Source organism: Rhinoraja longicauda, chromosome 10, assembly GCF_053455715.1.
Source record: "Rhinoraja longicauda isolate Sanriku21f chromosome 10, sRhiLon1.1, whole genome shotgun sequence".
NCBI lineage: Eukaryota > Metazoa > Chordata > Chondrichthyes > Rajiformes > Arhynchobatidae > Rhinoraja > Rhinoraja longicauda.
Window position 1 is genome coordinate 30858420 of NC_135962.1, and position 72089 is coordinate 30930508.

Consider the following 72089-nt stretch of genomic DNA (forward strand, 5'->3'; position numbering starts at 1 on the left):
AGCATTGGTGACCAAATTCACAAATGCGACAGGATATGCTAACTTCTTTCATGCATAATATGGAGAACACAATTTTTCTTGCTTCTGTGGTTTTGCTCTTAGGATAGTTTTGGCAGATTAATATGTAAAAATATAATGCTTTTAAATACATATAAGTTTAGAGGGTAATTGAAATTTCAGACAAAATAACTACATATTTATTTTGCCATTTTAAGTGCTAAATTAAAATAAATAGAATTCTACTGGCACTGTGACATTTATTTTATCAGCTTCACTCAAGGCATTAATTCAAAAGTATATTAGAAGAAAATATCAGACCTAAAATCCATAAAGATAATGGTAAGAATCTCATGTGCAGAATGGCTTCCAACTTCATCACCTGAATGATTACCTGTGACTTCAATGAAATTAAAATCTGATTTGTTAAAGATACGATGCAATAGAACTTTATTTATCCGAGGAGGGAAGCTGATCTGCCAACAATCAAAAAACATAACATACATGAAACATGAAATTAAAGTGACATGGAAAGGCTTGGGGGATGTGCAAAGATTGAGGAGGTGGGGGGGGGGGGGGTCAGTCTCAGACTCAGTCTACCCCATGACAGAAGGGGGAGGAGTTGTAAAATTTGATACCCACAGGGAAGAAGGATCTCCTGTGGCATTCTGTCCTGCATTTTGGTGGAACCAGACTTTTACCAGGTGCTCCTCTGGTTGACCAGTGTGTCATGGAGGGGGTGAGCTGTATTGTCCAGGATGCTCCGCAGTTTGAGGAGCATCCTCTCCTCCAAGACCACCTCCCATGAATCCAACTCCGCCCCCAGGTCAGAGCCAGCCTTCCTGATGGGTTTGTTGATCCTATTGGCGTCCGCAGCCTTTGCCCGGCTGCCCCTGCACACGGCAGCGAAGAAGATGGCACTGTCTACCACCGATTGGGAGAACACCTTACTGCAGACGTTGAAGGAGTAGAGCCTTCTCAAAAAGTACAGCTGGCTCTGTCGCTTCTTGTACAGGGCCTCAGTGTTCTTGACCAGTCCAGTTTACTGTCCAGGTACACTCAAAGGTATTTGTACTCCCTGGTAAACTGCACATCCACACCATTCATGGAGGCAGGGGCCAGGGGTGTTCCTCTCCTCCTAAAGTCCATCAACTCCCTAGACTTGTCGGTGTTGAGCTGCAGGTGATTCAGTCTTTCTCCAGAGTAAAATCAGAGGAGAAATACCAGAGCTATTGGAAAGCTGACAGAGCTGTGACTGTTGGTTCCAAAGTGCTCACCCACCGACACTTCAGTTACTTACCCTGCCCGATTCCCAACAGGTAGGTCAAACTTTGCTCTCCCCCTTGTAGGGTCCTCTACATTTTGCCTGAGGAAACATTTCTGAACATTCTTGACAAATTCCATTCCATCTAAGCCCATGGCACTGTGGCTGTCCCAGTCTATAATAGGTATGTTCAAATCCCATACTTTTATTACTCTTACAGCTGTCTGCAATTTCCTGGCATATTTGTTCCTCTAATTCCTGTAGACTATTTGACATACAATTCCAAGAAGGTGATTATAGAAACATAGAAAATAGGTGCAGGAGTAGGCCATTCGAGCCTGCACCGCCATTCAATGTGATCATGGCTGATCATCCAACTCAGTATCCTGTACCTGCCTTCTCTCCATACCCCCTTGATCCCTTTAGCCACAAGGCCACATCTAACTCCCTCTTAAATATAGCCAATGAACTGGCCTCAACTACCCTCTGTGGCAGAGAATTCCACAGATTCATCACTCTCTTTGTGAAAAAAACTTTCTCATCTCGGTCCTAAAAGACTTCCCCCTTATCCTTAAACTGTGACCCCTTGTTCTGGACTTCCCCAACATCGGGAACAAAAGGGAATTATCCCTTGTTATTTCTCAGCTTCATCTTTACAGCCTCACTGGATGATTCCTACCAGTCCTATTCCTCCCTGATCCAGGTTTCCATGATGGTTATAACATCCCAGTCGCATGTACGTATCCACACCCTGCAGCCACAGATCTAGCTGTCTTATCCCCTAACTAATGAATGTCCTATCATAATTACTCTGTCTGAGTTCACCATTCCCTGCTCTAACTCAGAGCCAGACCTGGTGCCACAGACCTGACTGCCTCTAGTGCTTTCCACTGAATGGTCCCCCCAAGAGTATCCAAAAGAGTATGTGTAGGAAGGAACTGCAGATGCTGGTTTAAACCGAAGATAGACACAAAAAGCTGGAGTAACTCAGTGAGACAGGCAGCATCTCTGGAGAGTAGGGATGAGTGACATTTCAGGTCGGGACCGTTCTTCAGACTGGTTAGGGATAAGGGAAATTAGAGATATAGACGATGTGGAGAGATAAAGAACAATGAATAAAAGATATGCAAAAAGTAACGATGATAAAGGAAACAAGTCATTGTTAGCTGTTTGTCGGGTGAAAATGAGTAGCTTGTGCGACTTGGGTAGGGGAGGGATAGAGAGAGAGGGAATGCCGGGGCTACCTGAAGTGAGAGAAATCAATATTCATACCACTGGCCTGTAAGCAGCCCATGTGAAATATGAGATGCTGTCCCTCCAATTTGCATTTAGCCTCACTCTGACAATGGAGGAGAACTAGGACAGAAAGGTCTGTGTAGGAATGGGAAGGAGAATTAAAGTGTCTGGCAACCGGGAGATCAGGTAGGTTCAGGCGGGTTGAGCTCTATGATGCTCTAATTCTCTTGGACAATCCAGAGATCATCCAGCTCCAGTTCCCTCATCCGGTCAGTCAGGAGCTGCAGCTGGATGCACTCCCCACAGATGTAGTCCTTCGGGACACTGAAAGTTTTCATTGTCTCCAACAGTGAACAGGAGGAGCATACCAATGGCTTATGGCCATTCCTGTGCGCAAAGACTAAAGGGGAATTGATGACAAATAGACCTCCTACGACCTCCACTTTCGGCAAAGCCTTCCAAGCCTCAACACATACCTTCATACACAACATCTCATCTTAACACACCCGGTCCCAAATAACCACTGTGTGAGTGCCTCCCTTCCTTTTATACCCACTAACAGCGGCTTTTAAAATCTCCTGCCCTGCTCCTCCTTTCAGCTGCTCACTTCCTGCTGAATCTGGGGTGTATTTCAAAATTGTTACAACAGGTAAGTGATATCATGTAAGGTCCTGTCCAAGGTCTACCTTTACAAACTATATATAACAATGAGGAATATAACATCCTAGTCAACATGATGTTTAAATTTCTGGGTGAAACCATAAAAGAAGATATAGTTAATTATTTTATAAAACAATGCAAGTTTAAAATAGACTCAAAAAGACAAATGGATTTCAGTAAGTAAGAGGGCTGTATGAGAGTGCGGGTTCACACCTTGTGCGGGTTTGCCCTTGGGAGTGCCTGGGTGTTCAGAGGTCATCTGTGGGAGATTCCCCGGTGCAAAAAGTTAGAGTGGTGGCTGTGGGAGGCAAGGGGTGGCGCACTCATGGGTCGATTTGTCCATGGAGTAGGCCACTGGTGGCTCTGCAGTAGTCTGAGGATTGAATGGATAAGACGCTGCTGGAGGCCCCACAGGGGTCAGATGAGATCATGGATTGGACTCCAACTCTGACCCAGTGCCACCGCCAGGACAACGGGCCTTTAAGGCCAAGTTAAGACTACATTTTTAAGAACTTTGAAACGAAGGATACAAGATGGTGCTGAAAATGTGGCATCTTTTGAGTACTGCCAAATGTAATCTACCATTCTAACACTTGTTTACGTACAAACGTGATTATGTATAAGTTGGAATAAGAGGAAATTGCTTTCAGAAGAAATCTGGAATGACAGGTTGTAAATGCAGAATTAAAAGGGCGAAACAACACCACCCACAAGATGAGTAGGAAGTGGGAAAGAACAGAAATAAAAATTCTTAAAGTTGATTTCCTGGTGGAAGGTACCTCAGACCCCTTGGCCATTAACCAAGGTATGCTGATCTACATTAACTCCTCCACCACTTACAGGATTTGGGTGCACAAATTATGTTATGCAAATGACTTCAAAATGCATTGCATGGTGTGTCTCATCACTTGAACATACTTTTCTGGCATCTGTTGGTCCTCATATACAGAGAAGACATGGATACATTTTGGAAATTGTGCACTATCTGTTGTATTTGTGTATTACTTGATTGTACTCATGTCCAGTATGATTTGACTGGATAGCACTGAATATTTGTGCACATGACAATAAATCAAAATATGTCCTTGAAAATCTAACACTTACACTGTGCTTTCAGTTTCATTGGTTTCTGACAATAACCTTCTGCCTAAACTCAAAGGGAGACTTCTTACTGAAAAGAATAGTATAAAAAGATGCTGCCTGACCCGCTGAGTAACTCCAGCACTTTGTGTCTTTTTTATAAACCAGCATCTGCAGTTCTTTGTGTCTACAGAGATTATGGGTTCAAGTCCAAAGATCAGAGAAGAGGCCAAACAAGAAAGATCAAGGAGAATCTATGCAGGATAAAGCTAGCAGGAGGAGAAAGCAATGGAGGATACTACTATCTGTTGAAGAACAGTTTTGATGAGATTTTTAAAAAGGACCAATGACTGGAGGTTAATAGAATTTTATTAGGTGGTTAAGGGGAATGTTTCTTACTTTCCCCAGTTGAGAAACAGAGCTGGAAACGCAATTAACTGACCCATCCTGCAGTCGTGGCCTCTCTTTAGATGCAAGGATTCACAAGGCCTGGGGAAGCAAAGGAAAGTTTGAGTCGGATATGAAACAAGGAACTTCAGATGTTGTTTTACAAAAACGGACACAAAGTGCTGGAGTAACATACTGGGTCAGGCAGCATCTCTGGAGAACATGGATAGGTGATGCTTCGGGGTGGGACCCTTTTTCAGGCAGGAGAAGGGTTCCTACCCAAAATGTCACCTATCCATGTTCTCCAAACTCACTGAGTCACTGAGTTACTCCAGCACTTTGTGTCTTTGAAAGTTTGAGTTGAACAGACTCATTGAAATAATAAAGAAAGGGGCCCACTTCCGGGGATTAGGCTGGCAATTATCCATTGCACTTCAAGCAGGGTTAGAGTTAGGTAGGAAATATTTAGTGGGTAATTATTTTTGAACTCCTTTTGTTTCTTTTCATTTCATTTCCATTATAAATGTAGTTTTAGAATTTACAGGGGAAGTATCAGGAGATAAATATTGTGTATGTGTGTGTGTGTGTGTATATATATATATATATACAAATATATAATTATAATATAATATAATATAAATTTAATTTAATTTGTAAAATCATAATCATGTTTCATCGTTTGGATAGCGAAATAAGTTTACAATTGTCATTGTTAATGTTTATTTATAGAGATAATACAGAGATAATATTGTCTCACAAAAACATGTATAGATGTATATATATGTATTATCTCAAAAAAACATTTATGAACCACACCTGTTATAAAAGATCATATGGTAACTTCTGGTATTTCAATGCGAAAACCATACGTCTAATATAGCTGATTTTGGAATTCCACCAATCAAGGTGAATTTTAATTCTCAGGACTAGAAACTTCAAAGCAGAGAAGTTATGCATTCGCATGTCTCAGTCCAGCATGTGAGCACCACTTTCCAGGACACTTTCCAACCATTCTGAAAGAAGTTGCCAATTAGTGCTGAATTAGTTTTGTAGTTTAAGGCCATGCCTATTAGTTAATATGTTGACATCGTCTAAATGCATTTTTTGTGTTCAGAATGCATGCATGAAGACATAAGCTTTGTGTTACACTTTCTTTTTATTAAGTTTGCAGTTGCTCCCAGGCTTTCTAGATAGTCTGAAATCTTCAAGTAAAAATGTAAAAGAACTGATTTGGAAATAGAAAAATTAATTCTAGATGCATATAATTTTATTTTGTGAATAGGTACTGTGAATTAAAACATTTTGCTTAAGACCCCATTTTTGGACATTATAATTTCCAGTTTTTAAGAACAAGTTCATAATAAGTTCCTAAGTGATAGGAGTAGAATTAGGCCATTCGGCCCATCAAGCCTATTCCGCCAATCATGGCTGATCTATCTCTCCCTCCTAATCCCATACTCCTGCCTTCTCCCCATAACCGCTGACAAGTTGGAGACTTTATTTGATTAATTTAATTTATAAAATCATATAAATTATTTCAGTTGGGGGCCAATTACTGATTCTAGCAACCCATTTGTCACAATCATCAAATGTCATTTTCTCTTTTTGAATAATTACTAAGGCATGCTAATATATTGCCATGTATTCACCAACTCACCTGTGGGTTCTTATGAAAAACCTTCCAAAAATCCAAACATATGATACCCACTATAGGACAGAAAGCGTTGGAGTAATTCAGTGAGTCAAGCAGTATCTCTGTAGAACATGGATATCTGTCGTTTTGAGTCAGGACTCTTCAGATTTCAGTGTGAATAATGGTCCTGTTTTGTTAGTGTGTTTCCTTTCTGTAACCTGCTCCATTACAGCTACACAACTAATTAACAGAGGCTTTACACTCGAGTCTTGGGTTCAGCCATTTTAATTCAGGATCTCCTTGGCTACTGCCTCATGGGTATCACTGGTACTGCACCACAGGGTGCGCTATTCCCATAACATCCCCCTTTATTTACAAAACAGATATGTACAGGAACTTTACATGTATAGCCATAAATTAAATTCTTCCATGGCATCTTATTTCACTGAGTCCAACATGTCTCCAACAGTCCATTTTCCAACATGCCTTTGACAATCCATTTCTGTGGTAGCTTCCAACCTTTCCTCCCTTGGATCTGCGACAGTTCAGTGCTCGGAATTATCTAAACTTTGAACAACCCATGTCTGGTTCCTCATTCCCTTTCCCTTTTTTATTTATTAATTTGTTTGTTTATTTATTTCGTTTTAAAATGGCCATTACCACTACTTCTACATAAAACAATGCATATCAAACTATAACCGAAAATATACCATTAACTTTTTTAACATAACCTAATAGCCTTTATATCTATACTCAACTACCTGTACAGGCAAAACTAGGAACTGCAGATGCTGGTTTACAAGAGGACAGAAAGTGCTGGAGTAATTCAGCAGGTCAGTCAACAGAAATGGTGCCTACCCATGTTCTCCAGAAATGTTGACTGACCTGCTGAATTACTCCAGCACTTTCTGTCCTCTTGTAAACCAGCATCTGCAGTTCCTAGTTTTGACATAACATCCATTACCCCTCATCTACTCTATTAGATACATCTTCAAGGAAGTTCAAGATTTATCAAACATGATTTTCTTTTCATATATCCATCTTGACTTTAATGGATGTATTTTTGTCTTCTAAAGAATTATCAGTTTATGATTGTGACGTGCAAAATATTTTGCTTTGTTCAAAAAATAAACAGAATGCAGAATTACAGCTGCAGAGAAAGTGCATGTAAAAGAATGCAAGTGCAGCAACGAGGTAGATTGGGAGATCGGGAATTCATGCTTAACATGTGATAGATAACACTGTGGAAGAATCTGTCCTTGAATCTGGTGGTAAGTGTTGCCAAGCTTTTATATCTCCTGCCAACGGGAGGGGATAAAAGAGAATGACTGGGGTATGAGTGTCCTTTTGTTATGTTAGCCGCTTTTCCAAAGCTGCATGAAGCGCAGATGCAGATGATGGGTGAGACGCTGATTTGCGTGATGGACTGGGCTTCATTCAAAACACTCTGCGAGAGGGAAAGTGCAAAGATGTGCGCGGCAAGTTTTAATACTGAGAATACGGTGAACATGTTAACAACTGAGTAACTAAAGTGCCTGTTACTCATTGGAAGGAGCATATCCGAGATGAGAAGGGACGTTTGCAGCCCACCTGACGCAGAAGGGAAGAAGCCGCTTCGATATGGGGCCGTGCAGATGCAGCGGAGGAACTCGCCCGGTGTCATGGTAACGGCGGCAGCGCGGCATTGTGGGGCAGGCCGCCCAGTGTCATGGCGACCGTGGCCGGGCAGGCTGTGCTTCTTCAGCTGGATGGGGTGGTGGGCGAGAGTGTGCGCTCCGTGCTCAGTTCGCTCGGCCGATTCCACCAGCAGGTCTGTCGATTGCATCTTGGGGTTTTTTCCCCCTCTGACTCGGATTTGAAAAGACAGCTGCAGTTTCGGTCATGTGGGCCTAGGACTGGACCCTGGGGCTGAAGTTGCATCCAGACATCGGGTTGTGAACGTCGCGGTTTGAAAATGGCCCAGACAAACGTTTCTCTGAATTAGTTAGCCGAGAGTGCACTAGCGGGTGCGAGGTTTGCATGATTTATGTTTACATACAGTCACCGGAGTTAGCAAATAAATCTGCGAACTATAGAGAAATCAACAAAACACAAAGTGCTGGATGAACTCAGTGAGCAGTATCTGTGAAGGCAAAGATAAAGTTAACGTTTTGGGTTGAGAATCTGGAACAGGACTCTGATGCTGCATCTTGACTTGAATCAGTGACTATCCTTTTGCGTCGACAGATGCTGCTTGATCTACTGAGTTCCTCCAGAAGTTTTGTTGATTTTTTCCCCCCGCAACTCAAGATCTGAAAGCTATTCAAGATGGACATTTGGCTGGATTAGTACGAATTGACAAGTGGGAATTTAAGATGAAAATAAATGGGCCAGGTAGTATCTGTGAAACCATGCTCCCATTTTAATATCTTTTTTAATGTTCTTCTTTTATTTAAACCATTAAGCATGGTTTCCAAATAAAATGAATTGTAGATTATTAATCAAAGCACTCTGGGACTGGTTGCACCTCAGGAGAGAGAAAGAAGAGTTACCTTTCACTGTACTTTTCACCAAAATAAGTGAACAACATGACATTTTGACATCAATACTTTTCGCTAAGTAAATTTTCATGCACCACTTCAGTTTAGTTTAGAGATACAGCACGGACACGGGCCCTTCAGCTCACTGAAATTAACACAATCCTACACACACTCGGAACAATTTCCAATTTTACGAAGCCAATTAGCCTACAAACCTGTGCGTCTTTGGAGTGTGGGAGGAAACCGGAGCTCCCAGAGAAAACCCACAGTGGTCACGGAGAACGTACAAAACTCGGTACAGACAGCATCCGTAGTCAGGATCGAACCTGGGTCTCACTACAGTTTTTAGAAAATCTTGTCAAGTTGAGTTGGTGATCCAAAGTTATCCATTTTTTAAAAGTTATTTACAATTTGTTTAAAATGGTCCTAATAATATCTCAGGTTTCATGAGAGAACGGATTGCCAAATAATTGCATTTTATGGATGCAAAGTTAAACTGAGGGGGTGTGTATTTGTTCTGTTGGATGTGAAAAACGTTATGGAAACTCTTTGAAAGACAGAGAATTCCACTGACTTGGCGAATGTTGTTTAGTTAACACTGTTAAAGTACTAGAAATATTGATCAGCAACAGATGTTGAGTGTGATCAGCAACAGATGTGCATCTCAGCAAACTTTAGATTAATCAGTAATCTTTTAGATTTTCTATTTTAATTGTATATGAATCAATTGCTTCATTTGCAATATTGACGACAAAGAAACTACTTGCTGGCAATCTGAATTAAAAACAGAAAATGCTGGAACTGGTCAGCAGGTCAAGTGCCATTTGTGGAAAGAGAAACAGTTAATTCCAGGTCTGGATCCTTCATCAAAACTGAGAACGAGAGAAAAAGAATCAAAAGAGGAAGAGTGCTGTACCTGAAACTAACTTGTATAGTGCCTCTAAGTGTCTAAGTATTTCAAGCCATTGAACCAGAATCAAAGGAGGAAATGGATGACAAAAAATATGTCTCAGAGTGGTTTTACAGAGAAGAGAGCGTTTAATTGAGGAAATTACAGGTTAGGATTTACAAAAACTAGTGGGGAGTGAACAAGACATCAATAGGCAAGTGTTGAGTAGATGTCTTAGGACTGGGGCTGTTTACAGAAAGTAGATTCATATTCGTTTATTGTCATTTATGTTGGGGTGCAATGAAGTTCTTTGTTCATCTGAAGTTCATGGTGTAAACACGATATGCGTTGTGGGTCAGAGTGGAGGAACAATTCTAACCAACTGAAGTCTGTCGGTCAGGAAGTCCTGAAGCCAATTGCAGATGGAGGCCCAGGGTCAAGATACAGAAGTTTAGGGATGACCTTTTTCGGTATTATGTTGTAGAAGGCTGAGTTATAGTCAATGAATAACATTCTGACATTGGTGTTTTTATTGTATCAAAAGTTAAACTTTTCCTGCACACAAATTGCAAGCTGTCTAGATCATCCTGAAGATTGGAGCAGGTGTAGGCCATTGCCAATATTTTAAAGCATTTCATTTTGGTTGATGTTAGAGCTACTGGACAATAGTAATTGAGGCAGCTCACTTTATTTTTCTTGTGGACGAGAGATTTCCTGGAAGCAGATTGGGACAATGTGTTACTGAAGTGAGAAGTTGAAGGTCAGCGGAGACAATAGCCAGTTGATTGGCAGAGTTATTTGGAGATTTGAACGTTGATATGTACATTTTTTTTCTCAAGAGGCTGCTGAGACTGGAAGCCAGTGTAGGTTAGCAAGCATTAAGTGATGACTAAACAGTAATAGTGAGGCCCACCGGAAATTGGAGGAACAGCACCTCATATTTCACCTGGGCAGCTTGCAGCCCAGTGGTATGAACATCGACTTCTCCCACTTTAGATAGTTCCTCTGTCCCTCTCTTCCCCTCCCCTTCCCAGATCTCCCTCTATCTTCCTGTCTCCACCTATATCCTTCCTTTGTCCCGCCCTCCTGACATCAGTCTGAAGAAGGATCTCGACCCGAAACGTCGCCCATTCCTTCTCTCCTGAGATGCTGCCTGACCGGCTGAGTTACTCCAGCATTTTGTGAATAAATACCTTCGATTTGTACCAGCATCTGCAGTTATTGTCTTATACAAACAGTAATTGGTGCTATTTAGGGTGCAAGCAGGAAAGATCAGAATGAGCTTATGTCTATGGAAAGTAGAGGATGGGAGATAGTTACAAGAAAACACTAGAGGAGTTAATCAGGACTTTGCTGGTTGTGATATGCAGTGGCTGTAAGTGCTCCATTTAATGAAACTTTTATTGTATTCCATTATTACCTTGAGGATCACTTCGCGCAAGTGTTTGTAATTAAAGTATGATTTGTACAATTAGCCACATTTCCAAAAAATTAACTTTATTTTCATCAAGAACAGAGACGAAAATTACTTAGAAATTTCTGAAAGCAATTTCGTTATAGTGTGCAAGTAGGTGGTAGTAATTGACTAATTGACTTCTCTCTGGAATTGCAGTATCATAAGCGCAAATAAGCATAGATGACAATATTTTTTGTCGATTGAAATATAGAATGACTGATTTCAAAGATAAGAATTATTGTAAAATTACCTGTTTTCTTGAGATAGCTGAATTTGTGGAATTCCTCACAATTTTGAGGAATCCAGAATTTGAATCCAAATCATGAAGCTTGTTGTAATATATTGTATCTTTTCTTTTAAAGCTTAATGTTGGAGATGATGTTCTAAACGTTACTGTTGATTTATGCAAGCTTCAATGTCTGCCATATGACCTGGACCATTTTAGCAACTTGCTCCAACAGCATGTACTTGAATTACAGGTGAGTTTTTTTTATGATCAAAGTGAGGAAATTGCATGATTATCCCGTTGTGATAAACCTTAGGAAATTTATTACTACAATGACTGAATGAATGAATAAGTTTATTGGTCAAGTATGTGCATATACAAGGAGTGTGCCTTGGTGCTCCGCTCACAAATGACAACACAAACATACAGTTAACAACTAAGAATAAAGCATAACCACATCAAAACAATAAGGATACAACATTATGGTCTAAACATGTGGGTGAAAATAAACCAGAGCAAAAAAGAGACTACAGACTTTGGTTATTGAGTAGAATTACTACTCGTGGAAACAAAACTGTTTTTTTGTCTGGCTGTGGCTGCTTTGACAGTCCGGAGTCGCCTTCCAGTGGGAAGTGCTTCAAAGAGTTTGTGACCAGGGTGAGAGGGGTCAGAGATGATCTTGTCCGCTTGCTTCCTGGCCCTTGCAGTGTACAGTTCGTCAATGGGGGAAGGTTGCAGCCAATGAACCTGAATATTAATGTTTGCATCCATTGTGCAGTACATGGAATGTGGTTCTTGGTGAATGTGGAGTGGTGTATTTAAGCTTTGAGAAGTAGCAAAATTCTAGAGTTAATGTGTGCAGAAGCTTTCCTGGTAAATGCTGGAAACCAGTTTGTGACAACAGCAGAAACTCTATATGAATGTTTTGTTTAGTTTAGAGATACAGTGCGGAAACAGGCTCTTCGGCCCACCGAGTCCGCACCGACCAGCGATCCCTGCACATTAACACTATCCTACACACACTATGAACAATTTACACTTGTATCAAACCAATTAATCTACAAACCTGTACGTCTTTGGAAAGTGGAAGGAAATCGAAGATCTCGGAGAAAACCCGGTCACAGGGAAAATGTACAAAATCCGTTCAGACAGCACCCATAGTCAGGATCGAACCCTGGGCCACTGCCGCTGCAAGGCAGCAACCCTGCCGCTGCAAGGCAGCAACCCTACCGCTGCAAGGCAGCAACCCTGCCGCTGCAAGGCTGCAACCCTGCCGCTGCAAGGTAGCAACCCTACCGCTGCACCACCGTGCGTGCCACCCTTAAATGATCAGCATGGTGTTTTCACCATGCTGAGGGAAGATATTCATCGAAAGACAGAGATTTGGAACAAAAGTTTCGAGAGGATTCTACCTTTTAACTGACCAGGAAGTGACCTGGAATAAGTGCCTGTAACAAATGGATTTTGGATGTGGCTAAAGATTTGCTCCTCCTATTTAACAGTGATGGATGACGGTTTCCAATTTTATGTTGAGTTACACAGGTTGGCAGCTGTCCCTGAAGAATACTTTTCAACTCATCATTATAATCTCTGGCAAAGTGATTAAGTTATTGGATGAGCAGTTCAGAGATGCAGTATGAAGATCCTAAATTCAGATTTCGCCATGACAGCTGGGGTATTGAAATTCAGATTGTTTGATTTAAAGTAACCTGCAATTTTTAAAAAAGTAGTATCAGTAAAGATGATCATGAAAATCCATTTGAATAGGAAATAAATCTGCCCCTCTTATCTGGTATGGACTATATGTGGTTGCATGCACTCTGAAATGGCCACCAATGTTCCAACTGCATTGTACTTTCACCACAAGGACTACATTTATTCTAAGAGGTTAATTGCCACCACTTTCTAAAGGCCCTTTGGCAATAAATGTTGATACCCATATCCCTTGACTAAATAAAAAATATTCAATCTCATAGGTTATTGTTGGCAGTTATTTCCTCACCTATCCTGGAACCAAATAGCTCTAAGGGTACAGAACAAGATTAGTTGTTCAGCATCAATTCTGGCTAATGTATAGAGTTTGGAAGAGAAGATTGCTTCGTTAAGAATTTTGCAGACTCCCCATAATCCTGCAAGCCAGTTTCTTATTGGTGGGAGTACTGACTATAGCACCAATTTCTATCTCTATAAAATCTTTTATATTAATTGTCATGTGAACTAAAGTCAGTGACACTCCAGGTCAACATCCCAACCAATAATGCCATAATCGTACTTGCCAGATGCTACATTAGTGATATACCAGCCATAGTACGGGGGGAGTGGGTGGGGGGGAGGAGGGGTAGTGGGGAGTAGGGGTAGTGGGGAGTAGGGGTAGTGGGGAGTGGGGTGGGGGGGGTAGGGGAGGGGTAGTGGGAGTAGTGGAGGAGGGGGGTGGGGTGGTACTGGAGGGGGTGGGGGGGAGGGGTAGTGGAGGAGGGGGGAGGGGTAGTGGAGGAGGGGTTGGGGGGGTAGGGAGAGGGGGGTGGTGGGTGGGGTTGGGGGGGTAGGGAGAGGGAGGTTGTGGGGGGGAGGGGGGTGGGGGAGCGGTAGTGGGGGGAGGGGTAGTGGAGCGGAGGGGGGAGGGGTGGGGGAGTGTTAGGGCAGGGTTAGTGGAGGGGGGGAGGGGTAGTGGAGGGGGGTGGGGAGTGATGGGGGGGAGGGGTAATGGAGGGGAGTGGGGGGAGGGGGTGGCGAGATGGGGGAGGGGGTGGCGAGATGGGGGAGGGGGGTGGCGAGAGGGGTGGTGGGGCGGAGGGGTGGTGGGGCGGAGGGGTATTGGGGCGGAGGGGTATTGGGAGGGAGGGGTAGTGGGGGTGGGGAGAGGGGGGAGGGGTAGTTGGGGGAGGGGGGTGGCGAGATGGGGGGTGGGGGGGAGTAGGGTTGGGGGGGACATGGACCATTGTGATTTGCTGTTGAAGACCACTGGAGCAAATATGTCTTCAATTAAATTAGGTATGTGCAGTTTTTTAAATGAAACTCTTTCTTCATAACTTAGTCATACATTTTATGACCATTGTTCTTTTATTCAATACCAAGAGAATTGGGATGGATAAGGAAAAAATAAAATAGAAAAAACAAAACAAAACAATTTTTTCTTTGTGTTGTAAAAAGTATTTGTTCAATAACCTTTCTATATTAGTAGAATATACTCATGCTCCCCGTTGGATTGCAACCTTGTCGTGGTCGGGGAGCTTGTGTGTCACAGTGACCCCTAGGCTAGAGCTATGCCAGCGGGAGATTAGTCTCCTGTTAGGGTTTCCCATGCTGGACAGGTCGAAGGGTAAATACGAGACGAAGAGCGACCCACTGGTCCTCCAGGTTGGGGGTTGAGCACAGGGCTAACAACCCCGCCTCGTAAAACAAATATGTTACGGAAACAACAACTGAAGGAATCAACGCTACTGAATTGACCTGGGGTAGTGTCCAGAAACTAGCCCAGAACAGACAGGAGTGGAGGACCTTCGTTGTTGCCCGACATGCCAGGAGGCATAATGGGCAGTAAGCTAAGCTATACTCATGATAGGCCTGACATTTTACATGTAGTCCAAGAACTACAGACTGTTGGAAATAATAGTCGTTTTTCACACCTGAATGTAGCGCAACGCGTACGCGCATTTGGCATGCCTACTTTTTTTGCTGAAAAGTTGCATTACGCGCCATATTATGAATTTTGATGTAAAATTCTGAATTTTGGACATCAAAATTCTGAATTTGTAAAATCAAATGTTGGGAGGTCTGCATTATAGATGGCACTGTAAGAATGTGTTAAATTGATATTGAGCCAGAGGAACTTGATTTCTGTTTAGTAGCCTAGTATCAAGACTTGCAAATGGTGATTGAATCTCCACATGTTGAGGCATTTATCTGAGCAAAAATACTGAAGTGGTAACTGAATATTGAAGTTGTAACTACTTTACATTAATCATGCCATACCCTCAATTTGTTCTTCAAATTGTTTAGGAACACATTATTGATAGTGTGTTTCAGATAAACTGAAGTTATTGGTAAGAAATGACACATCTGGGACAAGAAATTCAGGAGAAAAGTTCCTCTCCACGAAACCCGATAATGACTTGAACTCAACAGCAACTGGCGATAAGCACATTTTGAATGAATCAAGTAATCCAAGAGCAAAAATGTTCCAAATTGAAGCACAATGCAAGTCTGAAGGACAGGATGAACTAAATACACAAACAAGAACAGAATTGGTTCAGATCAAGGCAAGCAAAGATGAAGTAAGATTTAATATAACATTTCCACTTTTCCAGTGATAAAATGATGTAGAAATTGTTGTATTCTAATCTGAGTATGTGAAGCTTTCTTCAATGTCATCTTATTTGTCATTCAGATTGAAAGAAGAATTTTGGCGTTCATCGAGAGAAAACAGGCAGAGATCAATGAAAATAATATCCGTGAATTCTGTAATGTTATTAATTGTAATCTAGGTTAGTTTTCAATTAACAATGAACCATATTTGTGTTGTTTTTGAATTGAAAATAGAAATAGAAATGACAATTTAAATTAAGTGCTAATTTATTTTATAAATGTGAGGATAAATCTATTTTCGTATTTGATTTTATTTCCATATGGTAAAATTGCAGATTAGTAATAGAATACTTTGGTTTTGTTCCATCAACCTTTTTAACTGTTTCATAATTACTAATGCAAATATTTTTTTACCGTTTCGACTTTCTGATTAACCTTACTTGTCTAATTTTATTCTAAACTAGAAAACAGCTGTGCAAGAACAGATGCCGTTTTTACACCACATCCGGGTTTTAAAAGTCATATAAAAGGTTTGTTTATCTCGGTTCCTTTTTTTCTATTCTGAAACTAAGAATTCATCCAGAAGATTAATTAAGTACACACTTGTATGACACATCTGTATATTAAATGATCTTGGGTACGTTGAACTCTGGGAAAACCTATGTAGCTATGGCTGAAATTTCACTCCTCGAGGTGTTTAATTGAAATTATTAAAGTATTTTGAGTTCCATTTTTTCTTGAATGTAGTTGGCTAAAATAAACAAAAAATTGATACTTCTAAGTTTATTTCATGGAATTAATTAGAATGTGAAAGTAGACAAAAAATGCTGGAATAACTCAACGGGTCAGGCAGCATCTCTGGAGAGAAGGAATGGGTGACGGTTCGGGTTGAGACCCTTTTTCTGACTGATGTCAGGGGAGGGGGCGGGCCCAAATAAGAGACCCATATACGTGTTTACGCCCCAACCCATTCCGAATCTCTCCATCTATTTTACCACAATCTTCAGTTAGCTTCTCCTTTGTAGTTTCACCCAAGTATGTGATGTCATTCAGTTCAACTATTCCTGCCAGTTAGTCTAGGAAAAGAAATTTCACCTGAATTCCCAATATTTTTAAAGACTTTAAATTTATGGTGCCTAGATTTGGACACAACACCTGAAAAAGTTAACCCCTCATGGCCAATAAGATTTTGTTCTTCGGAAATCAGGATGCTCTAAAATGCATGTACTATTCCAAGTATATTATCACCAGCTCTCGATGCAAAATTGACTTAGAGTTTCACGTTTAAAAATAGAAAATCTTAAATGCTCACCACAACAGGTAGCATCTCTGGAGAGGGTGATGTTTTTAACATTTCAGGATAATAATTTCTCATCATTTTTGATTAAATAAATTGCCAGGTTATTGTAAAAATCTGTCCAACATGTTTGCAGATCAAGGGCTGTAAGGATGGAGGTGGGTAGCTTTTTGACCAATACAAAGTACCCAATTACCCATGATGTAAATCATAGTAGCACGGTGGTGCAGCAGTAGAGTTGCTGCCTTACAGCACTTGCAGTGCCGTAGACCTGGATTAGATCCTGACTATGGTGCTGTCTTTACGGAGTTTGTACTTTCTCCCAGTTACCTACAGATCTTTGGTTTCCTCCCACACTCCAAAGACGCACAGGTATGCAGGTAAATTAGCTTGGTAAATGTAAAAAATGTCCCTAGTGTATGCAGGATAGTGTTAATGTGCAGGGATCGCTGGTCTGCGCGGATCTGGTGGGCCGAACGGATTGTTTCTGCGTTGTATCTCTAAACTAAAACTAAACGAAATCATCTGTAATTCTGTTCATCAGCAGCCTTTCCTCAAGCCGATAATACCTGAATGTTAACTGAATATTTAAAGGAATGGTTTGTAATTGCACCCAAATTATTTCGCTTTTTACAGTTCCCCCTGTCAATGTGCAAATTAGGGTATAATTGCAATGTGCAAATAAGCATATTTTCTACTTTGTATTATGCTTTATATTATGATAAATTTTTCATCTTTAAATTCATTTACATTGGGCTTGTTACAGAATCTCACTTGCAGTTGTCACTCTCTGCAATATTGAGGAATAATATTAATACCAGTATGTTAAAAATAATCCATAAAGCATATTGCAAGGTATACAGAGAGAACATTTAATTGCCTTATTGTTTAAAGTTCCGCACTGTTCTCCGATCAGCAAAGTATTTACATTAATTTAATTACATTACATTAATTTTGATGTCTTCCATCAAAATTTCTATTTAATCTTTGCATGGATTCAGAATAAATCTTGCTCAGCCCCAGTTGGTCTGTATAAATAGTTATTTGTCAAAATATATATTTTCCTAGAAAGTCATTCTATTATTTACCCCAATTTGCCAATTGCCATTATTTTCAAATAAATCATTTGTTCAGCCATTTAAGAGAATATTGAATTAAATTTGCCTTGTGTTAGAGTTATTTATAAAAGCAGTCTGATGAAAGTGTTGGTTTCTTTCCTTGCATGTTATTGCTGAACAAGGTGGGTATTTACAACAATTTATCAACTTTCCTGTTTTCTTTTTATTTTTTTGCATTGGCTTTCGACTTTCATTTCAGGATTATACAATTATTGTAAACTAAGAATAAGGTTTGGGTTTTAAATTTTTAAAAATATATATTCCTTTTGTTCCAGCCTTCAAACTTAAAATTAACCTAAAAGATGCAGCGAGGCAATTGGGCAAAGACAATGTATTATTTTAAAAAGTATCTTGCAGGTCTTTAACTTGAGCCAAGGCTATGTTTTTTTGACAATTAAGGAAAAGAACAAAAGTTCATGAAAATGAATGAATGAATAAGTTTATTGGCCAAGTATGCATATACAAGGAATGTGCCTTTGTGCTCCGCTCACAAATGACAACACAAACATACAGTTAACAATTAAGAATAAATTATAAACACATCAAAACAATAAGGATACACCATTACGGTCTAAACATGTGGGTGAAAATAAACCAGTGCATAAAAAAGACTACAGACTTTGGTTATTGAGTAGAACTATCACTCGTGGAAAAAGCTGTTTTTATGTCTGGCTGTGGATGCTTTGATAGTCTGGAGTCGCCTTCCAGAGGGAAGTGCTTCAAAGAGTTTGTGGCCAAGGTGAGAGGGGTCAGAAATGATCTTGCCCGCTCGCTTCCTGGCCCTTGCAGTGTACAGTTCGTCAATGGGGGGAAGGTTGCAGCTGTGCCAACGATCCATTTCAGCCTCCGGATGTCGTGCTTGGTGGCTGAGCCAAACCGGACCATGATGGAGAAGTTGAGGACAGACTCAATGATAGCAGTATAGAATTGGACCATCATTGCCTGTGCCAGATTGTGTTTCCTCTGTTGCCGCAGGAAGTACATCCTCTGTTGGGCCATTTTGACTGCGGAGTCGATGGTGGCCCCCCATTTAAGGTCCCTGGAGATGATGGTTCCAAAGAACTTAAATGACTCCACAGATGTGACTATGGTGTTGTTGATGGTGAGTGGGGGGAGGGGAGGGGATCTCTTCGAAAGTCTACAATTAGTTCCACTGTCTTGAGAGCATTGAGCTCCAGGTTGTAGCAATGGCACCAGGATGCCAGCTGTGTCACTTCCCATCTGTGGGCAGATTCCTCCCCATCCTGGATCAGTCCAATCAGGGTAGTGTCATCCGCAAACTTGAGGAGCTTGACAGAGGAGTCTGGAGGTGCAGTCGTTGGTGTAGAGAGAGTAAAGGAGAGGGGAGAGTACGCAGCCTTGCGGTGCTCCTACGCTGCGGGTCCGAGATGTGCTTTCCCAGCCTCGCATGCTGCTTCCTGTCCGTCAGGAAGTTGATGATCCACTGACAGAGGGGTTCAGGCACAGTCAGCTGGGAGAGTTTATAGTGTAGTAGCTCTGGTATAATTGTGTTAAAAGCAGAGTTAAAGTCCACAAACTGAATCCTGGCATAGGTCCCCTTGTGGTCTAGGTGCTGTAGGATGAAGTGCAGGCCTAGGTTGACTGCTTCATCCACCGATCTATTGGCCCTGTATGCAAACTGCAGGGGGACCAGCAGGGGGTTTGTGATGTTTTTCAGCTGGGCCAGCACGTCTTTCAAAGATATTCATGACTACAGAGGTAAGTGCGACAGGCCTGTAGCCATTAAGACCAGTGATCCTTGTCTTTTTGGGTACAGGGACAATAGTGGAGACCTTGAAGCAGGCAGGGACAGTGCAGGTTTGCAGGGACTGGTTGAAAATGTCTGTGTAGATCGGTGCCAGTTGTTCAGCACAGAGCTTGAGGGTAGAGGGGGAAACATCCGGTCCTGGAGATTTCCGGCTTTTCTGTTTTCTGAATAGCCTCTCCACCTCCGCAATTTCTATTGTTAAACTGGAGTCATTCTGTGAGGATGTGCAAATTAGTGATTGCAGGGGGAGGGGGGGGGGGGGGGGAAGGGACAGTCTTTGCAAACTCCAGCCAGTCTCTGAGTTGGTGTGAATTGCTGCTTGGGGGGGGAGTGGATGGGGACGGGGAGGAGTGGGTGGGTGGGAAAAAAAATGTCTTTAAGGGATGATTTCAAATAGGTTTTGAAATGCATTGCACAGATTAGGTATTTGGTTGTACTTGATGAAATTCATTCCTTTCACAGACCAAAAACAAAACCTAAACATTTTGTATTTTTCAAAACATTTTTAATGCAGTGTCGAGAGTTGTGAATATATATGGGCCTCAAACAAGAACTGAAAGTGATGGGGAATCTGCCCCAAAACCGAATACTATGACACAAAGCTGCAGTAACCCAGCTATTGAAGAGAGGCTTCAAAATATGGAAGCTCATTTGAAGCTTTCAGCAGGTGCGTAGTTTACTTTATAATTTTTCATGGGATATCTATATATATTACAAAAACTCTCATCTTGTTTGTTTGGGTCCGTTGATCTGGAAATACAGCCGAAACGGTACACGATAGCGTGACAATTTTAGGCCCAACTTATTCACCATTGTCCTGGAGTGGGGTGGAGGAAGTTTCGTTCAAATTGGTGTTATATTTTTAAAGTTAATGACATTTTAAAGTTTTAAATCATTTCTCCACTTTTGCCCTGGCCGTCAGCCGCATTCAACGTCACAATGGGACCCGCCCGAGTGACGGGAGTGGCGGCCAATGACGGGAGGCTGCCTAGTCGTTGAGCTGCCGCTGCTGCTGAGCCATCGCGCAGCAACTTTAATAAATGCGCTTCTCCACCCCCCTGCTGGGAGGACCGGCGCCCGTCCCGGTGTGCCACACCCCTGACCTTCCTCCCGTGGTGCAGCACGGCGGCAGAGGGTCAAACAAGATAGACGTCGACGCTGAGCTGCATTTTCAACATCACAATGGGGGACGGTCCGCACATGCGCAGTTGGGGCCCGTTGATCTAATACAGATGCTCCCTGACTTATGACTTGTGACTTACGATATTTCAACTTTGCGATGGTGCAAACAGCAGGGGGGGGGGGGAGAAGGGGGGGATAAGGGGAGTTGAGCGGGGATGGTGGGGGAGAGGGGGGGATAAAAGGGGTTGAGGGGAGGTGGGGGGGGTTGAGGTGGGATGGAGTTGGTGAGGGGGGGATTGAGGGGGGGATGGAGTGGGGGGGGTGGTTGCACGGAGGGTTGCCGGGCCCGCAGGAGAGATTTGGACCCAACGGGTCCACGCCCGTCTAGTATCACTTAAAGTTCACAATAGTATGATTGTAAGTCAATTTAATGATATTCATAGGATTAAATAAACTGAAGAAAAAACGCATGGTTTCTTTACCATGTATCTAAACTTTAGAATTGATTCTTTTAATTTTAGCTTTTTATTGTATCATAATTAACAGAAAAGTTTAGCACAGAAGGAGACTGTCTACTTGAATCAGTCTTCAGGCTTGATGCAAGATTCAAACTGCCTGCCTTCTTCCCATTGTTCTGCAAATTCTTTCTCTTTTGTGTCAGTGAATTGCAGGTTTTTCCCTGGCATGTTCATGTATCTACCTTCTGAGTAATTTCTTATTCTGATGCAAAGCAAGTTTACTTCTCTCGACAAAAATTACAAATTTTCTAGTATGTGCATCAACAGGATAAGACATGATCATGTTTTCCTGCAGTCGTAGCTGTGTCGTAACATGTTATTTTAAATACTGCACAGGGCCCGGCCCGGTGGTAGGTTACAGGGCTTCTTTATTTGCAGTTTACCAGTATTACAGTTTCAGAACAAAAGTTTTTAAAAACTACGGTGCAAAACTGCAAAGCAAAGCTACAGCACAAAACTACTGAACTTACAGAACAAAGAAACGAAAAACAGGCTTTCTTTTGTTCACACATCATTGGTCTTCTTTAATGGTCTCCATATGTTAAAGGCATCCTTCAGTACTTATCATGGGTAAGCCTTAATAAATCTACGTTTCACTAGATATAGGAAACGCTTTTGTGGTGCAAGCTCGCTTTTGTGACTGGAGCCTCGAAGGGGTCTAATGTTAGCCGGAGCTTTTCCATTTGTATGCAACAACACTTTAATAAGAAACAGAGATTAAACATAAAAGGTTTGGACACATTGGCAAATAATAATTGTCCTTTTAGCTGATAGGAGTCTTAATCTAGGGATGCATGTTTCACGTGAGAGGTGTGCATCCAGGCCTTTTTCCCTTGCACCTTAACTGCTGCTTGAATGGTCAGTAGCATCTGGTATGGTCCTTCCCACTTAGCGCCGAATGGTTCTTTTATGTATTTTTTCACGTAGACCCAACCTCTGGGGACTATGTCAGTGTCCTCCTTCTCGTAGGTCACCCCTATCTGCCAATATCTACCAGTTGGGAAGCAGAACTAACAGCTTTTGTTAAATCTTGACAATATTTTAATAAAGCATCGTTTATCAGATAACGATTAGCCTTTCTCAAATTAGTAGTCCCAGGTAAGGACTTGGGTCGATCGATAGCTATCTCAAATGGGCTGAGACTCATGATTGTGGGTAATATGAAGGCAGTGCAAGTCTCAAGTATTGTTCACTAGACGACATACTTCCAGGCAAACTGGAAGTTTGATAAGATAGATAGGATAGACAGTCAGAGGGGAGGAGGGGGGGGTGGGGTGAGGAGCGGGTGCTGCACCAGGAGAGGTTGGGGCCCAAAGGGTCCACCTGGTCTAGTGTTACTTAAAATCTCGCCCCTACCAACTTTTCTGGAATTGTACTGTTATTTGCTGCAGGGCAATATGACCCCACACGGGTGGATTTATAGGGCAAAGAATGGCATTAGTACCTACGGTGCAACTGGGGTTTTCATGTCTCTGTCTCCAGATACCATCCTTGCATAACTTACCATCCCTGCTTCACTCCTTGTCCATTTTTCTTCTTTTTGATAAATGCTTTGCGATCAGGTATCAGGTGTCATAGAGAAAAGGCAGGAGAATGGGGTTAGGAGGGAGAGATAGATCAGCCATGATTGAATGGCGGAGTAGACTTAATGGGCCAAATGGCCTCATTCTGCTCCTATCACTTATGAACTTATGAACATCTACCATAGGTCTTGTTCCATGTTGCACGTCTTCAGGGTGTACACTTACAGTCCATTACTGATGCTTGTATCTTTTGATGCTGCTTCCTTAATTGCCTGGTCAGCTTATGCATTCTCCTGGCCTCTCACGTATTTTCTCTCGTATGGACTTTGCACTTTAAAATAGCCACTTCTCATAGTATCCAGTAAGTCTTGGACTTCTTTTCCATTTTGGATAGGTGTACCAGGCCAGTGAGAAATCCTCTTCTTTCAGAAGATCACTTAGCGGTTGAGTCACTTGTGTATAAGAGTCAATCCACTGTCAGTTGAAATTGCATAAGCTGAAGAAGGCTCTAAGCTCTTTAATAGTAGTGGATTGTTTAGCGGTTCAGATAGCTGTAGCCTTGAATTGGATCAGCTCCCTCTTACATTGGGCAATATGCACTTTGTCAATGCTGGCCTTGTGCCCCTTCTGATGGAGGTGGACGAGCAGGTAATGATCTTGTTTGTGTTGTTCTGTGTCTGAAGCCAATAGGATAAATGATACGATAGAACTTTATTTATCCCAGGAGGGAAATTGATCTGCCAACAGTCATAAAAACACAAAATACATGAAACATGGAAAGGATTGGGGATGTGCAAGGAGGGGAGGGGGGGGGGTCATCGTTCATATACTGAATAAACATAGAATGCATATGAGGTAATTCATGCAAATGGTTTTGCTAGGCCATGTAAAAAATTATAGGACTATTATGAAAACCCTGTGGGAGTTGTGTCCAGGTATGTTGGTGAATAGTGAAAGCAAATCATGGTCGGATCTCAAATGCAAATGGCACTGACCAGAACCCGTTAGCCATATCATTAAAGGAGAATCATTGGTGTGCTGGAGTAAAGGCAGTAAATATCATAGCACGTCCGATTGATGCTATTCCGGTAAATGTCATTGGTTCCATTTGCAGGAGCCCACAATCATTCTTATCTTATCTCCATATTGGGTGGTCCTGTAATTCTTCTTCAGCCTTCAAATAGACCCGGTCACATGACTATTTCAAAAATGTTGCAAGGAATTCAGCAGATTGAGGACGCCCATTTTTAGAAGGGCTTGTCCCAAGGGACCTATCAAGACCGGTTTTACTAATTCATATGGTCTGAGACAATTGTCACCTGTCCATCCAGAGGAAGAGAATCTCCAAACTTTAGAGCACGCCATTTCATCTCCTGTATCCAGGTGAAGGTCTATGAGATGACCGCCCACCCTCACTGTTACGTATACTCTGTCCCTGAGTTGTTTAACAAATGTCAAGAGCGGAACTGGGAGTGCGAGGGTGGGCTCCATTCGCTTTTGCAGCAGCTCATAGTTCTTTCCTTTTGCTAAGGGTCGAGTTGCATAAACTGTATCCATTCTTCTTATTCAGTGGCATGAGAAACTTTCTAGAGAGGGTGGTCTGCCAGAGAAACCCTTGGTCTATTGTTCGACCAGCACACCTTAACTCAATGCCCCTCGTTTCTGTAATAATGGCACCCGGAGGTCACCTGTCTGGTGCTTCCATTGTCCCAGGTTGTCTTGGCCATCATCCCGCATGCAGAGCCAGAGGTTTCGCCCCATATTCCTGTTCAGCTGCAGTCAGCAGGCCACTACCATGGAAAATGGTATATCATTACACTCCCAGTGGGGCCATGTTACCTTTAGCATTTCGGACAGTTCTGGCTTTAGCCCTGCCACAAATGTCGATTTCAGGGAACTGAAAGGGGTGGCGTCCATCTCTTCCAATTCGATGTCCGCCCCCAAGTGTTCCTGCAAAACAACCCTGAATCGTTCATTGTACTCAGAAATGTCTACTGTCGTTTTCAGTTGGCAGGCCGTTAAACTTCCCCAGGCGATTTGAGCAGGTCTCTAGGCCCCAAGCCACATCTTTATCTTCTTCCATCCTTTGTCCAGGATCTGCTCCTGTGTTCCCAGCTCCTGTTGTACCAACGTTTTGAGCCTCCGAGAGTCTCTGCCGGGCGCCATAGCCCTGAAGATCTGTACTCCATCCTCGGGATGTAGATGGTATATCCCTTGCAATCAGTCCAGTTGTTCCCATGTCTTCATTCCTCCTTCTTTGGGTATTTTCTTAATCAATCATCTTTGGGTCTGCAGCTACGTGTTCCCACCGTAGATCATACTGCGAGGTAGCAGTAGTCTTGGGAAATGTGTGGTCATATTCATTGAATCAAACAGCACGGAAACAGGCCCTACAGCTCAACTTGTTCATGCTGACCAAAATGCCCCATCTAAGCTAGTTCCATTTGCCCAAGTTTGGCCCATATCTCTCCAAATCTTTCCTCTCCAGGTACCTGTCCAAGTGTCTTTTAAATCTTGTTATAATATCTGCCTCGACTACCTCTGGCAGCTTGTTCCATTTCCCCACCATCCTCTTGAGTAGAAAAGGTTGCCCCACAGGTTTCTATTAAATCTTATCCTTCTCATCTTAAACATATTTCCCTGCTCTGGGTAAAAGACCATGCATTCGCCCTATCTATTCCCCTGAGTATAATGTAATTATACAAAATGATTTAAATTTATTTTGTATGCAAAATTATCTTATTTTATTTTAATATTCATGAGCATTGATGCTGTTCCATGAGTTGAACTTTGAATGTCATTGTTCGTTCAAGTTTGAGAGCTTTTACATTGTTGGAGGAGAGTTAGCCTTTTGTATTGTGTAAAATACTTATCAACCAATGAAAGATTCACTTTTTCTTTATAGGTGGCCCTGTTCCAATTGCCATTTACCAAAGGATCAAAAAACTTGAAGACAGAATTCTGCATTTGGAAGGTCTTTCTCCGGAATATTTTCAACATGTGGTAGGTTTTTTACTCAACCAATGTGTTCTTAAATCTAACTCTTTTAAAAAATATAATTATGACTTTGTCATATGGCCTATTAGTACAGTGTGGTTTTTGGAAAGAGTTATCCACTTTCTTCAATTTCCTCTTTTTTTCAGTGATTTAAATTATTTACTTCCCAATAAAATGCTTTAATAAATTCTACATTCAATGACTCAATAAACATATGTAGAAGTATCAAAGGCATCATAATTTAAAGCTCATGTCAAATTATGTTATGTTAGAGGAAAAAATTGAAGCCATTTTTAATGGTGTTTTCTTTCGTTGTTGATAGAAAACCATTGTTTATAAATGCAATGGTTATTGTAATTTAGTTAGTTTGTAGGAAAGAGGTGAAATCTTATTCATTTAATGTCGCTTTGCACACTTGCTGGAATATCTACCGCAATAGGAGTTAGAATTCCTGGTGCAGTGTGGAATCCAAGCTGTAGGAACATGGTAGAAATGAAGCATTAGGACCCAGGCTTCTCAATGTCTCGCCAACTTTAATTCTGTTCCCGAATTCACGTTAAATTAATCCCATATATTAATTTCATTTTCTACATCTCCACCACCGACCCGTTGATGAAGACAGGTTTGTGGATCCTCGGCCTTCTTATCAATTGGCTTATTGCTCTTTCTGATGTTGAGAGCAAGGTTGTTATTCTGGCACCATTCGATCTGACGGTTGATCATCATTAACCGTAATTCATCTAACAGCAGAGGTGTTGACGGTGAATTTAAACATGGAGTTGGAGCTGTATCCGGCTACACAGCCATGGGTATAGAGTGAATAGAACAGGGAACTTGAGCACACAGCCTTGAGGTGGCTCTATGCTGATGGTTATCGAGGAGAAAGTCTTATTGCCAATTCGTACCGATTGTGGTCTGTTGATGAGGAAGTCAAGGATCCAGTTACAAAGGGATGTGCAGATACCCTGTTCCCTGAGATTGGTACAGTTTGAACACAGACTTTCCAGCAACTGATGTTCCTGCCACCCCTACAATCCAGACAAAATTGCAAAAGCTCAGTTGAAATTTCCCGTTGCCACAGATGGCATGGTGAATGGTGAGCACTCTTTCCGGTGGTGTCCCACCATCATGAAAGAGTTATTTGTTTACATCTAAACATTGAAATCCCTCTTTGGCCTTGTCTAATTCTATTTCTGCTGGCTTAATGTTTAAGTTTTTCATGTTTCAACCCTGCCTGATCCCCATGCACTACCCTACAACCCCTCTTCCCACCATTCTGTTCAATTTTCCTCTTCTCATCTGGAACTCTGAACTCTGTCATGCCTTCTCTGATTTACTGGGCACCTTTAATAGGCTGCTTCCTAAAATCTTCTCTCCTAACTGTTTTGCAAAGATTGTGCAATAAACCCTTGTTTTTCCCCTAATAACGGATTTTGGATACAGCAGACAGACCTGCCCACGTCACCCCCAGATTGCACAGTCTCCCTGGCCATTTAATTGATAAACAACAACCTGACATGACCTGTGTTTTTATTGTCCAAGTGATTTAATGCAGAGTGGCGAGCCAACAAGTTTACATATCCCGTTGATGTATCGTGGCGGTAGGCAAATTGGAGTTTGTCCAGGGTTTTGCCAAGGTACGAGTTGAGATGCACCATAACCAACCTGTCAAAGTACTTCAACACCACAGAGGTTGAAGATGTCCACAAAAACTCCAGCCTGTTGGTCCGTGCAGCTTTTGAGAATGCGACCAGCTATACCATCAGGTCCAGAAACTTTCCGAGGGTTAGTTGTTTGAGCCAGTCACACTTAACATAACGTGTATACATTTTACATTTTATGTTACTGTAAGCACCATATACTGAATCCTTTTTACTAGCATTTTACAAGATCCTTGTGAAACACTCGTGATTTGAAATCTTTGGACTGACTAATAGAGGTGTTTAGTTTTCCTTAAAAATTCATTTAAATTATGACAGTTGAACATTCTTTAATAGTTTTAGAACTAGAATCGCTTAATGTTTATTTCATATTTCAGCTTCGTGGTTAGTTATAACTCATCATAACTAAGCTTTTTCGTTTTCTGAACAGTACAAAATTTAAACAAACTTTCTTCTCTTTAGAATTTTCCAAGCAAAAGGCGTAAAATTCAAGAAACAGCTCAGGTATTTTAGTTTTTTTGTTTTCTGCATATTCATAATCGTACAACACATATTTGATACTGTTATATCTAGTGCTTCCCATTTTTAGGGATCTTCTATTTTTCTGTTCTCAAACTTTCAGCAGTCAAATGGGAGCCACCCCTGACTTAATTAGGTACATGTAACTCATGTCTTTTGTAAGACCAGGTTGTAAATTTTGGAGTGCATGAAAACTAGTACTTCATTAGGGAATGTAATTCCAACCTGGTGACTTAATGCTATGCTATTTTTATTTATGTGGGTTCCCAATAATGTAATTATTTGTGTCATGCTGGACAGGTATATTTTTCAAAATTATTCCTGAGTAAAAATAATAAAATTTGAAACAAATAGTCAATTACCTTTTAATGTTGAAAATAAGTTGGCCACACTCTCTTTTGCATCTATTACATATACAAGTTACATAAATTACCACTTTGTGCTTGGTGTAGAGTTTGTCCTGTTGGAATTCTGCTTTCCCAAAGTTTATATATGTTGGCAAACAAAACATATGGACCTCCTTGACAGTAAAATAACTACTCATAGCACTATGATTTTCAGTTCTCTAAAGGGCCTGTCCCACTTAGGCGATTTTAAGGCGACTTCCGGCGACTATGCTGTCGCCGACAGTTCGCCGGGTGTCGCGGGCATGATCGTGAGGAGTCTTCCAAAAATCGTAGTGGATTTCAGCGCGTCACTGAGCAATCATCCGGAGTGAAATTTCTCGGCAACAGCTGGCTTGTCGCCGGTATCGTTGCTTATTGCGGGCGCTGTCGCCTGCTGTCCCCAGGTTTGACAGGTTCTCTTAGATGCATTTAGAAGCACATAATATTAAAATAAGTAAAGTCATTTCAAAATACCATAAAATGCTTGTGTTTAACCAATTTATTTACTGTCAGGACATTTGACAGGTAAAGTGGAGGCGACAGTTTGACTGTCAGGTAAGCAAGGGAATTTTCACGATGTTTATGGCCATCAGCCATTACATTTAAAGTGGGCTCCAAACCCAGATATGCATCCCAGAAACCAGATATGCATCTCCTGTACATTTTCAAAGAATGCCCACACACCTTTCACAAAAATCCACTTAACCACTTTTAATGTCATTTTTTTAAATACAGCTATTAGTAAACTGAAAGTAAATCCAGTTTATGTCTTGTTACAGTGAAGCTTGGTTTTTAATTAACCCATACAAGATGTTATAGTTCAAAACCCACGTACTTACCGACTTGTCAGTGATTTCAGCGAAAATTAGGACGCCGGAGAAGCATTAACAGCATGGGAATTTCGCGATGTTTCCAAAGACGGTGTAATCTCGACCTGACTCGGCATTGTCGTGGTCATTGTCGTCGGGCAAAAGAAAATTTCGGTGATCTGCTACGACTTTGACAGTCGCCGGCAGTCGCCAAATAAATCGCCTAAGTGGGACAGGCCCTTAAGTAATATTAACATATCTTCTCACAGCTCCTCCTCCACATCTCCCACACTATTTTGTTTTCTGGAGAACTAAGAAAATAGCTGCTAGAATTTGTTCATTATAGGGATCCTAGGGCGTCTACTTTTTCAATCCTCTACCCTGAGAAAAAGATTGTGTTTGCTTCATCCATCCCCTCATGATCTTATACACCTGAATAAATCCACCCCTCAGCTTCCTGCGCTCCAAGGAAAGAAGTCCCAGCTGATGCAACCTCTCACTGTAAATCAACAAATATTATTTAATTAGGTATTTGGAGGCATTGATTAATTTTCTACATCCCTGTTGTACTGCCAATAAATGTTTTTCATCCTTGACCCAAATACACTTTCATTGGTTAATGGTGACTTTACTTGCATTGATATGTGAGTGCACCTAGAAAGCTATAATGAGCAGTAGAACAATGTGTCTAGGTAAAATCTGTCTTGTAGAAATGGAAAAAGGATAGGATCTTCATTATTCAAATATAATAGGACAGGTGATTTACTGTATATGAAAAAGCTAATCTGTATATACATATTGTCACTTTAAGGTTTAATTTGCTGCACAGATTGTGTAGGAAATACTTGGAGTTCATATGTTTTTTTAAAAAAAGGCTGTCAGGCATTGCAATTGTGTTATTTTCCATTGAAATGTTTGTTGTGTCATGCTGCTTCCAAATGAGAAGACTAATTACAGCTGAGCTTCTGAACTTTTAGTCAGCTGCTCTATGTGCAGTCAACCATCTGGCACATCATATTTCATATCATATCATATCATATATCTACAGCCGGAAACAGGCCTTTTCGGCCCTCCAAGTCCGTGCCGCCCAGTGATCCCCGTACATTAACACTATCCTACACCCACTAGGGACAATTTTTACATTTACCCAGCCAATTAACCTACATACCTGTACGTCTTACACATTTAAATACGTGAATTGATTTTTGTTACAGGGCTACAGCCTAATAGAAATTGACGAGAAGATTAATGCATTGAAGGCAGTGCTGCTGCAGAAAGCAGGTGACCAAGCTCAGTCAATAGAGGCAAACAAGATGTCCATTTAAGGTCAAATTTTGAGCTTTAGAACTAACCAAATAAAATCAATACGTGATGCCTTTTTATTGTTTTTTTTCAGAAATAATTTCAGTTATCAGCAACAAACTATGTAGTGTATTTCAGTATTTGATACTCTTCTGATGTGCATAATCCAGATTGCGCAAAATGTCTGAGAATGCATACTAGGTTTAGTAGTCAAATAAATGAAAAAGAATCTCAATATAAGCAGCCCATTTTGAGAATTTGTCAGTCAGAAATTTGTCAGAATCCCATGAAACCTTTGCCATTGTTAGTTCCAAATAAACAAAATCAGTATTGGTAATGGCAACTGTATTCAATTATTTTGTACAAATTACCATTTCTGTTGGTTCCAAGTTGCTGTAATGTTGAAAAAAAATCAAATCATTAGCAAAAAAATGATTTGAATAGAGCACATTTTACGTGTTCAGTGTTTGTGTAAATACTTGTGTTAGTTTTGTGTCGAACTTTGGTACAATAAAAGTTTGATATTATTCTGAACTGGTTTCTCTTTGAACATTTTCTGTGCCCCACCATTTCTGAATGTAAACTGTATTTACATTTCTGAATATAAACTATTATTGATAACTTAGAAAATTATCTTAGTTGTTAATTGGTTTATTTTAGTGTAGGTAATGGCAACCTGGATTTCTGAATCCACTTTGAATGGCAAGTAGCCTGGCAGTGAATGAACCAGGTTGAAATTCAGTTGATGAGACTGTTCAGTACAACAATCTCCACCTCAGATTCCCAGGATAAAGGTGTCAGCCGTCACATTGAGTGGTACAGCCGTCTTGTAGAGCTTGAAGTAGGGTGGAGAAAAAGACTACAGATATCCCTAACATTGTTGTAAATCTACACCAGCATCACTATATTGAATTACTCTTTGCGGAAAAAAACATAAGCCTCCATGTAGCCTGCTTCTGTTGAACACAATCACATTACCAGAAAATGGAGGAAAGAACTGCATGTCCCATCTTTTCACCCATTGTGATTGGTGGCAAATTACTGAAACCTGGAGGAAGTTTTAAAAATCATCAAACGGAATCATATTTGTTTTTAATACATTACTAAAAGTTAAGTCTGAAGAAGGGTCTCGACCCGAAACGTCACCCATTCCTTCTCTCCTTACTCCAGCATTTTGTGAATAAATACCTTCGATTTGTACCAGCATCTGCAGTTATTTTCTTACACAGTCCAATATCTTAGTTGCTTCATTACTATTCAAATGTATTAAATAATTAATTTGCACCAATTTTATTGAATAAATCCTCGTGTAGTATTCACCCAAGTGATTTCTATCCACTTAAACATTCTTTAGAAATTAAAGGAAATCAAACATTTTCTGTATCATTTAACATGATTGTGTGGGGTTTGTTTCACATCATTTAAACCCATTTCCTTTTGCCTAATGGGATATATTTTGTGGCATCCAATGTAGAAGGTAAACAGTGCATGCTAATAGTGTGCTGATGATGATTCCAAATAGTTCTTCCCTGAGAACGAATAGCTTAAAATGCTACAATTTTTCACGATTATTGCAGAAAAATCAATATTTGGTATTTGAATCGATTGTACAAAATCCGTCCCCTTTCATGAACTGCTACACTATTCTAATAACATTTAAATAAATACTGAATACGAGCCCTGATTCAAAATATCACCTGTCCATTTCCCTCCTTCATAACAGTATATAACAGTATATAACAGAGCTTTATTTGTCGTTCGGTACCGAAGTACCGAACGAAACTACATAGCAGTCATAGAAAAAAAGAACACAAGACACATAGCCCCAACACAAACGTCCATCACAGTGACTCCAAACACCCCCTCACTGTGATGGAGGCAACAAAACTTCCACTCTCTTCCCCACGCCCACGGACAGACAACTCGTCCCCGACCGACCCACACAGTCCCCGCAAGGGGATGGAAGTCCCCCCGGCCGAATCGCACCGGGCGCTGAAACGTCTCGCGGCTGAGCCGGGCGATGAAAGGCCCCGCGACCAAGCCTTGCGCAGCTAAGTCTCGCAGCCGAGCCGCACCAGGCGATGTAAAGTCCCGTAGTTGAGCCGCACCAGCGATGTAAAGTCCCGCAGCCGAGCCGCACCGGGCGATGTTAAGTCCTGCAGCTGAGCCGCACCGGGCGATGTAAAGTCCCGCAGCCGAGCCGCACCGGGCGATGCAAAGTCCCGCAGCCGAGCCGCACCGGGCGATGCAAAGTCCCGCAGCCGAGCCGCACCGGGCGATGCCAAGTCCCGCAGCCGAGCCGCACCAGCGATGAAAAGTCCCGCAGCCGAGCCGCACCGGGCGATGTTAAGTCCCGCGGCCGAGCTGCACCGGGCGATGTAAAGTCCAGCGGCCAAGCCGCACCGGGCGATGTAAAGTCCAGCGGCCAAGCCGCACCGGGCGATGTAAAGTCCAGCGGCCAAGCCGCACCGGGCGATGTTAGGCCCCACAGCCGAGCCGCACCCCGCGCCGTGAGGAAGAGAAAAGTTTCCCCCGCCACCCCCCCACCCACACCACCACCACCACCCCCCACACACACCACCACCCCCCACACATACACAACCAAAAAAAATACAAAAACCATCCCAACACCGACACACAACAACAAAAAAAAAAGGAAAAAAGACGAACAGACTGCTAGCGAGCCGCTTGCCTGGCTTGCTGAATTCCTCCAGATCTTTTTTCCCCCTAAGATTTGAGCATTTGCAGTCCATTGAGTCCTTGAATCTGAACTTGGCTTTGTGTCCAAGTTGGCTCAAAGTTCCTTTATAATTTTTGTTTTCTCCTTTCACCTTATTTTGGAGGTACACTAAATTTCTTGACATTACTGTCTTGTTGGTAGAAATAATAAGCAACAAAATCATTAATATCTTGATAATGCCTCCATTAGATGTAGATAATGGTAAGTACTTCTGGTCTTCCACTTCAGGAATAGTACATTGGCTAGAGGCCAGATGTTCTGATTATTAATTACATTTAGTTTAAGAAAATGTAATTTCTTTAGGAAGAATAAATAAAATAGCTTGGTGTTGACCAAGGAAATAAAAGAATTGAATTGGAAAATAGTTTCGCACAAAATTCTGCAATCTAGGCAAAACATGGAATATTTGTACTAACCTTACCCACTGCACGGTATTTTCCACGTGGCCTCTTTTACGTCAGGGAGACCAAGTGTAGACTCAGCAATAGTTTTGCGCTCGGTCCACGTTTGCTCAGTCCACCAAGGCCTACTGGGTCTCCTGCTAACCATTTTACCTTCTCTTCCCATTCCCATACGAGCATTTCTCTCCTAATTTACGGAAGGACATTCTTGCTTTTGAGGGAGTGCAGTGTAGGTTCACCAGGTTAATTCCCAAGATGGCAGATGATGAAAGAATGGGTCGACTGGGCTTATATTCACTGGAATTTAGAAGGATGAGAGGGGATCTGATAGAAACATATAAAAATCTTAAGGGATTGGACAGGCTAGATGCAGAAAAAATATTGGGGGAGTCCAGAACCAGGGGTCAAAGGTTTCAAAGGTCTTTTATTGTCATGTGTACCACTAAAGGTACAGTGATATGCGAATTATCACACAGCCATACAAAAAAAAGCAACAAGACACACAACTACATAAAAGTTAACATAAACATCCACCATAGTGGATTCCCCACATTCCTCACTGATGAAAGGCAATAAAGTCCAATCTTCTTCCTCTATTCTCCCATGGTTCAACCATCTGTTGGGGCGGTCGAAGCTCCCGCGTCGGGGTGATCGAAGCTTCCGTGTTGGAGCAGACGAAGCTCCCGCGGCTTGGAGTTTAAGAATAAGGGGTAGGCCATTTAGGACTGAGATGAGGAAAAGCTTTTTCACCCAGAGAGTTGCGAATCTGTGGAATTCTCTACCACAGTAGGCAATGGAGGCGAATTCACTGGATGTTTTCAAGAGAGAGTTAGATTTAGCTCTGAGGGCTAACGGAATCAAGGGGAAAAAGCAAGAACGGGATATTGATTTTGGATGATCACCCATTATCATATTGAATGATGGTGCTGGCTCAGAGGGCTGAATGGCCTATTCCTGCACCTATTTTCTAAGTATAAGATCCAAAAGACTAATCATAAAGTATATATGGCTTTCCACATACAATATAGAACAGCAACAGGCCCTTCGGCCCACAATGTCTGCTGAATGTGATGTCAGTTAAACTTATCTCATTTGCCTTCACATGAACTAGATTCCTCCATTCCCAGGATATCCACATGGAAATGTCTGGCATGAATTTTAATATTGCACTGTCATTCGGATCAGCTTACTGAAGTCATTGCAGTGAAAATACTCGTATTTGTATTTTCCCCTGTACTTTGTAAGATATTGGGTGTGCACCTTCTTAACTGTCATTTTACGTCTGATGGAATTTGCAGAATTCTATATTCAGCGATAAGGTGATAGAGCACATTGGTTAGATTGAACTGCCATAGAGAATCAGTGTCTGTCTGTAAAAGTGTTCATGTCCTGGGTGATTGTTAGCAAAATGAGAGTATGTGAAATTGGACAAATCCTTGTGATATGGCAACGGAATTGTTCAGGAGATAGAAGGTAGTGAATTGGGATAAATTGATTGAAAAAAATCCCCAGGGATTCATATGGGGACTTGGACTCTGCATCATGCATATGAGCAGGAAATTACAGAGGAACATAGATAGATTAAGTGAGGGGAAAGCAGCTGAGTGTGTGTTTTGAGGATTACTGTCTTGAATGGAACCTTGTATTATCTGATTAGCCAAGCCTCTGAGCCTACTCCCAAGTAAGTAAAATAACCATATTTGAATAAGGAAGTAAACAGCTGTGGGGGTGCTCAGAAATTTCCCGTGGGCTAAAACTAATGTGAATTGCAAAATTTGCACAATTACAATGGTTTTCTTTTAAGTTCCACCTAATCAGTTTTCAGAATGTTTTTTATAAGCCAAGTATATCAAATTAATACCAAATTCCATTCCACAAAAAACCCCCCACAAAATATATCACTGAAGTACAGGATGTTTTACCACTAATGACAGAAAATCAATATTATTTTGAAACTTTGCCAAAATAGCATTTTAGTCCAAAATCGTAATGAAGTTGATATATTGATTAAGAAGGCTTTGGGTTGTCAAAGAGTTGAACATTAGCATAGCAGCGATGTAGTTAATGCTACAAACCAACTAAATGCCTGCTGGACAAATGGAGTGGTAAATGTATAGGAAGGAACTGCAGATGCTGGTTTAAACTGAAGATAGACACAACGGGAGTAACAGCGGGATAGGCAGCATTTCTAGAAAGAAGGAATGGACGATGTTTTGGGTCGGGACTTCATTCCTTCTCTCCAGAGATGCTATCTGTCTCGCTGAGTTTCTCCAGCTTTTTGTGTCTATCTTGAGTAGTAAATGTAGTTTGCCAAGGATTTAGCACTCTAGTGATATAGATAACTGCTCTAGGGATATAGTCCTGGTGCCATCGCAACAACCTGGAGCTCAATGCTCTCAAGACAGTGGAACTAATTATAGACTTTTGAAGAGATCCCCCTCCCCTCCCCCCACTCACCATCAACAACACCATAGTCACATCTGTGGAGTCATTTAAGTTCCTTGGAACCATCATCTCCAGGGACCTTAAATGGGGGGCCACCATCGACTCCACAGTCAAAAAGGACCGTCAGACGATGTACTTCCTGCAGCAACTGAAGAAACACAATCTGCCCCAGGCAATGATGGTCCAATTCTATACTGCTATCATTAAGTCCGTCCTCACCTTCTCCATCATGGTCTGGTTTGGCTCAGCCACCAAGCACGACATCCGGAGGCTGCAACGGATCGTTCGCACAGCTGAGAAGGTTGTTGGCTGCAACCTTCCCCACATTCCCCCCTTCCTGCAAGGGCCAGGAAGCGAGCCGGGCAAGATCATCTCTGACCCCTCTCACCCTGGCCACAAACTCTTCGAAGCACTTCCCTCTGGAAGGCGACTCCGGACTGTCAAAGCAGCCACAGCCAGACATAAAAACAGCTTTTTTCCACGAGTGATAGTTCTACTCAATAACCAAAGTCTGGTCTCTTTTTTGCTCTGTTTTATTTTCACCCACATGTTTAGACTGTAATGGTGTATCCTTATTGTTTTGATGTGTTTATGCTTTATTCTTAATTGTTAACTGTATGTTTGTGTTGTCATTTGTGAGCAGAGCACCAAGGCACATTCCTTGTATCTGCATACTTGGCCAATAAACTTATTCATTCATTCATTAATTCATTCATTCATTCATTCATTCATTCATAACTATTATCTAAAACTTTAGATTTTCATTTATCAGAAACAATATGGAATTATTTTTTTTAGGCTCACTTAATGAAATCAACTGACCATTTTTTTCCCATATTATTTTGCCAGAATAAGAAGAGTAGTACAAACAGGCTAGTTTCCACAGAGTACTAATTCAGTGAATGGAGATGAATAAATGTGAAGGGCCTGGACTCGAACCCCTGTGAATACGGTGGAGCTGGCCTGAGGTATTACTAGTCATGTTGCCTCATCTGGAACTAAGATCACCAAAGTTTTACATAGACATGGTCTTGAGTTTTGCTCAGAAACTATGGTGGATATGACTGCGAATCAATTGTATAGGCCAGCTTTTTATAATGAACAGCAGGTGATGACACCCCCGCTTTCATCCTATCTCTTCTCTGGACCTCTCAAGCAACCACTTCTTTTCATAATATCCCCCCCCACCCCCCAGTCCAGTATCACACTGTTTTTCACTTCCCCCACCTACTACATCTGCCGATCACCCCACACTCCTCCCATTAAATCTCTTCCTCCTCCCCACTGCTCATCCCTCCTCTCCTGTTCTTCCCATCCCCCATCATACCTTCTTATTTGGTTCCCCTCTTCACCTTTTCTTATTGGATTCCAGAAAACAGAAATGACAGCTTTGGCCCTCAAATTTTACTCCTGTTACCAACAGAAGTGTGCACATGATCTTTCTGATTCCAGGATGAAGCAGTGAGGTGCAGTGGTTTTTGAGCACTATATTGAGAAATATGTCCATCATTGTACCTTAAGCAAATAGGAAGCAATTGCCATCCGAGAGTAATGAGAAAGATGTGAATAGCTGGGAAATTAACTTTTAAAAAACTTTTTTTTAATGTTGCAAATTGCTAGAGGAACTTAGTGGGCCAGGCATAATCAGTGGGGAGACGATGTTTCAGAATAGCATGTTAATGGGTTGGAATGTGTCCTATAACCGGAGGATAGATTGTATCAGAACCCTTGTGGTTTCTGGCTATTATGTATTTTTTTCAAATGGCCCGATGTTTTGGGGTGAGAATTTACCCTAGAAATGATAGTCTGAAGGCTGCATGTCTCAACAAAAGATCAAAATTAAAGAAGAGGTAACCTGTAGATCCCATTGGTTTTCTTTTTCATCTTTTGTTTATTGCATGTCGTGCATCATCCACAATTATAGGAGACATTCCAGCCCATTAACCTGTGCTGTTTCTGAAATCTTGTGCTGTGTATTGTTATTAGCCTAATAAATATTAACATGTCGCTATTCATGGCTAGTACCAACTATGCAGTGAATTTGTTTATATCACTTTCCCCTGTCGATAATTCCGCACATGCAGCTGTACCTTCTGACTTCTTTGAGATCCATTTTTAATATTCCTTTAATATTATTCCCACTGAATTTTTTTTTAAACCAACGTACCATTTGCCCTCCAAAGTAGGTGAATGCATATGTACTCAATCACCATCATAACATCACATCAGTGTCTGTTGCTGCTCTTAGCTTTATTAGTTACGGTTAATGGAAACTTTACTCATTACATCAGAATGTTTGAAAAAGATTGAGCACCAAAAAGCAATATATTCACATATAAAAGAGTAACACAGCAGTGGATCTCATTAGATATAAGAAATTGGCAGAAGTTTAAATCGTGCAAAAGTATTTGCATTCTATTAGAAAGCTCATTATTGGACAGAGTAAAAAAGATTCTTGAACTTTACTTTAAATAACCCTTTTATTAACCAGGCAGTTGTCATACATATTAAATAATTTGGCATTTAACAATTCTCAATTTCCTAATTTCTTTAGAGTTTTATGACTATTAACTGTCAATCATTCAACATGGGTTCATGGCCTCATTTTTCACTCGTAAGAACCCCTTGGTTCTGACAAGATGTCTCACTGACTGGTCATTCTCAGTCAGCATCTATTTATGGAAAAAATGTCAAATAAGAATGTTCCCACATTTGTGATTTGAACAATACCTGACATTGCAGAATCTAACAATTAACAAAAGAAAGTAAGTGGTCTTTGCCAGCTTTAGAACATTAGATTCTGACACATTCATGGTGGCCTGGTTTTCCTGATTGCTAAAGCTTAGGAACATAAAAAGACCACCTATTGAGCAAAAGATTTTCATTATTTTAACTGCTACAATTTCATGAAAAGAAGTCCTTCACCACATAAAAATGATTTATTTTCTTTATTTAAATTGTTAAGCTCTTAATGTCTTTTACAGCTTGTAACGTGGCATCCATTCCTTCAACATTATGGACAATGAATAAAGATCATGAAAAGTCTCACTGGATGCCCTTCACTGCACAACTCAAGCCTCGCAGGTTTATGATTTGGCATTACCAGCATTTACGATAGTAATGAGAGGTCTACATCGGTTAGATTGTTCTGAATTTGTTTTGCAGATCTTTAAAAGGATCTGTGACAGTTCTGTTTCAGGCACAGTTTCTGAGAATTCTATAGATTGGACAGTTATTTCAGAACTTGAAGTTCAAATTGCTCATTAATAGATTTATGTTTAAATATAAAGTGACAAAATGTCAATTTCACAGGCCACTAAAAACAATAATTGACATTTGATTTTGTCGCAATCATCATTAAAATATAGTTAAAATATGGATATCCAACATTTATCTCTCATGGTCAAATCATTTCAGGAATGTATGGAAACTTCATAAAATCATTTTTTGGAGATATACAGTACGTTCCTCAGTTCTCAGAGTTAACCTTGAATTGCTGTTTATTGCATATTGGTCTGTGCTTCTGAGCAGCAGGAACAGATTCAAGCAATTACAATCAAGTCAGGGCACATACCACGGCACACTGGTGTGATCATGATGAGGATACTGATGAGGCACTCATCAAACCCACATCAATCCCACACATCGGCCAAAATATGTCAAAAAATGATGCATTAGCCACCAAGAACGTTCATTCTTTTGTGTTTACCACTTTCACCAGCCCGTTTTTGATTTGCAGGCATGACTCAGTTCAAACAGCAGCCAGCTCTGAGTACCTCCCTAGCTTTAAGTTGCAGATCATGTTTGTACTCAAGTGTCCAGTCTAGAGAATACTTGTCACTGTCACAGCAATAAAGCATAAGAAGTGACTGTTCTGAATGGAAGACTGAAGGAATCCATGAAATTTTACCCCTTGCTGGCCTAACACCTGAAGCTTTAACCCCTATCTACCATTCTATTCAAATCAATATTTGCCTTAAGAGATTTGAAGTGCAACTAAGGATTATTTTTGCCATTTGATTGCACTAAGAATGAAAGTGCCACCTGCCAATGGTATATATATTTCCCTCTCAACCTCTTCCAGAAGAATCTACATGATAACTATTAACTAATGTTAATTCATTGCTTACAGAATGACATTCCCCACCTCCAAGAATGCTGAACTGCGGAAATTCACACTTGATGCCGTCAGTTGTCAAGTATCTTCATTGTTATTTATCACTCAGGGATATGATGGTTGTACGTCATTGTGGGGCTTGTTTAAGATGCTGGTATAGTATGTTTTGAGGTAACATGCATTCTCCAATTATATTTATTAAAATTAGTATCACTCACCTGAGTAGAGGGATCTCATTAGACATATAAAGTTGCTAGCACAAAGTAGATAAACAATGGTAACAAGCACATTTTGTTAGCAAACACAATCTGTCAGTCTGTGGACAAAATCTGTTATATATCATTTTGATAAAGGTAACAGATGACAAAGTACTGGTGTACCTATTCAAGATATCCAACACCATTATCTCATATACAATAGAAGAGTGATAATTGTTTCATATGCCCAATACATTTGGTGATACACAGATTTAAAAAGAAAAGTAAGTTATGGAGTAAAACACAAAGTGCTGGAGGAATTCAGCAAGCCAGGCAGCAGCTATAACGAGAATGGAAAGGCAATGTTTTAGCTTGGAACCCTTTTCCAGCAATTTGTGTTTTGCTCAAGATTCCAACATCTGCAGTTTCTTGTGTTGGAATAATGGAATAATGGAAGTTATGGAATAAGCCTTTACATGGGTCATAATGTGTTGCAGATTTAAAGTGGTGTCATTCCTCCTCTATTGGAAATACCTGATTAATTCCAAGGTCAGTTTTCAGACAACATGAAAACAGGGCTTTCGGCCCAACTTGTCCACGCCCACCAAGATACCCCATTCAAGCTCGTCCCATTTGCCTATGTTTGATCCATATCCCTCTATATCTTTCCTGTCCATGTAGCCATTAAAGTGTCTTTTAAATGTTGTCATTGTACCTGCCTCAACTACTTGAATGCAGCTCATTCTGTATTCCCACCACCCTCCGTGTGAAAATGTTGCCCATTGAATTCCTATTAAAGATGGAAGTAAACAAAGCAATAAAGTGTGTAATAGGTGTGCTGGAAATAACAAATGTAAAAATGCAGGGGAAGGATATATAGTGAAAAGAATGAAAGAAGGATACAAAGAAAAGTATGGTTCATGAGTGAAGCACCAGTATGGGTGAAAGAGTCACCGAGTTTATGTTTGGTCTCGCCGCTGTAAAGAAGGCCATATCAGGAGCACCAAAAGCAATAGATACGGTTAGAGGAGGTGCACATGAACTTCCATCTCATCCTGAAGGACTACTGAGGTTCCTGGATGGATATGAGAGGCAGGCGTTGCATCTCCCATGGTTGATGGGGAAAGTACCTGGTTTGGGTGGGAAGAGATGAGTTAACCAAGGCATTGTGAAGGGAGTGGTATCTGCGGAAGGCAGAAAGAGATGGTGATAGGAAGATGTGACTGGTGGTGGAATCATGTTGAAAGTGGTGGAAATCTTGGAAAATGGTGTGTTGGATGCCGAGTCTGTTGGAGTGAAAGGTAAGGACCAGGGGAACTCTGTACTTGTTTCATCTGGATTGTGGAGGAGAAAGAGTAGAACTATGGGACTCAGACGAAATGTGGATCAGGTATCCATCTTTGACAGCAGGAGGGAAACCAAGTTTATGAAAGAAAGAGGACATTTCAGATGTCCTAGAATGGAAAGCCACATCTGGAAAGCAGATGCAGCAGGGACAGAAACATTGAGAGTAGAGGATAGCGTATTTGTAAGAGACAGGGCAGGAGGAAGTATAGTCCAGATAACTGTATTGGTCAGTGGATTTGAACGGGTGATTGATGGTTGGTGTGGACTCGGTGAGCCAAAGGACCGGTTTCCATGCAGTTTCATTCAACCAATCAAACACACAAGCTTCTTGTCAGAAAACATAATTTTAATAGCTTTTGGATAGGGACATTAATATGTTGGGAAATGGAGGGATATAGATCACGTAAAGGGAAACAGGGAGAGGAGATTAGTTTAACTTGGCATCATGCATGGTGCAGACATTGTGGGCTGAAGGGCCTGTTCCTGTGCTGCACTGTTCTATGTTTTATAGATTGTGTACCTTGGAGTCACCCTGGACTGCACCCTCATCTATCGTGAACACCTGAAGAGGGTGGCTGATAAACTGAAAGCAAGGGTCAACATCATCAGGAAACTTGCTGGGGATCCAATGCACACACCCTCCGTACTGCAAGCTTAGCCCTAGTCTACTCAACAGCTGAGTTTTGCTCAACAGCTTGGGCTAATAGATGCCACGCCAAACGAGTTGACACCATCCTTAACTCTGCAATACAGGTCATCAAAGGGACGCTTAAGTCAACACCTTTGTGGTGGTTCCCTGTACTCTCTCACATTGCCCCTCCCAGCATATGCAGAAGGGAGAGGATGTTGAAAGATTGGAGCACCATTGAGGCTAACCCTGACCTTCCCATCCATGCTGACTTGAACAATCTGCCCAACATGCCCAACATGCGCCTGAAATCCCGCAACCCCTTCTTGTCTTCAGCCAAATCCCTGGAAGACTTTGACCCCAAGACTGAGTGGCGCAGAGCCTGGAAAGATGCCAACACCAACAACGGAGAGGTCATCGCAGACCCCACAGTGAAACCACCGGGATTTGACCTCCATCACAAGCAACGGCTAGCCCTGAACAGAATCCGCACCCTCCATGTAAGAACAGCCCATCACCTGCACAAATGGGCGTGCAACTGCGGATATCCAGACCAGACCATCCCACACATCGTGAATGACTGCTCACTGAGGCTTTTCCCTGGTGGCATCAAGGCCTTCCACCCAGCAACTGATGCTGCCCTGGCCTGGACGTCTGCCCTTGACCTACAACTTTAGGCTGTGCACGCCATACGCAAGAAGACAAGAAGATGTTTTATGGAAATGTTGTCACCACATCTTAAGTTCTGAAATGCAAGAAAAGCACAAAGAGTAAGTTTGCAGTTTGTGGGGCAGCAAATTAGTAAGTGACTGATTTAAAACATGAGGTGTTTATCATATTAAATGGGTACGCTAAAATACAAAGAAGGAAAAACTAATAGAATCTGGAAGAAATAGAATAGAATAGGATAGCCTTTATTGTCATCCAAAAAAATGTTTTTGGACAAAATTACGTTACCCACAGTCAACAATGAGAGGCAATAAAAAAGAAAGCAATAAAACACGCAATCACAAAAACCAACATAAAACAAAAAACATCCATCACAGTGAGTCTCCTTCAGTCACCTCCTCACCATGATGGAAGGCCAGAATGTCTTCTCTCTTTCCTGCCGTCTTCTCCTGCGGTCAGGCAGTTGAAATTGCCACTTCGGGGCGGTCGGGGCTCTCGACATTGAAGCCCCCACCGGGCGGTGGAAAATCCCGCGGCCTATTCCAGGCTGCACCAGACGGTGAAAGGTCCGCAGTGGGCCAACCCAAGCCCCGTGATTCGGGGCGGACGAAGACGCTGCTGCTGCCGGAGCTGCCGAAGTCAGCCCCCACCCAGGGACCTGCGAGCTCCAGGCATTACTAGTCCACATGTTTATGAACCTCTGGTCTTTGATAGTCAACACATTTAAATTGGTCTTTGATAGTCAACACATTTATATTTGTAAGAGGACTGCAGGTAGCTTCTCATCTAAAATGGTTCTCAATCTTCAAATGGAAGGGAGAAGAGAATATGTCTGTGACAGTTTTCTGAGCTGTTTAGAAAATGTGCCCATCATGCTTAAATCTCATGCAAGGGAAGTGGTGAGAAGAATTTACTGATGGCTGGTGACGAAATGAAGAGTGTGCACCCTTCCCACTCTGTCATATTTCCAGCATAAATTCCAGCAGTCTTTATAGATGCAAGAAACTGTAGATATTGACATTTTTAGCAAAACACATGTGCTGGAGGAATTCAGTGGGTCAGGAAGTATCCAGGGAGAGAATGGACAGGTGAACTTTTCGGTTGGAATCATTGATCAGACCGGGTCTCTGTGAATGCAAAAGGGGCAGAATCGTACTAGCGCAAGTCTAGGATAAGGTCTATTACTTAAGTCATTTGATTCTGTGAGGTTTGCCTTTCAGATTTTAAGATACATTCTGGTTGGAGAATTTAAGTAAATGCCAAATACACAAAGACGGAGCCTCGGTTTAATCCATCCACCAGACATGCTTAGGATAGAGGTATATTACACATGACATTCACAGGAGGGTGGTAAGGGACATTGGACTTTTATATATGTATGCAATAGTTCACCTCAATTTTATTATTGTATTGATCCACTCAGCTTTGTAAATGTTTTTGTTGATTTATTTGCTCTAAATTTTGTCTCTATGTTTTAAAATTTTGATTTTGGTGTTTATTTTATGCATTGAAGAAGGTCCTCATTTTTGAACTTGTTAGATTCCTTGTTTTGGATTAAAATGTGACCTTTATGAATTTTGAGTTGAATATCATTTCATCCACGCTAAGGCATTTTCTTATCACTAATATTATGAATTCTATTTGATGGAAAAGTTGGACTTGCATTTAAATAATTTTCTGAACATTATCCTCAAAGCAGTTTGCAACCAATGAAGCTTTTGTGAAGATTTCAGTATGTAGGTTGAGAGGTATCTCTGACACTGACTGGCAAGCAGAGTCAGAAAAGACAAATTGGGGCTAGGTGGATGGAGACTGAGATGTGGGAGATGAAATTGATAGGAGATAAAAGGAGAAACAAGTGGAAGAAAGAAGGTGGAGGGATTCGGTGAAACTCAGCTATGTATGGTTTGGGCTATAAAACATGAACATTTACTCATAGGAGGAGGATGTTGGGGACTTAAAAATTATATCAGTGATGTAGAGAAGAATTCTTGGTTCATGCTCATGAGATTTATCATGTTTAGGAAATGACTCAAATCAATCAAGTTAATTGTCATTTGCACAAGAATGGTGAGGTACAGGTACAATAAAAAATTGCTTGTAGACACGTGGATTCAGACACAAAAACATAAATTGTATGCAAGTTAAGCATAAATTACACACAAACAACAAGAGAAGAAAAAAAGGGAAAGACTTCAAAAAATAAGACATTAGTGCAAAAAGGCTGAGTCCACTATTCTCATCAGCCTCTTGCATTCCTGCCCATTGGAATTACCATAACATGCCATGATGCAACCCTTTCTACAGGATACCTTTAACCATGCATCTGTAGATGTTTGTTAGAGCATTTGGTAACATGCCAGATCTTGAAACTTTTAAGAAAGTCAAGGTGCGTTCCGCAGAGACCGTTCCCTCCGTAACTCTCTGGTCCACTCGTCCCTTCCTACCCAAACCACCCCAACCCCGGGCACTTTCCCCTGCAACCGCACGAGATGCAACACCTGTCCCTTTACCTCGCCCCTCAACTCCATCAAAGGACCCAGTCTTTCCAGGTGAGACAGAGGTTCACCTGCACCTCCTCCAACCTCATCTATTGCATCCGTTGCTCTAGATGTCAACTTATTTATATCGGCGAAACCAAGCGCAGGCTCGGCGACCGCTTCGCTGAACACCTGCGCTCGGTCCGCATTAACAAAACTGATCTCCCGGTGGCCCAGCACTTTAACTCCCCCTCCCATTCTCAGTCTGACCTCTCTGTCATGGGCCTCCTCCAGTGCCATAGTGAGGCCCGCCGGAAATTGGAGGAGCAGCACCTCATATTTCGCCTGGGCAGTTTGCAGCCCGGTGGTATGAACGTCGACTTCTCCAACTTCAGATAGCTCCTCTGTCCCTCCCTTCCCCTCCTCCTTCCCAGATCTCCCTCTATCTTCCTGTCTCCACCTATATCCTTCCTTTGTCCCGCCCCCCTGACATCAATCTGAAGAAGGGTCTCGACCCGAAACGTCACCCATTCCTTCTCTCCCGAGATGCTGCCTGACCTGCTGAGTTACTCCAGCATTTTGTGAATAAATCGATTTGTACCAGCATCAGCAGTTATTTTCTTATACTACAAGGTGCTAGCTGCCTTCTTCATGATTACAAATATGTGCTGAATCCAGATTAAAAATAGTGAATTATGCCATTTTGTATTTCATAATGGGAGAGAGAAACTTAAAGTCATCATTCTTAATCGTGGCATTCACATGAAGGTGGTGAGGAACACTGGAGTTTTAAATGTAAATGTAACAGTTCACAATCATTGTAATATCATGGTGATCCTCACAAATGTATAAATATTTTTGTTGAGCAATTTGCTTTATATTTTGTCTGCAGTTCGTCTTAGATAACCTTCTTTACAGTCCAATACACCACTTATTTTAGTGTCATCCACAAACATATGAACAACATTAACTACTTTGTCATCCAAATTGTTTATTTCAATGACAAACAGTGGACTCAGTATTAATGCTTGTGGCACACCACTGATCACAGACCTCCAATCTGAATAACAACTCTCCACCACCACCCTCAGATTCCTTCCACTTATCCAATTTTGTATCCAATTGGCCAGCTCACCTTGGACCCCATGTCACCTAACCCCCCAAGAGGGACCTTGCCAGCCTTCTAAAATCTATGCAGACAACACTCTGCCCTCGTCAATCCGCTTCATCACCTCTTGAAGAAACTAAATTAAATTTGTAAGACAAGATTTTTGTCATGCGCAAAGCCATGTTGGCTATCTAACAATGGCCTGTTTCCTTTATCATTGTTACTTTTTTACACATCTTTCATTCATTGATCTATATCTCTCAACATCATCATCTATATCTCTTGTTTTCCTTTCCCGTGACTGAAAGTCTGAAGAAGGGTCTCGGCCCGAAACATCACCCATTCCTTCTCTCCAGAGATGCTGCCTGTCCCGCTGAGTTACTCCAGCATTTTGTGTCTACCAGTCTTATGTTTCAGACGTACAACACGTTGGTTAGCCTGCATTTGGAATGTGTGTTCAGTTTTGGTCACCCTGCTGTAGGAAAGATGCCATTAAGTTGAAAGTGCTAAAAAAAGAATTTACGAGGATGTTGCTGGGACTCAAGGGCCTGAGCTAAAGGGAAAGGTTGTGCAGGCTGGGATTTTATTACTTGGAGTACAGGAGGTTAAGGGGTGATCTTATAGAAGTGTATAAAATAATGAGGGGAACAGATTGTGTGAATGCACAAGAGTCTTTTTCTTAGAGTAGGGGAATCAAGAAGTAGAGGACATAGGTTTAAGGTGAGGGGAAAGATTTAATAGGAACCTGAGGAGAAAATTTGTCACATGGAGGGTGGTGGATATGTGGAATGAGCTACCAGAAAAAGCTGTTGAGGCACGTACAATAACAACACTTAAAAGACACTTCGATAGGTACATGGACAGGAACGATTTAGATGGATTAGGACCAAATGTGGGCAAATGGGACAAACTTAGATGGGGCAAGTTGGGTAGAAGGACCCGTTTCTGTGCTGTGTGATTCTATGACTATTAGTAAAATTATATCATATTTTACGAGTACAAAACAGCTCTGCCTTTGTGACTGATCTAGTGACCCTTGCAGAACATCACTAGTCACCAGCAGCCAACCAGAAAAGTCCCCCTTTATTCCAATTTCTGCCCTGCCATTCAACCAATTTTCTGTCCATGCTAGTATATTCCCTCTAATACCGTGGGCTCTCATCTTGTTTCGCAGCCTCATGTTATAGCACCTTATTATAATCTATTAATTTTTCAATTAATTTCAATTAATTAATTCATGATTATAATTTATTCGGTCCCTTCCAGTTTTGTTGTGCCCAGATCATAGTAACGGCAAGCATTTTGTAATGCAACCAAGTTTATATTAGCTTTTAAATATATAAATGAACTTCTATCTCTCTTAAAAAATCAGAACCAAAGTCATTGACATTGATGCTAAATTTATTCTTAACAGCAAGAAGTTAATTCTTGTAACATGCTAAAAATGTAGTGCTGGCAACACTAAAACTTGCATGCAAAGTGAAAGCTTTTCACTTGATAATAATAAACCTAAATATAAACCCAAACATACCAAAAGAATAAAAATGAAAAATGCGAAGGACAGTGGAGAGTCATAGCAATGTGCAATCATGCATTTTAAGATAGGCCGGTAATTGAGAATTATCTAAAAGAAAAAGTGAGGGAAAAGCAATGTGAACAAATATCAAAAAGAAACACTTGCAGTTTTTTTGGACTAACTGAAATCAATGCTCATGAATTTTGTTTGTCAGTCATGACAATCTGTTCAAGCAAGGTTTCTGGCACTGATTAAACTACTGCACGGTTTTCAAATCCTGTGTTTAAAAACGCACTTCTGTGAAACGTGCCCCAGAAAACAATTCTGAAATTCCAAATTAAAAGACCCATCATCATGGCAGCTCAAAAAAAATCAATCCCATAGATTCTGTAACAGTCAGACTTTCCAATCCCTACTGTTCAATACCACATTTCTGTGTTGGTACTTAGGAAGAAAAGCTGAACACAATAAAATTCATGCCTTGGCATTGACTATTATCCAACAGAACGATGTTTCAACTACATTTGAAAACTGAAATCAATAACATCTGTGGCATAATGGTTAATTAAAGAAGCTCTTCAGCGCGGCTTTGGACGAGAGGCTCAGCCCCAAATAGAGGCAGCTGAAGTCTGATTACAAAGACAGATGAGAATGAGCGAGAGAGTGTGAATGGTTCCTTAGAAACGAGCAGAGAAACCAAAAGCTGAAATGTGCACAAAAGAAAATAAAAGTGCCCTAACTTTGTCTCCATTCTGTAATACAAGTTGCAATATATAATGATTGATTAATGGGCTAATTCTCACCATTGACCACCATTCAGGGACCTGGGTGGCCCTTCCGGATGAGGCACGGGTTCACTAACATCTCTTCCAGCCTGATCTGCTTCTTTCTGTGCTGGCAGTGTGGTTTTTCCTGCAGAGGTGGAGACGGGCGTAAACTTGGCGACTGTTTTGCAGGGTACCCGTCCTCTGCCTGCAATGGGCATCTTGGGCTTGTGTTTACGTCATTTTGGCCCTCTTCCCACTCCTATACTGGCCTTCATGTCCTTAACCTTCGTTGAACCGGAGAAGCCAAATGGAAGTTGTTAGGGGTGGGCGGAGGGGGTGGGGGGAGGCGGTGGGGGGGAGGGGAGGGAGGGGGGAGGGGGGGGCAGTATCTTGCATGCCATTAGCTGGCTTGCAATACAGTGAATATTGTCAGGAGTGTTTTGTACCGAAAACAAAACAATAAAATTCTTACTTGCAGCAGCAAAACAGGCCTGTTTGTCCATTGGGAATGTCAACCAGAAAATTGAGCACGTCCGCATGTGCTTTTGGAAAGTCTGCACTGAACATGATGCCAATCTCTTCTGCCTGTACGTGATCCATGTCCATCCATTCCCTACATATCCATGAACCTATCCAAAAGCCTATTAAGTGCCACTATCGTATCAGTCTCAATCAACACCTCGGCAGCGCATTCCATAGGAATGGATTGTCAACTCATCGATTATTGATCCTTTCAGGTATAATTACAACCTATGCCACTAACCTGCCACTCACCTACTATGCTGAACTACATATGGAGTCTGGTGGTCTTCCTCAATGACAAAGCTTTTGCACCACTGCCCTCATCAGCTCATGTGGGAGACCACAGAGGCAGCCTCAGTATGGGTTGGTAATGGTATTTGCATATTAATCCATCATTTCCTATAGACAAGTACACTTTGCTTTTAAACTGTTTCAAAAAATCTTGTAATTTAAAGTTTAGTTTAGTTTAGTTTAGAGATACAGTGTGGAGGCAAGCCCTTCAGCCCATTGAGTCCGTGCCGACCTGCAATCCCCAAACACTAGCACTATACTACATACTGGGAACAATTTACAATTTTTACTGAAGCCAATTAACCTACAAACCTATATGTATTTGGAGTGTGGGAGGAAACCAGAACACCTGGAGAAAACCCACGTGATCATGGGGAGAACGTAAAACTCCGTACAGACAGCATCCGGATAAAATCCGTAGTCAGAATTGAATGCAGGTCTCTAGTGCTGTAAGGCAGAAGCTCTATGGCCATGACACTATGCCGTCCTAATATTAGTTCTTCTAATAATAGATTTAATATTAATATATTCCAGATCTTCTACAGGAGCACTGTGAAAGTCCTGCTATCAGGTTGCATCACAGCTTGGTTCGGAACTGCTCTACCCAAGACAGTTAGAAATAGCAGAGTTGTGGATACAGCCCAGTCCATCAACACAAACCAATTCCCCACCATTGACTCCACCTACACTTCATGCTGCCTCGGGAAAGCAGCCAATATTAATCAAATAGTCCATTTTTTCACCCCAGTCATTCCCTCTTCTCTCTTCTCTCATTGGGCAGAAGGTACAAAAGCTTGAAAGCACATACCACCAGACTCAGGACCAACTTCTTCCCCTCTGTATCGGACTACTGAATGGTCCTCTCATAAGCTCCAGAAAAGTCCTGATTTTCCAACCTACTTCATTGTGAATATTGGACTTTTTCTCTGTAACTATAATACAATGCTGTAAATTATACTCTGCGCTCTGGTATTTTTCTCCTTGCACTACCTGTTGTACTTGTGTATGGTTTGCTTGTACTCATGTAACGCATGATCTGATTTAATTGAATAGCACACATACAAAGGCTTTTCACAGTATCTCGGTATATGTGACAATAATAAGCCAATACCAATACTAATCCTGAGTACTGTGCAATGAAATGAGTGGATGACAGAGAATCGAATCCATAATTAGTAAAGTGGAAACATAGAAATACTGGGACAGCATGGATTGGCAGCAGCTGGGACCAAGTGCCAAAACAAGGGCTGGGAGATTTCAGGGGGATTGGTAGCACAAGCATCACAGTGACAAACTGGTTAAGTTATTTGACTCACAGCCAGAGGTCTGGATCATTAACTCTTCAAACAATTCAAAATAATCTGAGGCAGATGGGAATTTAAATTCAAGTAATTAAATAAAACTGGATTCTATCTCAGTGGTAGTAACCATGAAAGTACTGTAATGTTGTAAAAGCAAGTCTAGTTCACTGACACCATTTTCAGGAAAGAAATCTGCTTTTCTTACCTAGTCTGGCATTTAGGTAATTACCGTCCCGTCAATGAGACAGACTGTTAACTCTCTCCTCAGGTGAGCAATACTTGCTAGTGATATCTTCAGCCTATAAATATATATTTTTAAATGTTCCTCCTGAACATTAAGCTCCATGGGTACAGAGTGTCAGAGTGAGGGACTGACATCAATGTCCAATAAAATTGAAAGGAAACCACTATTCCAATTCTCCAGTTTACCTCAGTGCAGACATTGGACTTTTCCTCTGGAACCATTACAAACTCATAAGACATAGGAGCAGTATTAGGCCATTCAGCCCATCGAGTCTACTCCACCATTCAATTATGACTGATCTATCTTTCCCTCTCATCCCCATTCCCCTGCCTTCTCTCCACAACCTTTGACACCCTTACTAATCAAGAACCTATCAATCTCCACTTTAAAAACACCCAAAGACGGCCTCCACAGCTCTGTGTCAATGAATTCCACACATTCACCACATTCTGGTAAACGAAATTCCTCCTCATCCACTTTCAACCACATCTCTGTGATGCCCACAACATTGAATCCACCAATTTCTAACTGTGCTATAAGCTTACCCATCTTGTTCTGTATATTGTTAGTATTCAAATCTAATACCTTTACTTCAGTATTCATCACCCATCTTCTCAAACAGGTTCCCAATTTGCCTGACCTTAGATTCTTATCCTTTTTTAAACTTCTTGTCCTATCACTTCGCCTGGAGACTACAGTAACCGCTGCCTGACCTGCTGAGTTACTCCAGCATTTTGTGAATAAATCGATTTGTACCAGCATCTGCAGTTATTTTCTTAGACTACAGTAACCGCATCTGCACTCTCCTTCTCTTTAACTTCATCCATACATTTCCAATTTTTGAATCCCTCCCCCCCACACTATTTAGTTTAGCATCCTACCTATGGCCTTAGTTATGCGGTTCGCCAGGACTCTGGTCCCAGCACGGTTCAGGTGGGGTCTGTCCTATTGCAACAGCTCTGTCCATCCCCATTCTGATGCCAATATCTCAGGAATTCAAACCCCCTCCTCCCACACAAATCTTTGAGCCAAGCATTCAACTCTTTAATCTTCTTGACCTTTAGGCAATCTTCTCGACCTACAGCCAATTTCAGGTAGCAAACAGAGATTATTACCTTTTAGGTTCTGCTTTTTAACTTAGTCCCAGGCTACTCAAATTCCCTCAGCAGAACCTCTTTCCTTGTTCTACCCACGTCATTGGTACCAACACGGAAGCTGATGACTGGATCTTTCCACTGCTATTCCAAATTTCTCTGCAGATCAGACATGATGTCCTGAACCCGGGCACCAGGCAGGCAACACAGCCTTAGGGATTCTCGAACCTCACGACAGTGAATCGTGTCTATTCCCCTGACTATACTACCCCCAACGACAACTACGTGTCTCATTAATCTCCCCTCTTGAGTGGCTCCCTGATCCATGGTGCTCATCCTTCCTACAGCCCCAGGCTCGTCTGCCTAGGGGGCAAGAATTTCAGACCTGCTAGATGGGGCAGGTTGGGAGAGTGGGCAGAGAAGTGGCAGATGGAATATAATGTAGCAAAGTGTAGAGTCATGCAATTTGGTAGTAGGAATAAAGGCGTAGACTATTTTCTAAATGGGGTGAGAATCCAGAAATCGGAGGTGCAAAGAGACTTGGGAGTGCTAGTGCAGGATTCCCAAAAACCTAATCTGCAATTCGAATCGGTAGTGAAGAAAGCAAACTCAATGCTACCATTTATCTCAAGAGGGCTAGTATACAAAAACGGATGTAATGTTGAGGCTATATAAGGTGCTGGTAAGGCCGCATTTTTAATATTTTGAGCCGTTTTGGGCACCATACCTGAGGAAGGATGTGCTGACTCTGGAGAGGGTCCAGAGGAGGTTTACAAGAATGATCCCAGGAATGAGTAGGTTAACCTATGATGAGCATTTGTGGGCACTGGGCCTGTACTCGCTGGAGTTTAAAAGAATGAGGTGGGACCTAATTGAAACATACAGAATAGTGAAAGGCTTGGATAGAGTGGATGTGGAGAGGATGGTTCCACTAGTGGGAGAGTCTAGGACTAGAGGTCATAGCCTCAGAATTAAAGGACGTTCCTTTCGGAAGATGATGAGAAATTTATTTAGTCACAGGGTGGTGAATCTATGGAATTCTTTGCCACAGAAGGCTGTGGAGGCCATCAGTGGATATTTTCAAGGCCGAGATAAATAGATTCTTGATTTGTACAGGTGTCAGAGGTTATGGGGAGAAGGCAGGAGAATGGGGTTAGGAGGGAGAAATAGATTAGCCATGATTAAATAGCAGAGTAGACTTGATGGGCCAAATGGCCTAATTCTACTCCTATTCCTTATGACCTATGACCTTATAAGTGCAAGGGCCGAAGCCGAAACTAAACTAAGATTGAAGTTTCGTAAAATATTTACAAGTGCAGCTCGACGTTGATTACTTACAATCAAAGAACCTGTTTCTCACAATTTATGTGAGCATAAAGATTGATATATATTTTTTAAAGTTTAATTACTTAAAATGTAACTATAGTGGAATGACCATTTCTTCTCTCTAACAATAGGTCTCTTGTTGTTTGTCTTTCGTTCAATGCAATAGCAATCCTCTATTCATGTTTATTGGTAAGAGTTCAAGAATATCTCCTAATTGTTGTCTTGCCACATACCAAATGCAGATGTGTCATCTTGTACACAATCAGATCATCCATACTGTCATGTGTAGATGAGCTCAATCACCATTGAGTCTTTATCATCACACTTGCAGCTCACATGGTGATAATTAACTCAGTACAGGTTCTCTTCATTAAGATAAAACTAAGGTGCAAAAGCTAATCAGACAATGGAGACTACAGAATTTGGCTTAGATCCACAGAGACGTTTGCAGAGAAGGAGCCATTCAAATATTGAGATAAATTTTACTCCTGTAAAATCAGCCTCAATTAGTTTAAGATTAAGGACTAGAAACTAGTCCTTGAAACAACATAACTTCTAATGCAAGCAGTATATCCTTGCTGCATTTACTTCTGCTAGTGCAGGTTACATGTTGTATTAGATTACAATTGGCATGAAAATATTTGGTCATCAAAGTTGAGTTTATTGTCATGTGCACAAGCACTGAAGTACATGTATAATGAATGTCCGGCTTACAGCAGCATCACAGGCACAAAGACTCAGACAACATCCAAAAACATAAATCATACGTATATTACGCATAAATTCTGCAAGATAATGAAACGAAAAAGACTGAAAAAAAGCAAGACATTAATAGAAAGCCCCAGTTAGAAAGCAAGTCCATGGTAGTGCAAGAGGTATAAGAAAATAACTGCAGATGCTGGTACAAATCGATTTATTCACAAAATGCTGGAGTAACTCAGCAGGTCAGGCAGCATCTCGGGAGAGAAGGAATGGGTGACGTTTCGGGTCGAGACCCTTCTTCAGACTGATGTCGGGGGTGGGACAAAGGAAGGATATAGGTGGAGACAGGAAGATAGAGGGAGATCTGGGAAGGAGGAGGGGAAGGGAGGGACAGAGGAGCTATCTGAAGTTGGAGAAGTCAACGTTCATACCACCGGGCCGCAAACTGCCCAGGCGAAATATGAGGTGCTGCTCCTCCAATTTCCGGCGGGCCTCACTATGGCACTGGAGGAGGCCCATGACAGAGAGGTCAGACTGGGAATGGGAGGGGGAGTTGAAGTGCTGGGCCACCGGGAGATCAGTGGCGTTAATGCGGACCGAGCGCAGGTGTTCAGCGAAGCGATCGCCGAGCCTGCGCTTGGTTTCGCCGATATAGATGAGTTGACATCTAGAGCAGCGGATGCAATAGATGAGGTTGGAGGAGGTGCAGGTGAACCTCTGTCTCACCTGGAAAGAATGTTTGGGTCCTTTGATGGAGTTGAGGGGGGAGGTAAAGGGACAGGTGTTGCATCTCGTGCGGTTGCAAGGGAAAGTGCCCGGGGTTAGGGTGGTTTGGGTAGGAAGGGACGAGTGGACCAGGGAGTTGCGGAGGGAACGGTCTCTGCGGAATGCAGAGAGGGGAGGGGATGGGAAGATATGGCCAGTGGTGGGGTCCTGTTGTAGGTGACGGAAATGTTGGTGGATGATATGTTGGATCCGCTGGCTGGTGGGGTGGAAGGTGAGAACGAGGGGGATCCTGTCCTTGTTGCGAGTGGGGGGATGGGGAGCAAGAGCGGAGCTGCGGGATGTAGAAGAGACCCTAGTGAGAGCCTCATCTATAATGGAGGAGGGGAAGCCCCGTTTTCTGAAAAACGAGGACATCTCGGAAGCCCTAGTCTGAAACACCTCATCCCGGGCACAGATGCGGCGTAGACGGAGGAATTGGGAGTAGGGGATAGACTTTTTGCAGGGGACCGGGTGGGAAGAAGTGTAGTCCAGATAGCTGTGCGAGTCGGTGGGCTTGTAATAAATGTCCGTCACTAATTTTTCTCCTGTGATGGAGATGGTGAGGTCCAGAAACGGGAGGGAGATGTCAGAGATAGTCCAGGTATATTTAAGGGCAGGATGGAAATTGGAGGTGAAGTGTATAAAGTCAGTGAGTTCTGCATGGGTGCAAGAGGTAGCACCAATGCAGTCGTCGATGTAGCGGAGGTAGAGTTCGGGGATGGGGCCAGTGTACGTCTGGAACAGGGATTGTTCGACGTACCCGACAAAGAGGCAGGCGTAGCTAGGGCCCATGCGAGTGCCCATAGCTACGCCTCTGGTTTGGAGGAAGTGGGAGGAGTCAAAGGAGAAGTTGTTGAGGGTAAGAACCAGCTCTGCTAGGCGGAGGAGAGTGTTGGTCGATGGGGATTGGCTGGTTCTACGGTCGAGGAAGAAACGGAGGGCTTCGAGACCATCCTTGTGGGGGATGGAAGTGTAGAGTGACTGGACATCCATGGTGAAAATGAGGGAGTGGGGGCCTGGGAACCGGAAGTTATCCAGGAGATGGAGAGCGTGTGAGGTGTCTTGGACGTAGGTGGGGAGGGATTTGACCAGGGGGGATAGGATGGAGTCGAGGTAGGTAGAGATAAGTTCGGTGGGGCATGAGCAGGCAGAGACAATGGGTCTGCCGGGACAATTGTGTTTGTGGATTTTGGGTAGGAGGTAGAATCGGGCCGTGCGGGGCCGGGGACCGGGCTGAGTCCACCACTCGCTGCAGACACTTTCATTCCTGTGCGCTGGAATTGCCATACCAGGTCATGATGCAGCCAATGTGGATACGTTCTACAGTGCATCTGTGGAAGTTTGTTACTGTACTTGGTGAGATTTCAAATCTCTTTAAACATCTGAGAAAGTGGAGCCTTCTTTGCGACTACATCTCACATTTGTATGCGTTGTGAATGTGCAGCATTGTTTTTATCTTGTTAATGTAGAATTTATTATCAGTAGTGGCTCAATACGTTGCACCAAATGACACGTGGATCAGAGAGGTGTTCCCCCAAAATAATACATAGACAAGTAGCACAATGTAGTAACATATATAGTCCATTAAATTTACCATTTAACTGGCAGATTCACTGGCAGAACTGCTGATCAACAAATGGTCACAAGAATCACAGAGAAAGTAGAGTAAGCAGAAAACATCCAGATGTTTCTGACAATGTGAAATTGACTAACTCGTTAAAAAACACTCTTTGGTCTGCCTGAAACCTGTTGGTCTTTCAGCACAGAGTATATTGCTGACTGGCCGGCTCCAGACTGCAGGGGTATATGCTGAAGGACGCACTGAAGCTCAGTGCAGCCAACACAAAGGCTCTGTGGGGGAGGACCATAGTATAGGGTCCTTCCACTATTGCTCATCAAGGGGCTGAGTCTAGTGTGGACACCCCTCAAACAAGGAAAGGGATATCTGCCCAGGAGGCCACATGAGTGGCAAGGGTATTTTGTGTAAAGACAGGTGCTACCACTACCGAGTATAACATTATTAAATGTATAGGCACCAAGAATATATGAACAGTTTTGCACAGGTTTTGTTTTGTATATATTTTTTATTATGAATTCAGTTTATTTTGGGGCAAATAAAACCACAGAACAGTTACTACCCTTAAAATGACATTGACACAAGGTCCTCATAGCAGTTAACAACATATTGTACTGAGTGAACTTACCTTCTATGGTTTCACCCGTCAAATGCAATTATTACCTCTACCTTGCAAATCCCTTTGACCTCTTTCAGATCTAGAGTCCAAGATACCTGAACTGTTCTTATCTGCTGTAAATGGACCTTCAGTTTTAATCCCTCCACCAAGTCAGTTAATTGGTGTCTGAAAGTTGTTCCTTGTGTGTAGGGTGTGGATGTGAAATAGAATCACATAGACGAACTGTAAACCGGTGATCGATGGTCGGAGTGGACGTTGGACCTTAGGGTCTGTTTCCATGCCGTTTACCTGAAGAGTCAGGTGCAGGGGAAGTAATATTTCATAAATGTGTTGCAATATACATGGGATGTACATGAAATATCTTAAGATGCCTTCAGTTGTGCGATAAAGTCAATGATCCACACCTGTTGTATTGGATCCTCATGAGTTTGAATGATAACCCTAATCTCAAACAATAACTGTCCAGGCCAAACATTATATATTTTTCACCTGCTCTTCTTAGTTGGATTTTTCCAAGTATGGTAGAATAGATTCAGGCATTAGGTTCATGCTCCTAAAATGTAGGATGAGGCAAAACGAAAATATGACTCGTCTGTTTGAACAGTTGCTTATCTCCACTCATTGGATTAGTACACATGATCAGTCATTGAACTCCCTAGCAAACTACTACAACATCAAGTGTTGAACCCACTCAGTATGAATAGCTGTGTTTTTCCGAGACTTAGATCATATAGAGTCATGGAGTGATACAGTGTGGAAACAGGCTCTTCGGCCCAACTTGCCCACACTGGTCAGCATGTCCCAGCTACACTAGTCCCACATGCCTGCGTTTGGTCCATATCTCTCCAAACCTGTCCTATCCATGTACCTGTCTAACTGTTAATGTTATAACAACAGAATAGCTCTCATTACCTGCTAGCCTGAGATAGAGATAGAGTAAGCTAACATATACACCTCAGGTCAACCGTCTCCCTCTTTATTCTTGCCCTCTCTTCACTGTGTCCCAATTTGATACGCACCCATTACTTCACCATCCTGCTCCCACTTCCCCTCCACCACATCCCCTTCCACATACATCCATTCCTCTGGCCTCAATTCACATAGCTTCACTCCTTATCTTACACCCTGTTGTTTCCTTTTCATGATGGAGAGACTCAGAAAGTCAAGTGTTTCATTGTCATAAATACTGAAAGCAGAATGAGATGTCTCATGGTATCTGTGGAGGGAGAAAAATGGACTGAACATTTCAAATTTACACCTTTCATCAGACTGATACCATTCCTTCAAAGAAAGGTTTCCCACATTTCGGCAGGGTTACCTGTCCTCCATTACTCCCCCAATGTAGTACTCTCCAGCTGCCATGTAGCGTGTGTTTTTCCTAATAAACACTTCCATGTCTGTGCCATCCATATCACTCAGGCTCTGCACGGGGTCTTCTAAATGTTGTAAATACTTTTCCAGCAAAGGTAAACTGCAGGAGCCATTTACGCTTATATCAGTTACTGTCATTATATTATGGCCATGTTTAATATTTCCAGTTTTTGTCTTTTTTGCATGCTTGTGGGTGTGATTTGATATGTAATGGGGAGTGTCTACATCTGAGGAGGCTAGCATAGCCACAGAGATTGGGGGTTAGCTTAGTCTCGGAGAAAACAGTTTTTTAACATGACCACACGGTAACGACTGTGTTGTTTGAAGTAGAAACAGTTGATAAGTTATGACTGTTTAGTCGTAATTTTAAGCTAAGAAGTTTAAAAACTTAAAAGCCTGTGGGAGAATTCTGCAGAAGTACTGTGTGATACAAGAAGCTTGTTTATGCTACATGATAAGCAAACCAAACTCGGAGAGTACGACCTTGAAAATAAAGATGTGAACTTCTACAAGATGAGGTGTACTCAGCTAGCGATTGTTTACAATAGATACTGACAAAAAAACCTTCACAACCTTGAAAATAATGATGTGTTTTGAAGAAATACCAATTCTGTTTTGAATTCTTCTAGTATTTATGGAACATAACGATAAGCACCAATTCATCATGGACCTTTTAGCAGGTAAGTATGAAGAAGAACCGCCACAGGAGGGAGATGCAGAGCAAGAATCAAGAAGATATGAAGAGATAAGAAGATAAGGGAAGAGAAGCGTCAAGTTCAGCCAGAAGGGAGCAGCAGCCTATCTGGAAAGATGCCAGAAGGAAAGAGACAAGTTGTGGAAGCAGGTCATCAAATCAGTTGAATGCCAGAAGGAACTAATGGAATCAGATGAGAATGCGAGGAAAGTACAATCTAATCTGGATCAATTACTCGATCTTTGCCATGGGGTTGGAGAAAAACAAAAATCAATATTGAGTTTACAACAGACCAAGGGAGAACTCGATTGGCACACTCAGTGGTTCCTAGAGTGGATGGAATTTTCCGATGGTTTCATGGCAGACGTGGAGAAGTGGTTGTCTGAAGCCATAGCTTGAACATTGCACTCTACAGTAGAAGGTGCAACGCCACAAGGTGTTGAAGTGGGAGAAGAAATTACACCTCAGGATAATGTCTTGAACGTTTCAACACGAAGATCAAGACATAAATATGGTTCTGTAGCCAGTTCAACTACAAGGGTCTCCGCTCAAATGTAAGCCAAAGCTGAGATGGCTGTTCTCTCGCTAGAAGCTGCCGCCTTGGAGAAAAAATATGAGATTGAGGTACAAGAAGAACAGCTGAAGAGAGAGGCTGAGGAATGAAATAGGCAGTTGAGGAAGGAGAAGGAATGGTTGGAAATAGCCACAAAGTTGGCAGTTGCTGGAGTAAGGAAGGACATACTGGAAGGCCAAAGATCAAAGTGCGGCACGGTAGCGCAGCGGTAGAGTTGCTGCTTTACAGCGAATGCAGCGCCGGAGACTCAGGTTTGATCCTGACTACGGGTGCTGCACTGTAAGGAATTTGTACGTTCTCCCCGTGACCTGCGTGGGTTTTCTCCGAGATCTTCGGTTTCCTCCCACACTCCAAAGACGTACAGGTATGTAGGCTAATTGGCTGGGTAAATGTAAAAATTGTCCCTAGTGGGTGTAGGATAGTGTTAATGTACGGGGATCGCTGGGCCGAAAAGGCCTGTTTCCGGCTGTATATATGATATGATATGATATGATATGATATGCGGCTCGAGAGTATCTCAGAAGAAGAGTTCCTTAGTCCAAGAAGGAGCTACTAAGCTGGAAACAGCAGCTAAAGTCAACCCACAGCCAGAGCCAGTTTGGTCTCGTGACACAGAACTGGCACTGAGTAAGTGGATGGGTGACACAACTTCACCAAAGCAACCGGGTGCTAGACCAAAGCAACCGGATGCTAGACCAAAGCAACCAACCTTTGGGATGTTTGTTGAGGCTCGAAATAAGCCAACCCAGTACTCTTCTAAGAGGCCTGTTCATCAGCCACCCGTGCCCAGCCAGAGACAACCAACTGGTCATGGGACTCGTGACAAAATTTACCCAGATCGAACTGCACCAAGCCAGGGATCTCAAAGTGAATTCTATGAATTGGTGAGGAATCAAACAAGAATCAGCGAGCTCCTAGCTAAACAAAATGTCTCTTCCACCTTACCCCCAATGGAAATTCCTAAATATGATGGTGATCCTTTGCAATATGACACTTTCATAATAGCGTTTGAAGAAGGAGTGGAAATGAAAACTACTAGTCACGGAAATCGCTTAGAATTTCTCGAGCAATACATAAGCGGATATTCGAACCAGCTTGTTACCAGTTGTCGACATTTGCCTGCAGATGAGGCCTATTGAACGGCAAGAGAGTTGCTTAACGAGCATTTTGGTAACAAACAGAAGATTACTAATGCATACATGAGGAAGGCCTTTGCTTGGTCAGTTATCAAGGTGGAAGATGTGAAGGCTTTGCATGGGTTTGCGATATTTCTTAGGGGTTGTTGTAACTTGATGAGAAATAGCGACCACATGGAAGAAATGAATGTCGTTAGTAATATGAAGGCTATCATTCTAAATCTGCCCTATAGGCTTAGAGAAAAGTGGAGAGATAAAGCAGGCCTGATACAGAAAGTTGACGAAAGAGAGGCCATGCTTCCTGACCTGGTGAATTTCATGGAAAGGGAAGTACGGTTAATGTCAAATCGGCGCCATGGGAATATTCAAGATCCTAAACCAATTGCAACTGTCACAGGCTCTACCTTTACTAAAACAAAAGGAAGATCAGGATCTAAGGAGAGCAGTTTTGCTACCACTGTAATACCTGTAGAAACAAAGGGCAGAATGAAAAGAGATGCATCTACCATTAAGCCACAAGGGGTTTGTTTGTCATGTAATGAAGTTGGTCACACCATAAGATGGTGTCGAAAATTCAAGAAGGAATATAAAGAAAAAATGGTTTTTTGAAGGAGAAAGGAATCTGTTATGGAAGTTTGAAGAAAGGACACATGGTTAAAGTCTGCGGGAGTTGGATAACTTGTAATATGTGCAAACAAGAAGAATACGGACGAGAAGCCGGAGCAAATGGAACAAAAGGAGAAGCCAGTTACGAGTGATGTTGTTGCCTCACCTCCGATAAAGCGCATATTGGGGCCGGGGTAGAAACCCTGTATTTTCTCCATCTTATCAGTACAGGTAAGGAGCAATAAGGGGAATACAGTGTTGCAAACATATACATTTTTGGACAGTGGAAGTTTAGCTACCTTTTGCAAAGAAAACTTGATGAGAAGGCTGGACATCACAGGTGAAAAGATTAAGCTTCTCTTGAATACCATGAATGATCAGAAATGCAACGATAGTCATCATATCACAAGTATGGAAATATCTAGTCTGGAGGAAGACAATTTTATACAAATATCTGATGTGTTTACACATGAGACTATGCCTGTTTCTCATCCAAATATACCCAAGCAAGAAGACTTGAAAAAATGGCCTTACTTGAAGGATGTCAAGATACCAAAAATAAATTCTGGTAATGACCTACTTATCGGAACGATTGCTTTGAAGGCATTGGAACCTAGAGAGATTGTTAGCAGTCAAGGGGATGGACCGTTTGCTGTGAGAATCCTACTCGGATGGGTTCTCTATGGCTCCTTGAGTAGGAACAACAAAAGCAGGAAAAAGAATAACCATATTGCAGCTGCCGTCAATCGAATATCTATTGTAAATCTAGAGGAGTTGTTCATTAAGCAATATAATCACGACTTCAATGAAAGAACCAGCAAAGAATCAGAAGAAATGTCCAGAGAAGAGGTAAAGTTTTTGGAAATTATGAATCACTCAGTAAAGATGATAGAAGGACACTATTGCCTATTCAAACAAGAAAGTGTTAGTCTGCCGAATAACTGTTGCATTGCAGAGCAACACATTCAGAATCTGAAACGCAAGTTTGGCAAGAACACAAAATTTCATGATGAACATACATCTTTCCTCACAGAGATGATTGATAATGTTTATGCTGAAAGGGTACCAGAAGACCAGCTGAATCGAAGTGATGGAGAGCTTTGGTATATCCCACACCATGGGGTGTATCATTCAAAGAAAGGAACTTTAAGAGTGGTCTTCGACTGTGCTGCGGTTTTTAAGGGTATATCACTTAACTGTCAACTGCTGCAGGGTCCAGACCTAACGAACTCACTCATCCGAGTTCTCATCAGATTCAGACAAGAGCCGGTGGCTTTGATGGCGGATATCAAGGCAATGTTTCATCAGGTCAAGGTATCGGAAAAGCATGTCGACTACTTGCAATTCCTATGGTGACCGGATAGTGATGCACAAGATCTTGTTGAATACCGGATGAAGGTACATCTCTTTGGAGCAGTATAAGAAAATAACTGCAGATGCTGGTACAAATCGAAGGTATTTATTCACAAAATGCTGGAGTAACTCAGCAGGTCAGGCAGCATCTAAGGAGAGAAGGAATGGGTGACGTTTCGGGTCGAGACCCTTCTTCAGACTGATGTCAGGGGGGCGGGACAAAGGAAGGATATAGGTGGAGACAGGAAGATAGTGGGAGATCTGGGAAGGGGGAGGGGAAGAGAGGGATAGCGGAACTATCTAAAGTTGGAGACGTCGATGTTCATACCACTGGGCTGCAAGCTGCCCAGGCGAAATATGAGGTGCTGTTCCTCCAATTTCCGGTGGGCCTCATTATGGCACTGGAGGAAGCTCATGACAGAAAGGTCAGACTGGGAATTGGAGGGGGAGTTGAAGTGCTCGGCCACCGGGAGATCAGTTTGGCCAACGCGGACCGAGCGCAGGTGTTGAGCGAAGCGATCGCCGAGCCTGCGTTTGGTTTTGCCAATGTAAATAAGTTGACATCTGGAGCAGCGGATGCAATAGATGAGGTTGGAGGAGGTGCAGGTGAACCTCTGTCTCACCTGGAAAGACTGTTTGGGTCCTTGGATGGAGTTGAGGGGGGAGGTAAAGGGACAGGTGTTGCATCTCGTGCGGTTGCAGGGGTAAATGCCCGGGGAAGGGGTGGTTTGGGTAGGAAGGGATGAATGGACCAGGGAGTTACGGAGGGAACGGTCTCTGCAGAACGCAGAAAGGGGAGGGGATGGGAAAATATGGCCAGTGGTGGGGTCCCGTTGTAGGTGACGGAAATGTTGGTGGATGATTTGTTGGATCCGTTGGCTGGTGGGGTGGAAGGTGAGAACGAGGGGGATTCTGTCCTTGTTACAAGTGGGGGGAGGGGGAGCAAGAGTGGAGCTGCGGGATGTAGAAGAGACCCTAGTGAGAGCCTCATCTATAATGGGAGAGGGGAAGCCCCGTTTCCTGAAGAATGAGGACATCTCTGTCGTCCTAGTGTGAAACACCTCATCCTGGGCTCAGGCGGTGTAGACGGAGGAATTGGGTGCAGGGGATAGATGTTTTGCAGGAATCCGGGTGGGAAGAAGTGTAGTCCAGATAGCTGTGCGAGTCAGTGGGTTTATAGTAGATGTCAGTCACTAGTCTGTCTCCTGTGATGGAGATGGTGAGGTCCAGAAACGGGAGGGAGATGTCAGAGATAGTCCAGGTATATTTAAGGGCAGGATGGAAATTGGAAGTGAAGTGTATGAAGTCAATGAGTTCTGCATGGGTACAAGAGGTAACACCAATGCAGTCGTCGATGTAGCGGAGGTAGAGTTCGGGGATGGGGCCGGTGTACGCCCGGAAGAGGGATTGTTCGACGTACCCGACAAAGAGGCAGGCATAGCTACGGCCCATGCGAGTGCCCATAGCTACGTCTCTGGTTTGGAGGAAGTGGGAGGAGTCAAAGGAGAAGTTGTTAAGGGTAAGAACCAGCTCTGCTAGGCGGAGGAGAGTGTTGGTAGATGGGGATTGGCTGGTTCTATGGTCGAGGAAGAAACGGAGGGCTTTGAGACCATCCTTGTGGGGGATGGAAGTGTAGAGTGACTGGACATCCATGGTAGGGGCCTGGGAACCGGAAGTTATCGAGGAGATGGAGAGCGTGTGAGGTGTCTTGGACGTAGGTGGGGAGGGATTTAACCAGGGGGGATAGGATGGAGTCAAGGTAGGTGGAAATAAGTTTGGTGGGACATGAGCAGGCAGAGACAATGGGTCTGCCGGGACAGTTCTGTTTATGGATTTTAGGTAGGAGGTAGAATCGGGCCTCAAGTTTGGAGGCATTGGCGGGTAGATCGCCGGAAATGGTGAGGTCCGTGATGGTGCTGATGATAAAGGTCTGGTGTTTGTCGGTGGGGTCATGGTCCAGGGATAAGTAAGAAGAGGTGTCTGAGAGTTGTCGTCTGGCCTCGGTCTGGTAGAGGTCAGCACCAAGTTCTGCAAACTTCGCATTGAGGAAAACCACCGAGGACAATAAAGCTCACTTTCCAGAAGAAGTGACAAACACAGTAAAGAGCAATTTCTATGTGGACGATTGTTTAAAATTCATGTCTACGGAACAGGAAGTGGTTACGGTACTGTTTCATATCTAAGACTGGAAAATGATAACAATGAAGTACATGTTGTATTCTTAATGGGAAAGGCCAGAGTGGCACCATTGAAGCAAATGACGATTCCCAGAATGGAGCTTAGAGCCGCAGTCTTAGCTGTTAGAATTGACATATTGGTGCAAAAAGAACTGCAGCTTAAGCTGGAGGAATCCACCTCCTGGACTGATAGCATGACAGTGCTTAAGTACATCAACAAAGAAAACAAACGCTTCCTAACATTTGTAGCAAACAGGATCTCTTTTGTAAGGGATGCTACTAATGTATCACAGTGGAAATATGTTAATACCAAAGTAAATCCAGAGGATAAAGCCTCTAGAGGATAACAGCAGACCGCTTCTTAAGCAGTAAGAGATGGATTAATGGGCCAGTTTCTCTGTAAACCAAACCGAGAATGGCCAAAGCATAACCTGGAATCTGAAATCTCTGCTAATGATCCGGAGATCCAGCAAGACATCTCAGTGAACGTCATTATCAAAGATCCATTGGATTCAACTGCTATGAGTAGCTTTGAAACGGATCCTGACAAGCTGAAAGAAAAGGTTGACAAAGAGAAGCAAGTCTTTAAGGCATCATACCGAGGACAGTGTTTATGTCCTGATGATCTTTTTAAGGCCGAAAATGCAGTTATCTCTTTCTGTCAAAGACAAGTATGCAAGGAAGAGCTATCAACATTAGAAGCTGGTGAGCATGGTGTTAAAAGAAGTAGTCATTTATACAGGCTTGATCCAATACTGGATAAAGGACATCTGAGAGTAGGTGGTCGCCTGAATAAACTAGCGATGCCTGAAGAGGCTAAGCATCCTATTATTCTCTCGAAGGACTTTCATATTTCAACATAGCAGTAAAAGGATAAGTCCAAGTCAGCATGGATTTATGAAAGGGAAATCATGCTTGACTAATCTTCTGGAATATTTTGAGGATGTGACAAGTAAAATGGATGAAGGGGAGCCAGTGGATGTAGACTTTCAGAAAGCCTTTGATAAGGTCCCACATGGGGGATTCGTGAGCAAAATTATAGCATATGGTATTGGGGGTAGGGTGTTGACATGGATAAAGAATTGGTTGGCAGACAGGAAACAAAGAGTAGGAGTAAACGGGTCCTTTTCAGGATGGCAGGCAGTGACGTGGAGTGCCGCAAGGCTCGATGTTGGGGCCGCAACTGTTTACCATATATATTAATGATTTGGATGAAGGAATTAGAAGTAACACCAGCAAGTTTGCAGATGACACAAAGCTGGGTGGCAGTGTAAACTGCAAAGAGAATGTTAGGAGGTTGCAGGGTGATCTGGACAGGTTGAGTGAGTGGGCAGATGCATGGCAGAAGCAGTATAATATAGATAAATGTGAGGTTATCCACTTTGGCGGCAAAAACAAGGAGGCAGATTATCATCTCAATGGTGTCAGGTTAGGTAAGGGGGAAGTGCAGCGAGACCTGGGTGTCCTTGTACACCAGTCACTGAACGTTGGCGTGCAGACACAGCAGGCAGTGAAGAAAGCTAATGGCATGTTGGCCTTCATAACGAGAGGATTTCAGTATAGGTTCTTCTGCAGTTGTATAGGGCCCTGGTGAGACCACATCTGGAGTATTGGGTGCAGTTTTGGTCTCCTAATTTGAGGAAGGACATCCTTCTAATTGAGGCAGTGCAGCATAGGTTCACGAGATTGATCCCTGGCATGGCAGGACTGTCATATGAGAAAAGAATGAAAAGACTAGGCTTGTATTCAATGGAGTTTAGAAGGATGAGAGGGGATCTTATAGAGACATATAAAATTATAAAAGGACTGGACAAGCTAGATGTAGGAAAAATGTTCCCAATGTTGGGTGAGTCCAGAACCAAGGGCCACAGTCTTAGAATAAAGGGGAAGCCATTTAAAACTGAGGTGAGAAGGAACTTTTTCACCCAGACAGTTATGAATTTGTGGAATTCTCTGCCACAGAGGGCAGTGGAGACCAAATCACTGGATGGATTTAAGAGAGAGTTAGATAGAGCTCTAGGGGCTAGTGGAATCAAGGGATATGGGGAGAAGGCAGGCACGGTTTATTGATTGTGGATGATCAGCCATGATCACAATGAATGGCGGTGCTGGCGCGAAGGGCCAAATGGCCTCCTCCTGCACCTATTTTCTATGTTTCTATGTTTCTAACATTACTGTACGACTTCAGACCAAGGACAACATCTTGGTAAGACCGGTAACCAAGATATGTCTGCTTCTAGAAGGTGACGGAGAAGATTAAAGAAGCTTGAATGCCAACATATAATGCATATTACTTTTGTTTTTGATATATGTTAAGCTTTTATAGCTCCTTTTAATATCTATTGGTAATTGCTTCTTTATATACGTAGAACAATTAGGGGCCGGTGTGTAGGAGCCATTTACGCTTAAATTAGTTACTGTCATTATATTATGGCCATGTTTAATATTTCTAGTTTTTGTCTTTTTTGCATGCTTGTGGCTGTGATTTGATACGAAATGTCTACATCCGAGGAGGCTGGCATAGCCACAGAGATTGGGGGTCAGTTTAGTCTCGGAGGATGGGGAGAAAACAGTTTTTAACTTGCCACATGGTAACGAATGTGTTGTTTGATGAAGAAACAGTTGATAAGAATGAAAAGTTATGAATTACTCTTTTGATTTGTGCTACTTTAATAAAGACCAATTAATTAAGAAACAGCGTTTGGAAGATTCGTCTCTGCTATCTTAGGGTGCGGCGTGTGCATAAGCTATATCTCCACATCCCCGAGCGGTAATGGCTATCGAAGTTGGACTTTGAGAAGGTATAGAAACTGCCATTACATAAACAATTGCAGAATGAAAAAATATTGAAGTTATGCTCTCAGTTGTTATTGACAGATCTCTTTTCCTTATTTATCCAATCGATCCTCAGAACTGAACACTTATCTCTTCAACCTTTTCATGTGGCAAAATAATCCTCTCTCTAGTTACTCCTCATTGAAGCTTCTAGTGCTTATTAACAATATAATACATCTCACTTATATCTTGGCATGCTTTCTGAAACATTGTGGTCAGAAAACGATTCGATTTCTAGTTGTGGCTAATCCGCTTCAGTTTTTATGTTTCAACAGTATTTTTATCAAAGCTGAGGTCCATTGGCTTTATTTTAGCTAGTCAATTCCCTCCATTCACTGGGGAAACCTGAATCAAATACCCTAATGTTTCACTCTGCTTTAAACTGTTAGAATTTAGTGTGTCCTGTATATATCATTATTCTGAAGTGCACTACTCATAATTCTGCACATTGAATTTCATACACAATCATTCTACCCAAACAATATCAGCCTTCAATGTATTCCTAAAACAATCCCACCTTTGTCAATACTTTGAATTTTGTGATTCTGGTACCAGAATCTACTTCGGAAGGCTGGGCATTGGGAGATAAGAGGATGGTTGTGTTTCTGGGTTTAAGTTGCTGAATCCAAAAACGTTGGTGCCTGTGGAATGTTTCAGTTAATTATCTGGGTATTTAAAGAAAAATATTAATTAGTAAGGATGATTACAAAGCTTTTGGACTATTGTAAAACTCTATCTGATTCACCACTATTCTTCAGAAGTAGAAATGTGTCATTTTTTTACCAGTTTGGCCTATATTTGATGTCTAACCATCAATATGGTTGAAATAATCTGGTCAAGTATTCAGTTCAGGGGCGGTTAGGAATGGGTGACTAATGCTGTCCTTGACAGCGATGCCCATACCTTCAAAATCAAATGAATAAATACAAATATTTACATTTCTCTGACCCATTAGCATACAGAACTACTCTCAATCCTCAGCAAAAGACAAACTGCTGCAGAAACTCAATGGGTCAGGCAACATCTTTGGAGGGAAATGGGTAGACAACGTTTTTGACTGGAACCCTTCTTCAAGACTGGAGTGGAGGGGAGAAAGTTAGTTGAAAGAGGTGAAGGAAAGGGCTGGGGCAAGAACTGGTTTGGGGCAGGGATTAATGGCCAAATGAATCAGATGTGGAGGAGAAAGATGGATCTACCCTTAAATGCTGGAGTGACAGATGGAGAAGACAAAGGGGTGTTGATAGTGGCATCTGATAAGAAAGAAAGGTGAGGAGTGAAATGTGGATCAGAAGGAGAGAGGTGGGGAGATAGGGATTGTCCGAAATTGTAGAATTCAATGTTCATACCATTGGGTTGTAAGCTACCCAAATAGAATATGAGGTGTTGTTCTTCCCGTTTGTATGTGGCCTCACGTTGGCATCAGAAGAAGCCCAGGACAGAATGATCAGTATGGAAATGGGAAGGGGAATTGAAATGACCTGCTACTGACACAGGTTTACATGCACCTCCTTCAACCTCATCCTTTGCATTTGGTGCTCTCGATCTAGCCTTCTCTACATCGGTGAGACAAAGCGTACACCAGGCAACTGCCTCATCAGACATTTGTACTCTGTCTGCCAGGGCCGGCTGGAGCTCCCACACACAAGCAACTTCAATTTTCCTGCCCATTTTAATATCGTCTTGTCCAATCTCAGCCTCCTCCATTGATAAAGTGTGGTCACACACACACACACACACACACACATAAGAGAGCACCTCTTATTCCACTTGGGTAGCTTACAACCCAACAATATGAACATTGAATTCTCCAATTTCAGAACCTAAACCCCTCCCCTCCACTTCTCTCTCCTCTCATCCACCAAGATCCTCTCACACATGCATTTCTTTCCATTCTCCTCACCCCTCCGTCCAGTTTGTTGTCCCACCTCCATCTACTCATTACCCACCCCTACCTCATATGGGCCTGCAATGTCACTCCCTGTTCCCATCACCCACCATCTACGTTTCACTGCTCATCTTTCCTTCCTTTGCAGATTCCACCATCTTCACCTCTTGTGTTCCCCGATTATCACCTCCAGCCTTAGTGACTATCCCCACCAGTCTCCCCCACCAATCACATCTCCCAATCAACCCTTCCCCACTTGCCAACTCTTGCCCCACCACTTCCCTTCATCTCTTACTACCAGCTATCTCCATCCTGCTCCAGTCCTGAAGGTTGGCTGTCCATTTCCCTCCACAGATGTTGCCTGACATGTGGAATTCCTCCAGCACTTTCTTTTGCTGTAGTTTACAGCATCTGCAGTATCTCGTGTCTCCGTTATGTTCAATCCTTTATCCTACCAGCTACCATGCTAACGCATCCCTTAAATGCTATGCATATAATTTAATCAACAATCTCCTATATATTACTTATATAATCCTAATGAAAGTTAATGCACGATTATTTGCTTTATTTTTGTTAATCAATGTATTCATGTCCCAAACAATTTCAAAACTCATAAGAATCCTTGCACTTAAGTCACCCCTGGCTTTTTAAATAGGTATTAAGTCTAGCCGGCATCTGGAATTCTTGGACTTTGCCCTAACTGATGTTAGGTTAATATAAGAAAATAACTGTAGATGCTGGTACAAATCGAAGGTATTTATTCACAAAATGCTGGAGTAACTCAACAGGTCAGGCAGCATCTCGGGCGAGAAGAAATGGGTGACGTTTCGGGTCGAGACCCTTCTTCAGACTGATGTCAGGGGGGCGGGACAAAGGAAGGATATAGGTGGAGACAGGAAGATAGAGGGAGATCTGGGACGGAGGAGGGGAAGAGAGGGACAGAAGAACCATCTAAAGTTGGAGAAGTTGATGTTCATACCGCCGGGCTGCAAGCTGCCCAGGCGAAATATGAGGTGCTGTTCCTCCAATTTCCAGTGGGCCTCACTATGGCACTGGAGGAGGCCCATGACAGAAAGGTCAGACTGGGAATGGGAGGGGGAGTTGAAGTGCTCGGCCACCGGGAGACCAGTTTGGCCAACGCGGACCGAGCGCAGGTGTTGAGCGAAACGATTGCCGAGCCTGCGCTTGGTTTCGCCGATGTAAATAAGTTGACATCTGGAGCAGCGGATGCAATAGATGAGGTTGGAGGAGGTGCAGGTGAACCTCTGTCTCACCTGGAAAGACTGTTTGGGTCCTTGGATGGAGTTGAGGGGGGAGGTAAAGGGACAGGTGTTGCATCTCGTGCGGTTGCAGGGGAAAGTGCCTGGAGATGGGGTGGTTTGGGTAGGAAGGGACGAGTGGACCAGGGAGTTACGGAGGTTAATGGTTCCTTTTATAGTTTCTGTAGTACTGTGTACTACAGCTTAGCTTTTCTGAAGGATTTTAGATTCATTTTCTGTAGATGTGTAAATGATCAATATTACATTTTAGATATTTATGTAGGTACTGCAGCTTTCTCAAATGTTTTATTGAAGAATTGATTTCTTCATGGTACTGAGATAAATGATGAAAATTTACTTTTGAAGAGGTTAGGAGCAGATATACAAAGAAAAACATAATATTCAACTGATTCATCTGTATGTTCATTGTCTTCAGAAATAAACTACTTTTTTTACATCACAAAACTCATTCATCATGAAAACTTGTGATTTTCAAAGCAGGTTGAATAATTGTGAGCTTTTTGTTTAAGACCAGCTGCAGTGTATAACTGATGAACAGTAGCAACCTCAAACAGAAACAAATCCTTCTATGCAAAGAGCAAGACAAGATGCCACACATGATTAAAAGTCCTGTAGAATTCTTTGAGGCATGTAGAGCACAGGTCTTAGCCC

The 72089-nt window shown here is 42.2% G+C and overlaps 1 protein-coding gene across 1 annotated transcript; it reads left to right on the forward strand.

Moving 5' to 3' along the window:
• Positions 1-7935: 7935 nt before the first annotated feature.
• On the forward strand, positions 7936-31232 carry mbip (MAP3K12 binding inhibitory protein 1). Its single transcript, XM_078407170.1, has 9 exons — positions 7936-8067; positions 11484-11600; positions 15364-15621; positions 15735-15831; positions 16117-16182; positions 20350-20502; positions 25904-26001; positions 28119-28160; positions 30585-31232. The coding sequence occupies exons 1-9, from the start codon at positions 7966-7968 to the stop codon at positions 30693-30695; spliced, it is 1044 nt and encodes a 347-aa protein (XP_078263296.1). The 5' UTR covers positions 7936-7965; the 3' UTR covers positions 30696-31232.
• The last annotated feature ends 40857 nt before the right edge of the window (positions 31233-72089 follow it).

Bases quoted from the DNA above. Each gene is read 5' to 3' on its own strand.
- mbip (XM_078407170.1), top strand. From the start codon at position 7,966: ATGGCGACCGTGGCCGGGCAGGCTGTGCTTCTTCAGCTGGATGGGGTG. The intron at 16,183-20,349 runs GTTTGTTTATCT...TTTTTAATGCAG, and splicing joins TTTTAAAAGTCATATAAAAG to TGTCGAGAGTTGTGAATATA. The intron at 28,161-30,584 runs GTATTTTAGTTT...TTTTTGTTACAG, and splicing joins AAATTCAAGAAACAGCTCAG to GGCTACAGCCTAATAGAAAT.